Source organism: Ambystoma mexicanum, chromosome 7p (assembly GCF_040938575.1).
Source record: "Ambystoma mexicanum isolate Mex_15411 chromosome 7p, UKY_AmexF1_1, whole genome shotgun sequence".
NCBI lineage: Eukaryota > Metazoa > Chordata > Amphibia > Caudata > Ambystomatidae > Ambystoma > Ambystoma mexicanum.
In genome coordinates, this window is record NC_090939.1 from 517069142 (window position 1) to 517141230 (window position 72089).

The following is a 72089-nucleotide window of genomic DNA, read 5'->3' on the forward strand; positions in this document are numbered from 1 at the left end:
CAGGGAAAGGCATGGCCTCAAAGGGAAGCCCAAAGGGGGTAAGAAGGAAGGCAACCAAGAGGCCCATCTTCTCACCATGTTTCCTGTGTAACGAAACAGCCGTCAATCCTGACACTTTTGTGAATCATGAAAATAAAAAATATTCATGCATATTTACTTAATAATTGCCGTTCCCCTGGTACCTATGATATTATGATTCTGGAGAAGATTTCAAGAATTACCGCATGGGTTAACAGTAATTAAAGCATGCATTAATCCTTTTGAGAAGTCAGCCAAACAAAGAAGTGCAACTGTTATATTTTCCTTGCGTTGCCTTTTCACACTCTCCTCGCTGCACACTTTTTCAGCATCTCAATAACTGTAACTTTGTTGAAGATGAAGACCTGGCCCTTCAGTATCTTCCAGTGCGTAATGGCTCTCAGACTTTTGTGCCACGGATAATCTCCAAATAATCCCTGCCGGTCATACACTGAGTCATGTGTGTTGTCCGCTTAGGTCAGGGGAGTTCATGAATTCTTTCTTAGCCTCTTTGCTTCCCAAGCCCTGTCACTGAAGTCTGGCACTGTGATCTCCCACCAACTGCTTTGTCTCTTCACTCTCAAATTTAGGGTTTCCAGCCGAGATTGATATTACCTTCAAACACCATGCTCCTCCATGTTAACTTTCATGTTTGGAGCAATAATCCATTCATCTAAGATGTAACATATCTTTTCTCCGCTGTGGGTCTTCAGCTGTCTGTGCCTGTCCCTGCATGCAAGTGTAAATATACTTTGGATGTAATTGTTCTTCTCCCAATCTCTATCTGCAGAGGAATTCCACTGCCAATCCATAATCTTTTAATCACTCTAGCCCTTTGCGTATCTCACACAAATTGTTGCACTGCCCCTTGATGGAAGATCACGCTTAGTCCCTTCTCTAGTGTTTTGTGGCATTCACCTGACTTCACGATAGTTCTGACCCACCTGTAAGCATTTCTATTTGTGGACAAGGGAAGGGAGACAATCCTCTCTTGACATAAGACGCAAAAAACTCCCCACCCACTGTGAAAAATAACAAAACAAAAGGCAATGGTTTACCCCAGATGCTAGGAATATTTTTTGGAAACAACTTTCAATAAATCGTTGGAACCTAAATGGCATTTGCTATGACAGCCAACACAGGGCCGGTCTTACACCATATTGCACCCTAGCCAGGAAGCATCGTTGGTGCCCCACCTACAAAATTGCCAATCCAAAAAATGGTATGTTACCAATGTTGTATGTTACAGAGCCCCTGTCATCCTGTAATACACATCCCCTTCACACCTGGGTACTGAATCATCAAAGCCTCACTTCTAATCGAGTCTCCCATGCCACGTTCCACTTCTACATTCAGCAACAGTTCCTTTGAAAATCTGGCCTAAGGACAAGCTCTTTCTGCAGTTGGGATGTGTTTTAGGTGCTCCTTTCATCAGAAGCCGCTTCAGGGGAATGCCTCTGATAAACAGATGTATTAATGCTAAGAAGACATTCTGAGTATATTCCAAATTCAACAAGGTGTGTCCCTCACACCATAGTACCTGCATGGCGTGTGCTTTCTCATCCTTATGTTTTTTAACCATACATCTAGATGGCTTGAGCGGATGCTGGGGCTCATGGATTGTTCACTAAGGCTACCAGCCCCAACAGCCAATCCAAGGGAGCCTGGCTGGGAGTGGCCTTCAACCCCAAAGGTAGGCAGCACATAATGGTCCACTTCCCAGCATAGCGAGAGTTCCCCGCCGTGCACACCACTTTATGACGGAGGTAGGTGGAGGCATAAGAAGCATGAAGTCAGATGACTAAGGCAGCCTTGCCTGTGAAGACAGAAAGAGTAGTACCAAAGAAAAGGGAAAAGGGAATGATGATGCAGACAATCCAACGTTTGGAAAATGTATACTGGATCATCATGCTAGAAGACAATCAGAATATCATGAATAGTGTGTATGTATCCCGAAAAGGCCCCTGTTTAGGGATTACATCATTATAGATTGAGGAGAAGTAGACTCAATCTGTTGTATTTAGAGGGAGAGAATGCAGTCGTATCGGCAAGGCAGTTATGAAGAGGAGTGTAATTGTAAGGCATGGGCATAGTTAGAGGCTCCTACACATTCAGCAACAATGTGTTTACATAAAAGGGAAACCAAATTCAACAGGTGCCTTCTGAAATGGCTTTGGTGTCATGGAACACAGTACAAAACACACATGTTAATCCATAAGCACTGATTAGCAGAGCTGAAACATGTTTGGTTTTCAAACTGGAGATGTTGTGGTGTCCTTTGCTGGGATTTTTTATTAGGTCGGTCCAAATGGTGGTGCTGCAACGATTTTATGAACATGGCATGAGTTAAAGTCACTCATAGCCCGCGATAGCACAGGCAGTTTGAGTAATGAGTATGACTCCTGTAGGCACACAATGGACCCAACCAAAACGTCTGATGTTTAGATGCACCGCTATCGGCTATTAACGCTTGCGCACAAACACAAGCACTTGAAAGTCATTTTTACACAGCATTAAGTATTCCGCACCACCCTCCCCCTCACTCCCTCTCTGTTGTCTGGCACCCAAGGCTTCTCCTTAGCCTGTCAGACATACCCTATGCTGCCCATTGCTTCCCATTCAATGTGCTTGTTTCCAATGACATGTGCGCGGGAGAAAGAGGGTGTCTGAGGTGCAGGGATGTAGCAAAAAGCCAAGCATTCATTGGTGTCCAAAACACGTACAGCTACGGCGTGGGCACAGGAGGCTTCCCATCAAGCCAACAGTAGGCTACATAGGTTGACCTATCACATGCTAAGGCAGCACAATGGGTTGCGTGCTCTAGGCAGAGAGCTGAGTAGAGGCTCAAAGCCAAGCATTGGTTACCAAAACACGTGTATCCAGTATGCTGCCACCTAAGGCTGCCCTCCTAGCCAACAAGTTACCTTGGCCAACCTAGCATATGGTAAGGCAGCTGCTCGGTGTGCTGCTACTTGCTCTACACAGAGGGCTGTGTGTAACCTAGTAGCTCAAAGCTAAGTATTGATACTCAATACAAGCATCAAGTATAGTCACAGGAGCCAGCACTGCAGGTTTCCCAGCCAACAACAGGTTACCTTGACTGATCTATCACTGGGTATTCACCTGTGTGTAACCTAGTGGTCATTGAGTGGACCCATCACATGGTAAGGCAGCTCAGTGGGTTGTGTGCTCTGCGCATAGAGTCGAGTGTAACCTAGTGGTTCAAAGCCAAGCATTGATAGCCAAACACAAGTACAGCCACGGGAGCTGACATCACAGGCTTCCTGCCAAGACAACAACTGGCTACCTTGGTTAGCCTAACACATGGTAAGGGAGCGCAGTGGGTTGTTCTCTGCGCACAGAGCTGTGTATAACCTAGTGGCACAAAGCCAAGCATTGCTACCCAAAACACATACAGCCAGTGCGCCAGCCCTGCCAGCTTCCCTCCCAGCCAACAACAGAATTCCTCGACCGACCTATCACATGGTAAAGCAGTTTAGTGAGCTGTGTGCTCTAAGCAAAGAACTGGCTGATAAATCTAAAATGCAAATGTTCAATCTTACACACATTAGAGTCCAAAACAAGTGCATATGGAATGGGGTGCACATGGTAAGGCAGCTCAGTGGGTTGCATGCTCGGTGCATAGAGCTGCTTGTAACGTAGTGGCTTATAGCCAAGCACTGTTACCCAAAACAAGTACAGTGTGTAGGTAAACACATCAACTGTGAGACCAACCCTCTGTTATGTTGCTAATCCCGTCCGAGGCATCGGCGGGGATTAGACAGAGGTAGGCCCGCGTGCGTGGGCCTCGCTGCGTAGCTCGCGCTCGAGAACAAACACACGGACACCAGCGCTTGGTTAACCTGCCCCAGAAATGCCTCTGCGGAGCGGGGGCGGGGTTTTTATTGGACGCCTTGCGTCACCGCGTATCGGGGCGCAAGGCGGACATAACATTCCTCCTTTATTTTAAACTGAAACAAAATGCCCAAAACATACACTTTTCCCAAACACCCAGGCGGCCCTCTTTTCTAGAGTCACTTGTTGGACCGTTCACCCCTCATAGTCTCGGAGCCCGGCCGGGAGCCGGGTGGCGGTTCTTAACCCATATCTTCAACCCCTGGAACTGGGCCCCAGTGTTCCCTTGGGCGCCTCACCTTCAATGTCTGGATCACCCAGTTCTGGTTCGCCCAATGGTTCCTCAGCCCCTCCCGCCGAACTGTCTCCACCCTGCGGGTCCTCAGGTTCCTGGTCCCTCAGCTGATCTTCTTCTTCTTCTGGGGGGCACTCGCCGTCTGTCCACAATTTCCTTGGCACGGCCTTAAACCATGACGCATTTCTCGTCACCTGTTTCCTTCCTCTTTGCACAGTTATCACGGTGCCTTGCCGTTTGCTGACTGTCCACGGGACTGCTTCATAGCTTGGATTTGGTTGGATTTCTCATCATGACCACTTGATCGCCCACTCAGTGTTCAGATTGCTTTGCCCTCCTCTTGGCGCTCATGTGTGCATTTGCATCCATTCTTCTTGATTCTGTTTGCTCCTTGTCGAGTGTGTCTGGGCTTCTGTTCAGGTGATGTTGTATCGAGGACTATATTATCGTGACAAACATTAGGTCTGTCGGTGGGACGCCTGTCGTGCTGTGCGGGGTGACCCTGTAGTTCCGCAGGATCCGATATAAGTCAACCTGCCAGGGGCTTGCGTTGACCCGTGACAAACGTATTACTTTGTTAATTGTCCTCATGAAACGTTCTACATCGCCGTTTGCTGCGGCCATCGTGGCATGATGTGGTGATAGCGTATATTGAGCTCTTTGAGATATTGTTTGAACTCTTCCCATTGGAATGGTGGGCCATTGTAGCTTCTGATTCTTGTCGGTAGTCCATGTGTCGCGAACATCTTTTCAATCGCAGGAATGACTGCCTCGGCTGCCGTAGAGTTGACAATCTCGACCTCTGGGTACTGAGAATGGTCATCAATGGCCACCTGTAGGTGGATGCCTTCCTGTAGTTTGCAAAGATCAATGCTTATCGCATTCCATCTGCCAGACCCTCGCACTGCCGATTGGATGGGTTCCGGGTCCGGTGGCGGCCCTGTTATCTGGCATGGGAGGCAGGTATTGATCAGCCGTTCAACCTTGTCTATCTGGGGGAACCATACACGGTGTCTGATCCGGGCTTTTGTTCGTTCCATTCCTTGGTGGCCCTCGTGTGCCAGCGCCACTATTTTGTCTTGGAATGCACAGGGGAATGATGATTCGGGACCCCCGGAGTATCAGACCTTCTTCCGTGATGGATAGATCCTGCCGGATCGTGAAGATCCCTGTGAGGAAATGCTTCGCCTCTGCCGTCTTGTTGTGTATGTTCCGCAGGAACGACCTCCATTCCCCTAAGATAATCGTGTCCTTTATTAGGTTGCAGCACAAGTCACTTTGTGTGGTCTCCACAATGTCGTCCAGGCTGATCGCTTGAGGCATCATGGTGTGTACCACCTGGCAGATATGCTCCTCGGTCTCCTCTGCCAAGTGGATTTCCTCGGGTGTCGGTGCTCTTGGGTGCCTCGACAGGAAATCTGCCGGGTTTCCGCTGCCAGGCTGGTAGGCCATTTCGAAGTTATATTGTTGGAGGTGCAATAGCCATTTGGCGATCCTAGCCGGAGGGTGAGAGGACGTGCCCATGAAGATTGGGAGCAGTGGTTTGTGGTCCGTGTACGTTGTGAATTTCCGTCCATACAGATACAGGTGGAAGTGTCTGCACCCCCATAGCACAGCTATTGCCTCTTTTTCGATGTGGGAGTATTACTGCTCTGTCGGCGTTATCGCTCTGGAGGCGTAGGCAATCGGCCTCTGTTCACCCATGTTTGTTACTTGTGTGAGGATGGCCCCTAGGCCCACAGGGCTTGCGTCCACATACAGCTCAGTTGGGAGCGCAGTGTTGTAATAGGCCATCATGGTATCAGCTGATAGCGATGCTTTTATGTGCTCGAACGCCTCTTGGCAGGCGGGTCCCCACACCCATTTTGTGTTGGCTTTTGTGAGCTCTCGAAGGGGCTCCGATAATGTGGCCAGATTCGGAATAAACCTCCCGCAGTAGGTAGCCATACCTAAGAAACTGCTCAACTCAGTTGGCGTGGTGGGGGGGTGGCGGCTTGGATGTCTGCCACTTTCTGTGGGTCCGCTGAGATGCCTATGCTGTTAAACGTGTATCCAAAAAAAGATATCTCATTCTTTCGGAATTCACATTTTTCTTTATGAATCGTTAGTCCAGCAGCTTCTAACCTGCCAAGGAGCTTGTGCTGCCTTTTCATGTGTTCCTCTCTGTTGCTGGCATGGATAAATGTATTGTCGCTGACGTTCAGGACTCCTGGTATGCCTCGGATCACCTCTTGTATTGTTTGCTGGAAGACCTCGGCAGCCGAGGAGATTCCAAAGCTCAGGCGCTTGGCCCTGCAGAGGCCAATGTGCGTCGAGAACATTGTTATATATCGAGAGTCCCTGTGTAGCTTCAACTGGTGATAGCAAGCGTTCAATTCCTATTTGGAAAATATCTTGGACCTGGTGAGGTCGGCCACTATTTCGTCCAATGTCGGGGTGATGTGGCGCTCCCGCTTGATAGCCACGTTTGGTAGGCGCATGTCTATACATATCCTGACCTTGACAGGTTGTTTCGGCTTTTTGGTGACTACCATGGGGGAGACCCAAGGTGTGGGCCCCGTCACTTCCTCGATTATGCCAGCTTTTTCCAGTGCCCTTAGTTCCTTCTCCACTTGGTCATGCATGTGGAACACTGTCTGTCTGTGCCGTACTGCTCTTGGTTGGACCGATTCGTCGATGTGTAACCTGATTGTCTTCCCCTTCAGGAATCCTATCCCCTTTAGTAGGTTGGGGTATTTACCGAGGACACTCTCGACCTCCTGTAAGTCCGTCACTTTGCAGATGAAACTCACCAGCCCCAGGTCCTCAGCGGCGTCTCCGCTCAGGAAGCATTAGATGCCTGCATTCACCACGTAGATCTGTGATTTTAGTGCTGTTTCGCCATGGTTGATGGTACTGCGGAACCTTCCTACTACAGGTAGTGGGGTCTTGCACACGTATGCAAATAGTAGCGTTTTCAGGTCGGGTTGGGGCTGGAGTCTCCTGAACGTGGTCAGTGGCATTACTTTCACAGAGGCTCCGGTGTCTATTGTCATCAGCACCTGCTGGTTCTGGATCAACACTTGGCATCTTCGTCTTTTGAGTTTTTTTCTTGGCGTGGTATCTCCATAATTGAGGGCTGATACCATATAGACTTTTCTCCCTCTCTTCCACTGGTCGTTTACAGAGTCTTGTTGGGCAGATGCTGCCTAGCTCGCGCTGGAGAACAAACACACGGACACCAGCGCTTGGTTAACCTGCCCCAGAACTGCCTCCTCAAAGCGGGGGCGGGGCTTTTATTGGACACCTTGCATCACCACGTAGCGGGACGCAAGGCAGACATAACACCCTCCACATTTTCATCCACCATGATACAAATCGGCCTGTGTGAGGAGGTGTGTCGATTCCTAGCCCAAATTGAATTTCTTAAGCGAGAAGTGCTGGGCCAGAGCAAGTTATATGGTAATGTCAAGACACTGTATTCTCCATTTCCGGGGAAAGCCACTCCCTCATGTTCTAGGGCTCTGTGGTATGGTGCAAACAAACTCCCTATCAGAATAATTAACCCAACAGTTGAAAAATAGGGAAAGAATACCAGATCAAGGTTTTTTTTTAACTATGAAAGGGACAAGATATTGATAAGTAAGAGGCCCCTCCTTTATTTTCTGTTAATTTATCAATGAAACAACAGAATATTTGATGGCAACAGGAAGGACACAGCAAAATGATGAAATGGCGATAATTATTGCCAAAGTTTGTATCCACTTTCTGGGGAAACTTTTCAAGGTAAAACTACTGCTTTCATGTAAATGCTTTTGTGAAGGGCACTAGGGCTGGGACTGACGTGTGCAAGGAGTTACTGCCAGAGACCTCCTTCAGCTATACTGGTCCCTTGTCTGTTCACGTGCGGGGAAGAAAAGCGAGGAGGAGGGGAAAAGCAAAGGGAAGGTAGTAAGGGAGAAAAGGATGGGACAACGTTAAGGAGTAACAAAGGTTATATGGAGACTGTGCATAGCCTGACTGTGCATAGCCTGTTTCTATTAAGCCTGTTTTCTAACTACTTAGTGCTCTCCCTTCTCTGCACACGCAGGCAGCATGCTGGTCTAGCACGATGGTAATACCCACTGTGCTGGGCCTGCGAGTAATGAAGGGCTGAGTACTGGAGAATATACATTAATGATCTTACAGTTATTTACCAAGAATAATGGTTAACACCATTATGGCAATCTTGGCAGGGAATGCCGCACAAGTGTGGCTTCTGGGCTCTGTGCTCCTCCTGGCTGTGCACCTGCATACGTCCAGCCTGGCTGGGCCTTGATCCCAATTCCTTAAGCAATTTCAGCGCCAACTGACACAGGGTCAGAGCAGGGCAGGCTGCCCAATCAATCAACCGCTGTGTCAGTGCAGCTCATGCACTGAAGGAGGGAAGGCGCACCTGGAGAAGGGAAAACAACAAATGTTGCTATTTGCTGCCCCGAGGCTGCTTAGTGCTAGCATCAAAAATTCAACGTGGTGCAGTGCCTGGCTTTGCAGGAGCACCACAAGTACGACATTGGAATGCAGAAACTGCTTGCATGCATTCAGTCAGACTTGCCTGGGTCACTTAATAAAAACGTACACAAGTAAAACAGTATTCATTTATTTTTTCACTAACTTTCTTTTTTGATGAGATACTTGACGGACTCTCGGACTGCTGTTTTGGTGCCCCCTACAGGCTGACACGTCAGGCAGCCGCCTGCACTGCCTGACAGAAAGACAGGCCCTGAGCCAACAAATAAACCTACACGTTCAATTTAGGCAGTGCCTAGCCTACTGAGAACCACTAAAAAGCAGATTAGATGACAATAGTCCTTGGAGAGATTGTTTTAGTTGAACCTCCAAATCACCCTAACTTTTGGCAACTACCCCTTGTTCAAAGTTTGAATCTTGTATGTAGTTCGATGAAATAATGCCCCTACTTCCCCCTCCAACCTAACTGTTTGTTTGAGAGCTTATCGAAAATGCCCACTGCCTTCTGGACCCTACATTCTATTACGAAAACGTTCTAAAATAATTCATTATTTAGGTTTCTGTAGAAAGGCCCCTCTTACCCTGGAACAAAGAGAACACATCCTATTTCTAACAGGGCCTGCTGATCAGTTTGTCCTTAGAAAATCAGAAACATGTCCACAGTGGTGTGTGGGCCTGCTCTCCTCAACAGGATCCTAGATAAAATGTGACATTTTTACTAAGCTTTTTTTTTAGGGCCAATCTAGAATTTCCTTAAATATTTTAAGGAGACCAGGGTCTGACCAGGTCTTTAAGAACCCTTCTGAGCTTTGTAAGAAATAGAATTTCTTATTTCTAACTGGGTGCTTAAAGCATTGCCACCTCCCTTGTGGTGAATGCAGGGGAAGACAGATCCATTCTGTCTGCGAATTAAAATGCATATTTTAAAAGTGTTATTACACAATTTTTGAGGACCGACTCAGATTCCCTTAGAAATAATATTTGTCTTTCTATTTTTAAGTCAGTATGCGCACATTCTTATAAAAACAGAGATGTGCTAGATGCAATGTCTTCTACTTGATTTTGTGATTGCATATTTATAGAGATGAAGGGTCAAGCCTACTGATCATCTGTTTTTGCTTCCTTGTGAGAACATTTTTCAACCTTGCTCTGGGCCCCCAACACTACAGAGCTTTTATTCCGAGCCATTGATGTAACCTGGCAGGTGATCTATCAGCCTCTGTGTGTTCGCAGACTTTGCCACGCCCATGGTCTACGCATCATGAATCCCTTCCACGGGTTCTATACTGGCTTTTATGTAACATTCCTGGATGCAAGAAACACTCAAGTGGGAAATTGGTCCTTGGCCACCTGTTGACTGAGGGAATGACCACCTCATGTCATTAAGATTCTAGCTGTACTCCCTATATTCTTAGTATGATCAAGTTAGAGCTAGAGAAACCTCAGATTACGCAAAACTCTCTCATCCTTGAGGAAGGGGGGGGTCAGGTAAAAAAGAATGAACACACATTTTCTGAATATTAAAGGTGGGAATGACCTTTGGGTAAGAAAGCATGCATTTTCAGCACCACTTTTCTCTTGAAAAAAACAGCATTGCGCTTGCAGGAGAATAGGGTCTTTAGCCCACTTTTATTCCAAACTGAAGCCACCAAACCAAAAAGATGGGATTCTGTGTACCTGGTTGGAACCAATAAGTAGCTGTAGAGCCTAAAGATTTATTCATGTAATGTAATGTTAGGGGTATTATATAGTATATCCTTCTGCAACTATTGGTGTTATCACTGCAAGTGGGTCTCTAAGAAAAAAGGGTCAGGTGGGATTCATTAGTGGGACAGTGGGAGATGCAGATGTGAAACCTATTGTGTTGATGGGAGCATGTTGGAAGCACCCGGGTTCTGTGTGTTAATTGTTTTTCTACGGGTTTGGTGGAGAATCCTGTGAGTATTTTATCCATAGAAAAGAGCCCAAGAGCGGACAGACTATAGTGCTTTCGATCTTATTAGACGCTGGTATGGGAATATGCGATGTCGCTAAAGAGGAGAGCTTAGTCTCGTGCTAATGGGTTGACCTGTGGCAGCCATTTCTGGTGTGTTTGTGTGTATAGTGTAAGGTGGTAGGAGACCTTAGAGTGAAGCAGGTTACTCTTGAGAATGGGGAGTTGGCCGTACAATGCAAAACAACCTTCGACCCAGCACTCCTACCACAGGTATTTTGCAGAGAAATCCCATGTCACTAGCTCACAATGTCACTTGTCAATCCCATTATCTCTTGCACTAGCTCTCTGTCTCGGTCTCAAACAGATACATTGTATTTTATGAGGAACAACATAAACATCTGCGAGTTGGCATCTGAGGGGAAAGGAGCCGTCTGGAAACTCCAGACATTACCATAAGCTTCCAGCTAAGGGTTATGGGAGGCAAGAACTATTGGCTCACTATTAATCACAACAGAAAGCACTGGACACATTTTCCCAATTGGGTGCGTCTTCTTAACTTGAAAACACAGGCAGAAACCCATCAAAGAAATCATCCACAACAGTCTTCTGTAATGAACAAAGTCTGAGAGTGACTTTACGAGCTAATGGCTGCCAACAATGAGTTGTAAAAACTTACTTGAGTACATGTCCTCTTGGGTGTGGAGCTTCAGGACAATATCTCTCTCATCGTTCTGGAAGCACTTCAGGAGGTTATTTTGTTTTAGTAATCCCTGGTGACAGAACACCAGCCACCACTTGCTGTTGTAATCAGTTCTGGAAGGAATCTGTCTTACCAGGTGGAGTATCTCCAAGTTCCTTTTGGAAAAGCCTAATATAACAGTTCTTCATGGCAAAGTGGTTGTGCTCACAATTCGTTGGAAGGGCTAAATAACTAGGCCCTACTATTCGTATATGGGATTCCTTTGCTCAGTATGTAGAAGGGCAAGTATGCAAATCAGAACTGAATTCAGATAGTAGGGTAAAACCAAATCCACGGGATAGTCCAGAGACCCTATGATTTCACTGAAATCTTAGCAATGGAAAACATAATTGAAAGTTCCTATCCAGTCAAGAAGGAAGACATCTCCTTGGGAGATGGGTCCCTCCGAATGAAATTGATGAACAATGCACAGGTGTGGTTCAGACTGCATTTGAACATGACACCATACAGGGGAAACAGTGGGGTGGCGACATTTACATTTAGCTCCTTTTTCTATGGGGAGTATGAACACCTTTTCAGGCATTCCAACTAAGGGGGTAATTCATAGAATTTAGCGCACAAGTGGTGCACGCAGCTGGCGCACAGTGTGCGCGTGCGAATCTCTGCGCCAGCCGCGTGCGCTAAAATCCATTTCCGGGCACAGCGTATTCATGGATTTTAGCTACCAAAACCAGCCGAGGCACACAGTGGCGCAGCGACCCTGCAGCAGCGCCAGTTACGCCCCCAAGAACGCCCCTTGCGCAGGGAAAAGCCATCAAAATCCCCAATCCAGCTCAAAGGGCTGCGCTAACCCTGTACCAGTATACAAGGCCGCCACACAGCACACGGCAAGCGGGGAACGTGTATTACTGGGGTTCGCGGGAAGTTTCACACGCGGTTGGACCTGTGCGAGTGGGGTACGTGTATTACTGGGGTTCGCGGGAAGTTTCACACGCGATTGGCCCTGTGCGAGTGGGGTACGTGTATTACTGGGGTTCGCGGGAAGTTTCACACGCGATTGGCCCTGTGCGAGCGGGGTACGTGTATAACTGGGGTTCGCGGGAAGTTTCAAATGCGATTGGCCCTGTGCGAGTGGGGCACGTGTATTACTGGGGTTCGCGGGAAGTTTCACACGCGGTTGGCCCTGTGCGAGCGGGGTACGTGTATAACTGCGGTTCATGTGTAGTCTCACACGTGATTTGAGCAGGGTACGTGTATTTCGGGGGGTGCGTGGGAAGTTTCACACGCGATTGGCCCTGTGCGAGTGGGGTACGTGTATTACTGGGGTTCACGGGAAGTCTCACACGCGATTTGAGCAGGGTACGTGTATTTCGAGGGTGCGCGGGGAGTCCTACACGTGAATTGGCAGTGTGGGTCCTCCCAGTTGTTCCCTCTACACCCTCCACGTCCCCTGCAGGCAGCCCACACCACAGGGGACTACCCTGCACCCCTGGTCATGTCCCGCAGGCAGCCCATCCACCATGGACATGCCCCCCCAGCCAAGCCACATGTCAGCTTGCACTACTGATCACCAACTCATGTCCCCCAGCACCCCACCCACCAGCAGTGTGGGGCACCTGCCAGCAGGCCCCCACTCATGTCCCACTCATGTCCCCCTGCACCCCCACCCCCCAGCAGTGCAGGGCACCTGCCAGCAGGCCCCCACTCACGTCCCACTCATGTCCCCCTGCACCCGCACCCCCAGCAGTGCAGGGCACCTGCCAGCGGGCCCCCACTCATGTCCCCCTTCACCCCCACCCCCCAGCAGTGCAGGGCACCTGCCAGCAGGCCCCCACTCATGCCCCCCTGTACCCCCACCCCCCAGCAGTGCAGGGCACCTGCCAGCATGCCCCCACTCATGTCCCACTCATGTCCCCCTGCCCCCACGTCATGACGTTCCTCAATCATGGCCCTTATGGCCAGCCTCCCCAGCCCAAAGACCCAACCAAGTTTTGCATCCACCCACATAGAAAAGCCAATTACATGATACAACCCCAAAGGCAAGTATGTAAATGAACACATGTCCGTCACACACACAATGGGTGCAAGTTAATGTGAAAACCCATATCATGACATGCATGAAACCAATGAGATAATACCACACATCAAAGTATGAAGAAAAAGATGTATTAAACACAACATGAATGTAATTAAAAGAAAACACACAACAATGGGAATAATTAAATAAATGCTGCATGTCCGTAAAAGAATAAAAAACAAGAAATCATAATCCAAAGGAATCCAAAAAAAATGGTGTCCAAAGTTACAGTCCAACAAAGCAAATCCAAGGGAAAAAAGAATGGATGTGGATCCATTGCTCCATGGTGAAAATAAAAATATGAGAATAATCCAATGGTGAACTATGTACAAATGAACAATCCAGGGTCCATGAGCCCAACTGATGAACTGAAACCTACCAAAAATACTACCTAATAAAAAACTATATACAAAAACGTGGTGCATTGTCCAAGCGCAACCACAATAAAAAAAAAAAGGAAAGGAAACCTAACACTATCTAACTATATACAATGGCGGCGGGCAAGTCCTGCGGCTCACTCTGTGGTGTCCCGGGCCAGGGCATCATCGAACTCCATGTCGATGTCCCGGAGGCGGGCCTCTGCCCTGGCCCCGAGGTCTCGCAGGGAGGCACGCATGGCCTGTTCCAACTCCCTGCGAGTCGCCTCGAAGCACTCTGCCCGCCTCAATGCCCGACCCTGCCCGCCTCAATGCCCGACCAATGGAGAACTCTGCCCTGACCATGGTGAGCCGCGCCTCTTCCGCCCGCCACCGCTCTGCACCTATACGTTGGCCCAACCGCAGCCACACGGAAGACACATCCATTCCAGGGTCCTCCTGCTCTCTGGCCGATGCCTGCCCCCCTGATGTTGATGGCCCCGAGCCATCATTGCTCCCACCTAGAGCCTGCTCCTGCTGCTGCTGCTGTCCATGTGCCCTGTCCGATGATGCCTGCACATCCTCCATCAGCTGGTCTCCAGTTGTGGTGTCCACCCCTGCTGGACCGCCGACTCCCGACTGTGTCAGGGATGGGATCTCCACCAAGCTGGCTGAGTTGGTCAGGCCAGGTCCACAGGGGGCCCTGGCGGAATCTGGGCCGGAAGACGGCAGGGAGAACGACTGGTGCATAGTCTCCACAGAGGAGGAGAGGTCCGCCAAGTGCGCGTCACATGTAGGAACCCACCAACCAGGGCCCCTCCCAACAGTGCCACGTCACAACGCTGCTCTTCGTGATGGCGTGCGTTCTCTGCCCAGGAAGAACACAAGTCATCACGAATGTCACGCGTGCGCAACGCGACACCAATCAGGACGGAGCCCATATATTCATGGGACCCCTCGTCCGCAGGTAGTGGAGAGGCAGATGACATGGCACTCTCCCCTACCTGCAGACGGGCCTGGGACGGGGCCTCCCTGCTGGTGCATGGTGGTGCAGTCACAGGGTCAAGGACAGGGACATGCACAGGCCCCTCCGCGGTGACCTGTGCCGCCTCCTAACCCTGGCCCTGGACTGCACCACTTGCACCAGTGGTACTACCCCCACCAGGCCCCATGTGTGACTCAGTAGCGGGCTCCCCCTCCTCTGTGGAGACCACCAACCTGGATGTCTCTGTACCGTCTTCCGCCATTGCAAGCCCCTGTGGGGGCTCACCTGGCCCTTCCGCCACAGCCGTAGTGGCAGATGCGGCACCAGCCCCCTCGCTCCCGGATGATGGCAAGTCCTGGGAGGGTGGCTGGGCCTTGCTTCGCATCCCAGTGGAGGCATCCCCGCCGCTTGGCTCCACAGCGCCGTCTCAGACCTCTTCTTCACTTGACGCTGCGTAGAGGGCTTACCGGGGTGCTACATGTCGCTACTACAACAGTCTGACCCTCCTGGGCAGCAAGCTCCCTCAGACTCGAGCGCCTGATTTTTGCAGTTCCGCCCCAGCCGCATCTTAAGCAGCTGCCTCCACTTACGGACTACAGCCAGAGCGTTTATTCTTTGCCTGGATGACGCCATTTTTTGACCACTGATGCACACGTCCTGAAGACAGTTCGGTATCCATCTTGCAGCGCTGTCTCATGTCTACCAGCCCTGCGCTCCGCTAACCAATTACCGAACTAGAAACACACATCCAAGTGTCAACACTGTTTGGTATATTGTGACCTTGAACAATATACATAAGAGACTGTCATCAACTTGAGACACTGTTTGATATATTGTGACCTTGAACAATATGTATAAGAGACTGTTATCAACTTAACAATGTTCACTGTACAATGGCGTTACACTGAATGTTCTGTAACCACCTTTTACTAACCCACCACCGTGCAGAGTATACATGCACTTTTATATGTACTTGTGTTGTGCCACGGCACATAAGAATTCCTTCAGACAAAACTCCTTCTCTTTTCTTTGAAAATAAATGCTGATCATTGTTTCATGCACATTGTGGTGATTTTTGTCTATGGTTAACTACCGACACAGTATTTTTCCTGCAAGGTCCTACCGACCACCTATCACGCTACTGGCTAGGGAAGCCTGTTGACTCTACCCCCTTATAATTGTGTATCTTTTCTACCCTCAAGAGTCAGGCCCCCTAAAAAAGAGGGTTCCTTTGCCCATATTTTTTCTCTCTTCTCGCTGCGTAGAGGGAGACATAGAACACAAGCATCAGGGTACAGTACAATATTCCCCTAGACAGGAAGCAATAACACATGAGTGGCAGTGTCTAACGTCAGTTCCATCCTGTCCCTCCACAACACATGGGTGAATGCACGCAACACACATGCATAAACAGGCATGGCACCTGCAATCAACATCAGCATCCATGTTTAAGGGCCTCTATTAATCAAAATGCTGCCTTCAAACTCACATGCATCCTGGCTCACACTGATCCCATGCACACACATCACCGGAGGGTCATGCATCATGCCTTGTACACCACAGACACAGTGGATAGACACAGTGCATACAACGGTGACCGCACTGCATGAGTGAATCTACACATCATCACGGAGATGTGTCATGAATCCATGGCATATCGAAGTCACAGACACACTTCTCAGACACACACACATGTGCACCATACATGTACATGACAGCAGCACCCATCCCTCACACCCCCACCATGTGCAAGAACAGACACTGGCATGCTTTCATGTGTGCATTTGCCATACAGCTCCCCATGTAGCATTGGAACTCATGCACCAACCATGTGTTTCGCACATTACTGGTCTCACATGCATGACCATGATGTCCCTGCACACAAACATCCATACATGGCCCATGTCACACATACAGGCAAGCATCAGACTACCAGCACACTGCAACATGCCCTGTCTCGCACACCAATGCTTGGCCACTTACCGCTCAACTCCAGACGGGTCTTCCTCTGAAGGATCTGGGCGTGGAGAGCTGGGCATACATGTTCCAGGACCCTCATCTGGATGTCACTCATACTGACCCGGCCCCCCTCCGCGAGGCGCCGGGCCTTACGGAGCGTCCTGGACCTGAAGTCCTCCCAGCGCTTCTTGACGTGCTTGATGTCGCGGGTTGCCACCCCCTCTGCATTGATGGCAACCATTACATTGTCCCAGATCCTCTGTCGTCCTTCCTTGTTGGCGCGTGATGTTCCGAAGAGGGCATCATAATGCCCCAGGACATGCTCCACCAGGACACCAACTTCCTTCACACTGAAGCTGGTGGTCCTCTGCCTCTCTGGCTGGGGGTCGCCAGTGGTCTCAGATGGTGTTTGCCCCGACATGGTGACCCCCGAGGCAGGCGTGGGTGGGCAACTGGGTCCTGGGGCTGGGCTGTGGAGCAATGGTATCCCAGTCGGGAGTCTTCTGTTCCAGCAGGGGTGGACACAGCAACTGGAACCCTGGCTGACGTGCAGGCACCAAATAGCAGGGCACGTGGGCAGCAGGCAGTCATGCAGCAGCAGATGGCAGGTGGGAGCGTGCTCGGGGCTCTAGAGGGCAGGAAAATGGCCTTCAGGGCAGGAGCGTGGTCTTCCGTGTGTGTACGCGTGGCCAGCTTGATACGGAGTGAATTGGCACGTGAAAAAAGTGCACGTCAGTGTGAAATCCGAGGAAAGGTCCTTAGCGTGTAAGCGCGTCAGCACATGTACGCGATTTCATTGGACCAAAGGCCCTTAGCGCGTAAGCACGTCTGTGACGTATCGCGCATGGGCGTTGCCCTGGCACGGGTTGAAGATCCCTCGTGGCTTTCCATTGCTCTGTACGTGCTTTTCGTGGGGTGCGGGCGTGTGTTTTCCAGCCGTTGGGGTTCACACGCTCTTACTTCACAGCGGGTGGGTGTTGGCTACGCGTTCTTCTACACACAAGGCAGACTGTGAGTGGTATCCCGCTCGCCCGGGGCCAATCGCGTGTGAAACTACCCGGGAACCCCAGTAATACACGTACCCCACTCGCACAGGGCCAATCGCGTGTAAAACTTCCTGCGCACCCCAGTAATACACATACCCTACTCGCACAGGGCCCTTTCACGTGTAAAACTTTCCGCGCACCCCAGTAATACACGTACAGCACTCGCACAGGGCCCTTTCGCGTGTAAAACTTCCTGCGCACCCCCAAAATACATGCACATGCTATTTTTCACACAGCGGGTGTCCGTGTTTGTCGCGTACCCCTTTTTTTACGGCCATACTGGCCTGCCTGTTGATCGCGTATGTTTTATTTGGGCTCTTGGCTGCCACACCGTACTACGTGTGTCATTTTTGCACGCACGTGGGCTACTGGGGGGTGCTTGTCTCTTTTTCTTCTTTTTATGGGGTGCCTGTGTGTTGCGTGCACATCACTTATCTTAGGGGGCCACAGTATGGGACATTCATCATAGCTGTATATACGTGCTTTTTGTTTGCACACACTTTTGTAATGCGCAGGGACGCTACCGCTTGCCTTCGTGTGGCGGACGTGTTTAGGCCTGTGCGTGTCTTTGCCTGTGCGCGGGTTTGCCCTATTCGATTCCATGAATACGTGTGGTTTGCATGCGTGTGGGCATTCCGTGTACTTCCCAGCAGTACTTCCCCAGTTACGCCTTCTTTTTCACGTGTTGTTCCCCATTCCGCGTGTTACGCCCCGTGTCCCGCCCCCTTTTTGGTGTGTGCGCGGATGTTGTGCGCTTTCCCTGTGCGCGTCGCGCACAGCATTTGAGCTGTTGCAATGATGTGTGCGCCACGCTCGGGTTTGGCGCACATCCCAAGGAAAACACACGCAGGGACTTCCATGAATCGCACACGCCAAGATTTTCGGCGCCCGTTTGTTCCATGAATCGGCCCCTAAATGTTCTCTATCCCACTAGGTGGAGTGCAAAGAGGTCTTTGTAATGAAGGTACATGAGCATGTCAACATACGTCCATTGATAGAAAGAAAGATGTGTGAGAGTGTGTGTCTCGCTGTTTGTTCTGTGAAACATTTTTCTTTGTGTTGCTGTCTCTGTGAACAGTTCTACATCTGTCCTGCCCGACTAATACCAGGAACTGCCTTTGGAGGCTCCACTATAAGTGTATTAAATCTGTGGTGCAGATTCACTCTCCTTTTGGGTGGGCAAACTCAATATGCCCCTGTGTGACTATTTTGAAGGGCTTGCTCGGAAGGCAATTACCTTTGCTTGAATTGTTAGATTGAAATGATAGTTAATGTCAAACCATTATTCAACACTCCAGATTTCCTTAATGTCAGTATTTGAGTTCCATCAATGCGTCAGAATAGAAAGTAAAAACACTCTGTGTCTGGTCCAACCTTGACCTCCCCTCCAAACAATAGATTGCAACTGTCATATAAGCTGTACCCCTAATGCATTATTGTACAACATGTAAATGCATTACCCACCTGCCCACCCCCCCCTAACTAAGCTCCCCGCAAGTAACAGCACCTCGATGACAAGGGCTGTTTGAGCGCTATACAAATGTAAAATAAATAAATAAATAAATAAAAAAGTCTAGCTATGGATTCATTTTCTTTAAAACGTCCGGGCAAGCTCCATGATTCTTTTTGAAAATATGTATCTCTACCATGGAAAAGGGACAGGTTTTTGGCCCTGATAAATCGTTGGCAAACTCAGGACAGACTTCCCAGTACTTGCAATGATTCTTCGTACAATAATGACCCATGGATTCCAGATCAAAGTACCGGTGTATTCATTGAGTGTGTCTAGCCAATCAGAGCCCTGCCAGGCAGCATTCGTCAAGATTGTTATCGCAAGCAGAGCCCCAGAATCTCCTAAGGGAAGTTCAACCCCTTGTATAAGATCCCCTCACTTCTTGTTCCTGTGTGGGTTGTGTTAGATTGCAAGGGACGGAGTACTCAGGGCAGGCTACACTTGGAGGGTGTGTGTCCTCTTTTGAATTTCCCCTTTTGAGTCCCCTATAAAAGATGTAAAAATAGTAATCACTTTCTCCAAGAACCCCGAAAAACACAAAAAACAAACATTGTTTACAATTTCTCAGTTTACTCTGTGTATATGTCTTGCATTGTTATTTGTATATTGTGTAGTATTGGATTAGTATTGTGTTAGTATAGCATTGTAGCCATGTAGTGTTTTAGTTTGGAGTTGTGTTTTATGTAGTAGAATTTCTGACTTGGGGTTCTGCTCTGGGTGCCCTAGGCTACTATGTATTCACATTTGTCAGATCCTGAGATCTGCACATAGTTCTCAGCAGTGCCATGTGTGGCACTTGTCATGGTGTGCCTGGGACACTGGAAGTGGAAGGGGAAGAAGCTGAAGGGAGAAGGAAGAGTTGCATTTCTTCTTGCAGGAGTATGAGTGTTTCTGCGTTGTGGATGCCAGCTCGAGGACATATTACACACAACATTACCGATTCTCCAAGATAGTGGGGAAGCCTCAGGTGTGGGCGAGGAGGCAGGGACATCCGAGGAGACCTCTGCAAAAAGTAGCACCCAGGCAGGGAGGGTCGGGCATCATCTGGACACCCCCTAGAGGCAATGGACACATTAGAGACACAGGAAGTTATCTTCCTCATGTAGAGGGTGCCACAATAAGAACCTTGGAGTGGATGTTTGGGTGGGGGGCAGAGGAGAAACTGGTCACCACCCAGCATGGTAAGGGTGCTGCTGAGGATGTGGGGGAGGTCCATCAGGAGGAGGCTCATGTGGAGGACCAGCCTGTGAAGACGCTGCAGAAGGTGGTGAACCTACCTGTGTATAAGGAGGAAGAACAGGTTAGAGTGGGAGGGGCCACTTTCTGCTCCTGTCTGGCAGAGGGGGCAAGCCATGCACAGGAGGATTCCTAGGAAGTGTCAATCTCACACCCTGTACACAGCCGACATTTTCTAAACTGTGTAACTAATTTCCCTGCAACAGGGAAGACCAACAAGTGGGATGGGGCTTGAGTTCTTCTACTTGGTGGCGGGTTGTGGGAAGAAGGTGAAGCAGCGTGAGAAGGGAAGGGGAACTGTCACACCCTAAGGACCATGGCTATGAGGAACCACATTCACTGATGGCCCAAGGAGGTGACCAGGCATGTGAGTTCTCTGTCGAGGCTGCTTGTCACTCTGCAGTCACTCAGAGAAAAGGTGGCTTGTCCCTGAGCCAGGGAGCAACACAGCAATAATATTGGGTATGTTGTGCCAAATTCACGCACCAACCAACCTGTCCAATCAGTGGCACAGGCATATGTGGCCAGCGGCAGTCCCCTGTTGATGGTGCTGCCCAAACAAGTAGTTGTGGGCCTACTGCCTTTACTGTGGGCAGTCTAATAACTGGTGGTAGCTGGGTTGGTGGACTACATAGTTCCAGTGGGCAACCTGAGGCATATGGACAGCCACAACCTCTTCTATACAGAGTTTTGCAAGGTGGAAGGAATGGGGCAATCCCTGGGGGAGAACTGGCCTCACAGGGAGACTCCCCACTCTTAGAAATGATAGCAGTATGTGGGAGAGCTGGAGAAGCTTAGAAAATGTTCAGTGTTAATACTTGAGACATTTTCTGGGCTGCTGCATCCTCCTCCACCTTTCTCCTCTTTCTCTCTGACAAAACCTGACAAGGTTTCTAGACAAGTCTGATCTATGAAAGTGTCATCCAAACAGGTGCTCTCCTACTCCTCCAGGACTATCAAGGACCATATTGACACCCTCGCTCCAGCCTTGGCCGATTTCTGTAATCACTCTTTCTCCACTGGAACGTTCCCCCGGCAACTATTTCCCAATTCCCATCACCCCTTTCCTGGGCAAACTCTTGGAAAAGCTGCCCATCTCCGAGCTTACTATCCACACTGAATCTGTCAGTTGCCTCCATGAACATCAGTCTGGCTTCAGAGCTGCCAGAGGCATGGAAACTGCTCTCCTGAACACCCGTGATGATCTACTCTCTAACCTGATTCCTGCATTCCTTCTGTCATCATCCTCCTTGATATTTCCTCTTCTTTTGACACTGTCAACCACGCCATCCTGATCAATCGAATCCTTGAGAACCTGTGTCATGATCACTGCTTCCAAGGAGCCAGGACCAGCCCAACGTCCTTGGAAGCAGGCCCCTAACCCTAATCCTAGGCACCAGCCGGTCCCCACGGGGACCTTTTGGACCTTGTCCTGGCGCCGGTGGCACCAGGCTCATCAGAATCATCGGTCCCGGCACTGGAAGCGCCGGGCTCATAATATGTGTGCAGATGCTTGGGTGGACTTACCTGCAGCAGACCATGCTGCTTACTTACCAGCCTCTTAGAAGTCCTCTGTGAACAGGAACTACTTTCTTACCTGGGTGGGGCAAGCTCCACTCCCTGGATTCAGCACTGGAAAGCTTCTGGAACTGGAACTCTTTTCTTACCTAGGCGGGGCCGTGGAGGAAGACGCCTCATCACTCCAAGGCTATTTAAACCACACCCGATAGACGAAACGTGCTTCGCGTTATTCTGCATCTGCAGCAGAACGCTCACCGAGTCTGTTCCAGCCTTTCTTCTTACGATCCCGAATCTGCAAGAATCATACTTACCATTCCTGCATCCTGAATCTGCAAGAAGCATACTCACCATTCCTGCATCCAGTCGACAGCAGCACCTGCAGAGACAAGAAACAGCAGGTTAGCAAGGCAGCCTTAACTCGCAGTGCTACTCACCTGATCCATCGGCTGCGGTCATTTTCGGCACGCTGCACCTCCGCCTGCGAAGACAAAAGCATTGTCACTACTTACCGGCACTCCGTGAATTCTGGATTTCTTCACACTGCATCGCCGCCTGCGGAGATAAAAGCATTGTATCTACTTACGGACATTCCGCGGACTCCGGCGCTGCAAACCAACTTCTGAAAGACAAAAGAAGAGACATTAGACAGGTATTTACTTACGCCCATCGCGCTCTTTGCAATAGAACGCCTGCTCTTCAGCACGAACTACGCTGCAAGGAAAAGACAGTTAGAGCGCTTGCATTTACTCACGCATTTCCAGGCGCTTCACTCCATCTTCCTCAAGAGTCCTGCAAGACAAAAGGGAGAAAAGCATTATATGAAGTCCTGTTCAATGTTAACGTGCCTTGCACCTAAAGACTATAAAGACTAAAAAGGTGTCTGGAAACTCACCGCTCGTGCAGTTAACGACGGTAACGGTCTTCTGAGTCCAAGAGGCCTATGTTTCACCAGTGAAGGAACTGGCAACAGCGCCCTGCACCAGACGCAGATGGAGAGCCCAGCATTCACCTATCTAAGGTGAGCATGTTGACCTGGGGGCTATACGGAGAGGGAGAGAGAGGAAGAGGGACATTGAACAACCCAGACCATTAACCCCCATATTCTTTCACCTGCAGAAACCTCACCCTACGAGTTCGACACACAGTGCAAAGAGGTTCGACCCCAGAAGCCCATCGGGTTCTGCACATCACCTTTCGAGTCACAGACACCTTCCTGCCAAGATCAGCGCCTCCGTGGGAATCAGGTGAGCGTTACAGAACGCGAAGCCTACCGCAAAACTCCTACCCAGGCGCAATGGAAACCTCAGACACTGATCACTTAGCCCAGTTGCTCGGGGAATTAAGAGCAGAAGTACATGCAGCTCGTCAGGAAACAAGCTCTCTAAGAAGAGAACTGATAATTTCCAAAGAGCGAACAGAGGACCTCGCTAGGCAATTGCTACAAACGCAGGCAGGACAGACACCCCTGCCCGCTCCAGGAGGAAGCTATCCTTCTGCATCATCTGTAAATCCAGTGCAAATCAATCTACCTGGTAATGTGCCCTTGGCTCCGCCCGAACGTTTTTCTGGTGACCCAAAGAAATTTGCAGTGTTCCTCAACCAGTGCCGCTTACATTTCTTATGTCGACCAGCTGCCTTCCCAACAGATCAGACCAAGGTGGCTTTCGTGCTTTCTTATCTCAGTGGCAGCGCCGCAGATTGGTCGATCCCTTTAGTCACTCAGGATGATCCGGTTTTACATGATTTCCAGGCCTTCCAGTCCAGCATGGAGAAACTGTTTGCAAGACATGCACAAGGGCAGGACTTGGACAATGAACTTCTTTCATTACGACAGGGTAATCAAGACCTCTTGACCTATATAGCCTCATTCAACAGACTCATTGTGGAAACTCAATGGCCCGAGGATAAGAGAATAACGCTTTTCTACAGAGGCCTGCGTGGAGAGCTCAAGGATGTGTTAGCTCAAGTTGTGAACCCTCCACAAGAATGTTCGGACTATATTGACTTAGTCGTCCAATTGGACCACAGATTACAGAACAGGAAGGCTGATCGTTCTAAATTTGATACCCGAGTGTTTTCTAAACCACAGACTTCTACTAAGGGAGCTGACACTGTGGAACCCATGCAAATAGGGGGGATGAAAGGTCCTTTAACCCAAAAGGAGTGGGAAAGAAGAAGACAGCTGCAATTATGCCTCTATTGCGGGAACTCGGGGCACTTTCTTCGAGACTGTCCAGTGAAACCAGCTAAGAAGGCTGTAGGAGCCGCAGATTACAGTACCTCAAGTTCCGAGCAGGGAAACGACCTAGCCCGGCAAGTGTAGAGGTCCTCTTGCCGAGCGTTAAGATCTGTCCCGTGACCTCGCATTTCGTGGTGCCCATGGTCCTCATTAATCCTGCACGTCCGGATCGTTTGCATGCAATTGAAGCTTACATCGACAGCGGAGCAATCGGCAATTATGTGGACCGTGAAATGGCATCAAGGATGAATCTACCCCTTGTCCCTAAGGCAGTAAAAGACGTCATTACTACAGTGGATGGCACGGAGATAGCCTCCGGACCAGTAACCCACGCCACCCAAGAAGTGACGCTAGTGAGCCAAGATGGACACCGGGAGAAAATCGTGTTCGATGTGATCAAGGCCCCTCAGTTCCAGATCATTCTGGGAATCCCTTGGTTAGAGAAGCACAATCCTCAGATCAACTGGCGAGCAAAGACGGTTCAGTTTCCAGAATGTTTTACCACTTGTTATCCTCGGCCTGAAGTTTCAGTGGCGGTGATCTCTTCAGAGGTTCCCACATTACCTCCTGACTACCAAGAATTCCAAGATGTCTTTCGGAAGGATCAAGCTAACACCCTGCCTCCTCGTAGGTCTTACGACTGTCAAATAGACCTGATACCCGGAACAACTCCTCCTTGCAGTAGGATTTATGCCCTCACCGAGCCAGAGAATCTTCACCTCAGGCAATATCTGGACCAATACCTAGCTAACGGGTTTATCCGTCCTTCTAAATCTCCAGCTTCCTCGGCTTTGTTCTTCGTTCCGAAAAAGGAAGGAGACCTTAGAACTTGTATAGATTACCGCGCCCTGAATCAAATCACCGTTAAAAACAGATACCCATTACCTTTGATCCCTGAACTCCTGGACCAAGTCAAAGAAGCATGCATATATACAAAGTTGGATTTCAGAGGAGCCTACCACTTGGTACGAATAAAAGAAGGCGATGAGTGGAAGACGGCCTTTCGCACCAAGTATGGGCTATTCGAATATCAAGTGATGCCCTTTGGACTTTGTAACGCTCCTGCCGCTTTCCAGTATTTTATGAACAATGTCCTTAGAGAACTCATAGATGTGTGTGTTGTTGTCTACATTGATGACATCCTTGTCTATTCATCATCTGAAGAGGAACATCAGGGACACGTTAAAAAGGTTCTCGAGAGACTGCGTCAACATAACCTTTTTGCCAAGCTTGAAAAATGCGTTTTCAACGTAACTGAAGTTGAGTTCTTGGGATTCATATTGTCACCTAATGGGGTTCATATGGATTCAAAGAAGGTCGATGCAATCATCAAGTGGCCATCACCAACCTCGGTAAAAGGAGTTCAAAGCATGTTAGGCTTCGCTAACTTTTACCGCAGATTCATTCCTGAATTCTCTCGGATAGTCCAGCCCATCACCGCTCTGTTAAAGAAGAACAAACGTTTTGAATGGTCTACTGAAGCAGAACAAGCTTTTCAGGATTTAAAAGCTAAATTCATTTCTGCTCCTGTTCTAAAACATCCTCGCCCAGAACTCCCCTACATCGTGGAAACGGATGCTTCTAGTCTTGCTAAGGAGGAAGTGTTATCACAAAGAGATCCGGTCACACACCAATTACATCCAGTAGCCTTTTGGTCCCGCAAATTCTCGGCTTCCGAAATCAACTATTCAATTACAGACAAGGAACTTTTAGCTATCAGATCGGCCTTTAAAGCCTGGCGGCATTATCTTTTGGGAGCCAGACACACAGTCACCGTAATGACTGATCACCGCAATCTACAATATCTGAAGACGGCCAAAGCTCAGTCTTCCAGACAGCTTCGTTGGGCTCTGTTTCTGGCTGAGTTTGACTTTATAATTACTTATCGACCCGGCAGTAAAAACGGAAAAGCTGATGCCCTCTCTCGGATGGGAGTAGATGAACATTTGACCAATCCAGAACCAATACCCATAATCCCAGAACAAAGGCTTTTGGGGTTGGTCAGCGCTCAATCCTTTGAAGACATCAAGACTACAGTCAAGTCACTCCTAACTCCGGCCGATTTGCAGGACTGGCAATTAAAGGGAAAAGAATTCTCAGTGGATCAAGACCTACCATATTTCCAAGGGCGATTGTACTTGCCCTGTGAGAAAATACAAAAACAAGTAATTTCCGGTTATCACGACTCTCTAATGGAGGGTCACCCTGGCATTACCAAAACCATGGAAAAGATCAAGAGACATTTCTGGTGGCCATCATGGAAGAAGGATATTAGAGACTTTGTAATCTCATGCGGTGTGTGTGCCCAGAATAAAAGTGAGAAGGAGAAACCAGCCGGCCTTTTACACCCTCTGGATATTCCTCCCTGTCCATGGCATACCCTGTCCATGGATTCCATCATGGACTTACCTCCATGCTCAGGGTATAATACCATTTTAGTAGTCGTGGATCTATTCTCCAAGATGGCTCACTTCATTCCCCTGAAGGGCCTACCTTCGGCTTCGGTATTGGCCCGGGAATTCTTAGAAAACATCGTTCGGTTACACGGTTTTCCCTCGGTTTTAATCTCTGATAGGGGAAGTCAATTCATCTCCCACTTTTGGCGAAGTTGCTGTCGTCTAGCCCAAATTGATGTAAGACTTTCAACCAGTCACCATCCCCAAACTGACGGACAAACCGAGAGGACAAATCAGACTCCAGAGCAATATCTGCGTTGCATGCTCCAACAAACTGAAAACCCTTGGAAGGATATTCTTTGGATCGCTGAATACGCTTACAACAATTCGACTCATTCTGGAACCGGGAAGACTCCCTTCTTCCTATTATACGGACATCAGCCTAGAACCTCTAATCTGGATCCTCCCCAAGAATTCGAAACACCTGCTGTGGATCATTTGCACTCTGAGATTACCTGTGCTTTTAAAGAAGCCACTGCCCATCTGCAAAGAGCTAAAGCTCAAGTCAAAAAGGGAGCAGATCGACACCGTAAAGAGGCCCCTCACTACGCAGTAGGAGATCAGGTCTGGTTATCCACTAAGCACCTGCCTCTAAAAGGACCCCGCACCTTCAACCCGAGATACCTTGGACCTTACCCCATCTCTACCATAGTTAATCCGGTGGCGGTCAAATTGGAATTACCTGCGCATATGAAAATACATCCAGTATTCCATGTCTCCTTATTAAAACCAGTACAACCAGAAACCCGATTGACTGAACTCCCAGAACCTGTTTTGGTAGACGGAGAACTCACATTCGAAGTAAAGAACATTCTAGACTCCAAGATCTCCAAATCTAAGTTATATTATCTGGTTGATTGGAAAGGATACGGCCCCCAGGAAAGGTCTTGGGAACCCTCAGAATATGTCCACGCACCTCGTCTGGTCAAGAGATTCCATCTGAATCACCCCGACAAGCCAAAACCCCCGGAGAAGACACGCTTAGGAGGGGTCTTGAGGGGGAGTACTGTCATGATCACTGCTTCCAAGGAGCCAGGACCAGCCCAACGTCCTTGGAAGCAGGCCCCTAACCCTAATCCTAGGCACCAGCCGGTCCCCACGGGGACCTTTTGGACCTTGTCCTGGCGCCGGTGGCACCAGGCTCATCAGAATCATCGGTCCCGGCACTGGAAGCGCCGGGCTCATAATATGTGTGCAGATGCTTGGGTGGACTTACCTGCAGCAGACCATGCTGCTTACTTACCAGCCTCTTAGAAGTCCTCTGTGAACAGGAACTACTTTCATACCTGGGTGGGGCAAGCTCCACTCCCTGGATTCAGCACTGGAAAGCTTCTGGAACTGGAACTCTTTTCTTACCTAGGCGGGGCCGTGGAGGAAGACGCCTCATCACTCCAAGGCTATTTAAACCACACCCAATAGACGAAACGTGCTTCGCGTTATTCTGCATCTGCAGCAGAACGCTCACCGAGTCTGTTCCAGCCTTTCTTCTTACGATCCCGAATCTGCAAGAATCATACTTACCATTCCTGCATCCTGAATCTGCAAGAAGCATACTCACCATTCCTGCATCCAGTCGACAGCAGCGCCTGCAGAGACAAGAAACAGCAGGTTAGCAAGGCAGCCTTAACTCGCAGTGCTACTCACCTGATCCATCGGCTGCGGTCATTTTCGGCACGCTGCACCTCCGCCTGCGAAGACAAAAGCATTGTCACTACTTACCGGCACTCCGTGAATTCTGGATTTCTTCACACTGCATCGCCGCCTGCGGAGATAAAAGCATTGTATCTACTTACGGACATTCCGCGGACTCCGGCGCTGCAAACCAACTTCTGAAAGACAAAAGAAGAGACATTAGACAGGTATTTACTTACGCCCATCGCGCTCTTTGCAATAGAACGCCTGCTCTTCAGCACGAACTACGCTGCAAGGAAAAGACAGTTAGAGCGCTTGCATTTACTCACGCATTTCCAGGCGCTTCACTCCATCTTCCTCAAGAGTCCTGCAAGACAAAAGGGAGAAAAGCATTATACGAAGTCCTGTTCAATGTTAACGTGCCTTGCACCTAAAGACTATAAAGACTAAAAAGGTGTCTGGAAACTCACCGCTCGTGCAGTTAACGACGGTAACGGTCTTCTGAGTCCAAGAGGCCTATGTTTCACCAGTGAAGGAACTGGCAACAGCGCCCTGCACCAGACGCAGATGGAGAGCCCAGCATTCACCTATCTAAGGTGAGTACGTTGACCTGGGGGCTCTACGGAGAGGGAGAGAGAGGAAGAGGGACATTGAACAACCCAGACCATTAACCCACATATTCTTTCACCTGCAGAAACCTCACCCTACGAGTTCGACACACAGTGCGAAGAGGTTCGACCCCAGAAGCCCATCGGGTTCTGCACATCACCTTTCGAGTCACAGACACCTTCCTGCCAAGATCAGCGCCTCCGTGGGAATCAGGTGAGCGTTACAACCTGGGCATCACGGATCAGGACCTGGAGTGGCTGTCCTCCTTCCTCTTGGACCGCCCCTCCCAGGTCCAACTGGTCTCTGCCACCTCTCTCTCAAACTGTAGCATTCCCCAGGGCTCTATCTTCTCATCCTGTTTTTTCAACCTCTACTTGGCCCCTTTGGCCCACCTGATCTCTACCTTCTCCTCTAACTTTCAGTGGTATGGGGATGACACCCAGCTTTACTTTAGGCTACTCGCAGACTCCTCTCCTCTCTCGCTCATTCCTGACTGTCTATCTGCGATTCAGGATTGGTGCGCCTCCAATGATCTCTGCTTTACTGCCAGTAAGATGGTGATCCTTCGCATTGGGATCCCTGCCCCTGCTTTCCCTCGCTCACTCTGGCCGCCCACTGTGGGCCCTCTTCCTTCTCCTTCCTGCGAGGCAATAAACCTTGGTGTCATCTTCGACTCCACTCTCTCTTTCTCTTCTCACATTTCGGACATCTCCAAGAAGTTCCACTACGAGCTGCACCTCCTCAAAGAGACTCTTCCCTTTCTCACTTTTCCCCCAGAGGCTCACTGTCTCCAGAGATCTGGTTCTCTCTAGGCTGGACTACTGCAACAGCCTCTTTCTCAATCTGCCTTCCTCTACTCTCCGCCCTCGGCAACTAAACTAGAACAGGACTGCAAAATATATCCCTAGTCTCAAGCACAGGGACTGTATCTCTCCAGCCTTGAAATCGCGCCACTGGCTTCCGGTGGCTTTAAGGATCAAGTTCATGGCCTTTTGCATTGTCCTGGGGCACTACATCCAAAGCTCTCTTCCAAAATACCTTCACAAGCCCTTCTCTAAGCTACCTTCAACTCTCTAAGGGTTGGGCACTTCTCCAGGCAGAGACTGGAGGGTAGATCTCTCTCCTATGCAGGTGCGTCCCTCTGGAATGGCCTCCCTGCCCCTCTCAACCCTGAGCCAGGCCACCTGAACTTCCGGAAGCAGCTCAAAACTTTCCTCTTCTTTCTCTTTCTCCCTCCTCTGCTGACCTACATGACCTACCTGTCTGCTGCAACGACTGGTTCTTTGGCTACCCTCAGAGTCTCACTGGGTACCAGGTTATTTCTTGATCAGTCACCCTTGCACTGCCTCCGGGCCTACCACACACTTAGGCGCTGTACCTGTAACCTTACAGTCCCTTGTTCTCCTTGCACTACCCAGAGCCGTGCTGCCCTGGCTGCACTTAGAGAATTGCTGACCTGTTTTCCCCTCCTCTCTCCCTTGCACTCCCCACTCGCTTTCCCTTTGCACTTCTTGTTCCATCCTTACATGATCTGAATGACACAAGGCCTAGAAAGATTGTTTGTCTTGTCCTCCCTCTGTCTTCCCTCCCTTGTTTTGTCGCGCCTAGAAACACTTGTGTACAGGCGCGTTATAAATGACTTATCATTTCATAAAGAGCCAGTGAACCTTAGTGGGTGGCTGTGTCCTGTGTAAGAGTGAAGGACCCTTATTGGGTGGCTGCATCCTGTTAAAAACCCCAAGAACCATAGTGGGTAACTCCACCTTTTGAATGAGCTTGCTTCAAAACGTTAATGGGTGACTGTGCCCTATGAAACAGCTCGTGAGCCTTAGGGGGTGGCTGATACTTGTGAAATAGTCTAAGGACCTTAGTGGGTGGCTACGCCCGTGAAAGGCCTCAGAACTTTAATGAGGTGTTGTGCTCTGTGATAGAGCCGATGAAACTTAGTATGTAGATGAGCCCAGTTTAATAGTCTGTGGTGCCACAATTCATGTATTTTACACAAAAGTGTAGGACACAAGTTCCACAGTCAATATTATAGGAAGATTAGCATGCAGCCAATGTTGTTTATAAGAGAACTTGTGATACCTTTTGGCCAAACTCAAATGATTCTATAACTCTGCCCTGAGGCAAAAGGGGATCATTGCCATTTGCCACTGGGATGCAGAGGGTAAAACAAAGTGTCTCTCTCGCATGCACTGACATAAGAGAAGTTTTTTTTTTGCGGGTATGTGTACAGACATGTGGAGGCATGTGACTCTTGCCTTCCTTCTGTCCTCATCCTCCTTGACTTTTCCTCTGCCTTTGACATGGTCAATCATGCCATCCTGATCAAACGACTCTGTGAGAACCTGGGCATCATGGATCAGGCCCTGGATTGGTTGACCTCCTTCGTCCTGGACCGACCTTCCCAGGTCCAACTTGGGTCCTTTCTCTCCACCACTTCTCTCTCTCTCTCCACATCTGGTGTGCCCCATGGCTCTATCCTCTCACCCTGGCTCTTCTTTGTCAACTTGGCTCCTTTGGCCGACCTGATCTACCTTCTGTCCTAACTTTCAGTGTTACTCTGATGACACAGCTTTCTTTCAGGCTCCCCCCAGCCTCTTCTTCTCTCTCGCTCATTCCTGACTGTATCCGCGATTCAGGATTGATGCGCCTCTATTAATCTCTGCCTTAATGTCAGTAAGACAGAGATCCTTCTCATTGGGACACATGGTCCCGCTTTCCCTCTCTCACTCTGGCCGCCCTCCTTCGGCCCTCTTCCTTTGCCTTCCTGTGAGGCTAAAAACCTTGGTGTCATCTTCTAATCCACTTTCTCCTTCTCTCCTCATATTACAAACTTTATCAAGAAGACACACTACCAGCTGAACCTACGCTCCACCCTCTGCAACTAATCCAGAACAGGACTGCAAGACTTGTCCTTGGCCTCAAACCCAGAGACTGTATCTCTCAGCCTTGAAATCTCTTCACTGGCTCCCGGTGGCTGCAAGGATCAAGTTCAAGACCCTCTGCATCATCCACAAGGCTTTCTGAGGCCGGGTCCCCGCACTACATCCAACACTCTCTTCCAAAATACCTTCTTTCTCGAGTTGTTCGCTCAGCTACCTCGAATTCTGAGGGTCAGACGCTTCCAAAGGCAGAGAGTGGGGGGTTGATCTCTCTCCTCTGCAGGTACCTCCTTCTGGAATGGCCTCCCTGACGCTCTCAAACTTGAGCCGGACCACCTGAAGTTCCCGGAAGCAGCTCCAGACCTTCCTTTTCTACTCTGCTTTCTCTCTCTCTTTCCCCTGCTGACCTACTGTCTTTGCACTGACTGGTTGATTTGCTGCCCTCAGAGTCCACTGGGTACAGGTGCCTCCATGATCAGTCTCCCCTGCACTGCCTTCTAGCCTACCATGCCCTTAGGGGCTGTTACTGTTACCAACAGTCACCCTCTTCCTTGCACTTACTCAGAGCTGCGCTGCTCTGGCTGCACTTACTCAGAGCAATGCTGCCTGATTGCTCTTCCGCCTTCCCTCTACCTGGCACTTCCCCCTCCTGCCTTCCCCCTGCACTATACATCGTAGCACTTTCACAATATGAATGACACAATATCGTTTGTCTTGTCTTCTCTCTGGCTTCCCCCCCTAGTCTTGTCGCGCCTAGAAACACTTGTGTACAGGCGTGTTAAAAATGACATATCGAATTCCAAGAGGGCCGCCTGCACGGGATAGACGTGCCGGCGGAGCTCCCGGGTCCCGAGACTGGGGAATGCCCACCACCCAGTAATCGGGGCAGAAATTGTGGCAGCGGGCACAGCGGCGCAGAACCTGTGCATCCGACAGCCCAAGGCGAATGGGGAGCAGTGCAGCATTCTGTCTCCAGCGGCCGCGTTGGCGTTGGAGTGGACGGGCCGCAGTCTGAGGGCAAGGAAGACCATTGTGGTTCTGGCGGGCTCTGATCCATGGCACCCCCGCACTGGAAGAAGAGGAGCTGCAGCGGAGGTCGCGGGGCGCCCGACCGAGCAGTGGAAGAGCAGGTTGCAGCCAGTCGCGGGGCTGCGGGGCTCGTGGTGAGGAGTCCCGCTCCGAGAACAGGAGGAGGCGGGGTGGTGCGTGGCTGCATCAGCGCCTGAGGGGTCTAGCACCGGGACCGTGGGGCACCCCTTGATAAGCCCACCAGCATTAGAGGGGGAGGGGGCGCCCCCCAGGGGCACTACAAAGGAGATCAGTGGCGAACCCCCTTGCCAGTCGTGGGTGTCGGGAGTGCCAACACCGAGGAGGAATAGAGAGCGGCCTTATCGGAGGTCGGGGAAGGTGCCTGACAGCCTCACCGGCTAGGCCCACCAGGGCTAGCATTGAGGAGGCCCACTCCTTGAGAAGAAGAGGGCGGGCCGGTGGGCGACTGTCCCGGCGCCTGGGGAGGCCCCATAACAGGCCCAGTTCCATCAGAGGGGAGAAGCAGACCAGCACCGGGCTGACAGTGAAGAGGGGTGGAAAGCGGCCGTGCCGGGGGTCAGTGGAGGTGTTAATCAGCAGCGCTGGCCGGGTCGCCCCTAGTGGGGGGGCACACCATTGACTGAGAGAACTGAGTGGTGAGTGGCAGTGGTAAGGAAGCGGAGGAAGCACCGGGTCAGGAAGTTGGAGAGAGGCCTCAGAGGCAGCTGCAAGGGGAGGAGACCAAAAAGGCCAGGAAGGGAGGACACTCACCATGCACAACGTTAGAGCTCCTAACCTGAGGCCCCCCTGAGCTCATCAGTTTCTTCAGTCATATTCAGGGAGGCAAAGTGTTACGCGAGGGTATCTCACCTCCCGCAGGAAAGTTTCCATCTGAGAGGTGCGGGGGCAAAGCACATTCTCCCACTGGCGGGACTGCCCAAGGAAGCACACGGCTGAGAGAGCAGTGCGGGGAGCATCAAACTGGGCATCCAGGGAAGGGAACCACTGGAAGAAGCATAGCAGGGGGAAGGGCCTTGATAGCCCCCCCGAAGTATAAGCAATGTGCCCTAAGTAGAGGCGAGGCTTCGGCGGGGCAACGGGTGCACCACACGGACAGACCCCACACTGATATGGCCGCGAAAACTAAGGGGAAATGCGGTAGAGTACTGCAAACCCCAGGGGACGCCCCAGGTACTCTGCCCACCACTTGGCCGATGCAGGAGATGAGGGAGATGGCTAAGGCCATGAGAGAGGACTCAGTAGGAGGTGATTCACCACCTGAAGGGCAGAGCACAACCATGATGTCACGGAAGGACTTTAGGAGGGAGATGCTCACCCTGTAGACCAGTTTAACTAAGACATTCCAGGAGCAATTCCAACTCCTACAGGCAGACCTCAACTCGGCCCTGGGGAAATAAAGCAGGAGTTGCAGCAGCAGGGCGAGTGGATGGACCTCCTGGAGAGAGGAATGAAGGAAATAGATAAGGAAGTGACAACCAACAGTGAAGCAATTGAAAGGCTGGACGCAGCAAAGCACAATCTGGAAATTCAAATGGAGCACATGGAAAATAGGTCCCGTAGAATCAATATAAAGGTCAAAATGCTGCCGGAAACCGTCCAAGACAAAGAATTAAAAGGAGTGGTCCAATCTATCTTCGCTGAGATATTGGGAGTCTCGCCTCCAAACAAGATAGAGCTTGATCGCATTCATAGAGTGGGCAGAGGGGGAAAAGGGTCACTGTCGAGACCTAGAGTCGTTCTGGCAGCATTCACCAGGTACGCTCAAAAGAAGCAGTTCTCCAGGAGGCAAGAAAGCAAGAGCCAATTATGTTTAATGAGCACCGCATTGCACTGTTCCAGGACTTGGCGGGCAGCACCCTGATGAAGAGGCTTCAAATGGGACCGGTTCTTAAGTTACTTAACGATAGGGGGGTCAAATATAGGTGGACCTTCCCATTTGGCCTGCTGTTCGAGTGGGAGGGAGCTCAGAGGCGGATAACCACGTTGCATGAAGGGGCAAGCATTCTGTGACTGGACTTGGATGGTGCTCCCATTGGATCTGAAAAACAAACCATGATCGCTAGGCTAAAGTCAAGCAATGGGCTTGGACAACAGTGGGAGAGAAGAGAAAGGGGGCTAAGTTGAGCGGTAAGCCGACTAAGGAAAGAAACAAGAAAAGCCCTGGGGGGATCTGAGGGGATGCACAAGAGGAGACCTAAATCACAAAGTGCTATAAGGATGGTGGGCCACTAAAAGGAGTAATTAGCAGGGGGGGAGCATCCATCTACGAATCAGAATGGGTGAGGATACCCGTGGAGGGGGGGAGAGGGAGGCAGGAAGGGCATGCCCTTCTAGAGGGGGGGAGGATAGGGAGGGTTGGGTCGAGAGCGGGTGATGGGCGGAGGGTGGGGAGGGAAGCGGAGGCTTTGTGTAAGGGCCAGGGCATGGGGAGCAGAGATTCTACCCAATATCAGGAGATGCAGAAGGGAGCAAGGGGGGCGTCTAGAACGCTCTGCCGGTTAGGTGCCCCTAGAAGGGTAAGGTTTGGGGGGATCTAAGGCATTATGGGAGTAGAGACAAATTGACCCACTTTCAAGTGGCTAACACATAACGTGAGGGGTCTGAACACCCCCCTCAAGAGAAAGAAACTAGAGCAGTTTACGAGGAAAGAGAACCCGGACATCCTGGGATTACAGGAAATGCATCTTAGACAAAAAGACCAGGGGCGTCTCAAGCTGCGGGGGTTTGACCAGATCCTGCATGCGTTCGGGGGAGTAGGTCAGGGGGGTAGCCCTAGCTATCAAAAACTCAGTGGACTTTAGGGTCACTGAAATTATAAGAGACAGGGAGGGTAGGTATATCATGGTTATAAGGGTGTACCAAGAAAGCCCATATACCTTGGCAGTGGTATATGCCCCAAATGCAGGTCAGGAGCAGTTTCTGAAGCGGGTTCTGGGAAAGTTGGAGGACAGGGTCCGGGGGCAAATAATATTGCTGGGAAACCTTAACATAGCCTGGGAGAGGGAACGGGACAGGTCAGGGCGCCCTGTTGGAGGAGGTGGAGCAGTGATGTCGACTGACCTTAAAGATAGAATATGCGGTGCAGGGCTGAGAGACATGTGGCGGGAAATGGAAGGGGAGAAGGAAGGGTACACTTTCTTATCCGGGGTCCACAGATCTCAATCTAGAATCAACTATATTTGGGTAACATCGAGTCTGGTGGGCCGGATTCGAGAGGTAGCGACGGGCCCCGTTGGCATAGCAGACCACAAAGTGGTGTCCATGAAAATGGATTTAGGTCATAGGGAGAGAGGGGTGTGGATGTGGAGGTATCCAAGACATCTTCTCAGAGACCCAATAATTAGGCAAGAAATGGAAGAAAAGATCAGGAATTTCTTCGCAATCAACCACGGGGGGGGACACGAGGGAGGAGACAAGAAGGGACGCTTTCAAGGCCACGCTGAGGGGGGAATTAATAGCAGCAGCAACTCATAGGGAGAAGCAATTGAAGGCGTTAGAAACGCAGTTGGAGGAAGAAGTCGAGACAGCGAGGTGGAAGGCGGGGGCGACCCCGACTTGGGCTTCTATGAGGGAGTACCGGAGGGCACTAGGACAATTGGAGGTCCTCCGGAACAAAAAAGCTGAAGGGGCTCTGCTCAGTGTTCGCCAAAAATTATATGTTAAAGCGAATAAGGCAGATGCTCTCCTCGCACGCTTGCTAAGGGGAGTGAAAGCTTGAAACGCGATCACGGCTCTAAAAACAGGATTGGGGAAAGGGTAACAGAGGCAGGGGTGATACGGGAGACATTAGTAGAATTCTACAAATCTCTCTACGCATCGCAGGACCCTTGGGACTGCTCGCAGCTATGGTTTTTAGATAGGGTGGAGTTGGGAAAGATCGGGAAGGAGGCATCGAAACTGCTAAGCGGGGAGATTAAAGAGAAGGAAGTGGAAAGGGTGATCAGAAGCTTACCTCCGAATAAGCCGCCAGGCCCAGATGGCTACACTGCGGCTTTCTATAAAACTTTTGCAACTGAATTAATCCCACATCTGACTTACCTTTTTAATACCTTTAGGACAACGGGGAAAATAACTCCGTCCATGGAGGAAACCAGGCTAACCCTTATTCTGATACCAAATAAGAACCCTGAAGAGAGAACATCTTATAGACCCATAGCTTTGATTAATATCCGCGCCAAGATCTTCACAAAAATATTGGCAAACAGGCAGGAGGGTTTCCTCCCGGATCTAATCCACCCGGATTAGGCGAGGTTTATAAGAGGCCGGCAGACGGCAGACAACATCAGGAGGGTGGCCCACGTGGTGGAAAAGGCTCACAGAACAGACACTCCCGCGATCCTTCTATCTTTGGACACAGAAAAACCGTTTGACCGTGTGGAGTGGTCTTTCCTGTTTAAGGTGATGCAGAAGATGGGTATTGGTGTTTTTTTTTTTACGTATGGTCCAGCCCAATTACCATACGCCCACCATGAGAATAGCGGTAAATGGGGTTATGTCTAGGTCCTTTAGATTGAGCAGGGGCACTAAGCAGGGTTGCCCCCTGTCTCTTATGCTCTATGCAATTTATTTGGAGCCCCTATTGCAGGCTATGAAGGGGACGGAGGGGATAAAGGGCATTCCATTTGGGGGGGGGGGGACAGAAAGTAGCAGCCTTTGCCGATGACATGCTGCTAACCCTGACGGCACCGATGGAGTCTATTCGATCAAGCCGGAAATTGCTGGAGGAATTTGGGGAAGCTTCTGGTCTCAAGATTAATTTTGGCAAATCGGAACTAATGAATTTGACTCTAAAGGCGGAGAATCGGGAGTCGCTGAGGGCGGCCACCCCATTTATATGTAACCCGGGGGTAATCAGATATTTAGGTGTGAAAATCACGCCAACCCTGGCAGGATGGTACCTAGCTAATTACCCACCTCTGTTAAAGGATATTAAACGGGACTATCGTAGGTGGAGGGGCCTTAGGATTTCGTGGTTGGGCAGGGTGGCTGCGGTTAAAATGGTAACGCTCCCGCGCTTGTTGTATTTCTTCCAGGAAATACCTCAGGCAATACCTGCATATTTTTTAAAGGAATTGGGATCTTTATCCAGAGACTTCTTGTGGGAAGGGAAGAAACTGCGGGTCAGTAGGCAACTGTTGGTGGCTCCCAGACGGGAGGGGATTTGGCATTACCACATTTCCAACAGTATAATGAGGCCACGCAGCTACAAGTAATTAGAAATTGGCTCCAGGAAGGGGAGGCCATGCAAGATAAACAGTGGGTGGCAATGGATAGAGCAGTAGTACATCGCAGTCTGGCGGAGGTCCTGTGGCTCCCAAAACAGCAAAGGCCCAAGCATGTGTATGAAAGCACCATCACAAAATTGATGGCGGAGAATTGGGACAAATTAGTGGGAACTAAGGGCATAATGGGAGTGGGGAAGGCGCTAATTACGCCGCCGTAATTTACGGCGGCGTAATTAGCACCATGGCGGGTTAGCGCCATGGATTTTAACGCCTGCTAAAAGCAGGCGTTAAAATCAGAATCAGGCGTTAAGGGTTAACGGTGGCGTTAACCCTTAACGCCTGAGTTGTAATGAGGGCCATGGACACTGACTGGTGTGTGAACCCCTCCCTTAATTACTGCTACTACCCCACAGTAAAATCATCCCATTGTAACTCCCCGACTAGCTTCCCTCAGGGAATCACACTACCTACTGCTCCAACCTGCAGATGTCACCCAATGGGTGTCTAATAATGGCCTTGGGCTTCTACACTGTACTTGTTCCCCCAATATATTTCTTTTGGACCCACTAGTAGGACACAACATTCGGCTGTGGACATTATAGATGTCTGACAGGCCCACTGTATATTTTAAAACACTACTGGGCCCCTAGCCATAGCCTATGTCCATGGCCAGTGGCCATAGCTTTCGACTGTGTCCACTGTAAATGTTCCCCCAAATATTGGACCCACTAGGTGGCCACGGCCTTCGGCTGTAGCCAAGGTACATGCCTTTTGGGCCCACTAGCCATGGCCTTTGGGCCTGGTCAGTTAGCATGGCCTTCTGCAGTGTCCACTGTATATTTTAAAACACTAACAGGCCACTTGCCATGTCCTTCTGCAATGGCCAGTGGCCATGGCCATCCGCCATATCCACAGTACATGTTCCCCAAATATGCTTCTTTTGGACCCACTAGATGGTCACGCCGTGCTATACATGTCTTTTGGGCCCACTTGTCAGGGCCTTTGGCCATGGCCAGTAAGTAGGGCCTTTGGACGTGCCAACTGTATATTTTAAAACACTACCAGACCTGTAGCCATGGCCTTCGGCAGTGTCCACTGTACATGTTCTCCAAATATGTTTCTCAAAGGCTGTGGCCACTATACATGTCTTTTGGGCCCAGTAGCCAGAGCCTTCGGCCTCGTCCCACTGTATATTTGGACCACGAGCAATGGCATGACCATGGCCTTCGGCCATGTGCACTGTACATGGTCCTCCAATATGTTCCTTTTGGACCCACTAGGTGACCAAAGCCTTCAGCCATGGCCACTATACATGTATTTAGAGCCCACTAGACAGGGCCTACGGCTGTGTCCACTTTCCATATTGCACCCCTCGACATGTTGCCCCAATAGGATTTGTATAGGCCCACTAGCATTGTCCTTTGGCCTTCCACTGTGCTTACTTTCCATATTGCACCATTCGGTTCCTTAAACTAAGCCAGTACCCATATCCTTCAGCCACCCCCGTTACCCCCACCTCACTGTAGCTGTACATTTCCTCTTTTTTTGTATTAATCAAATGTTTCTAACTCTCTCTTTAAAAAAATAAAACGCCTGCAAATAAAAATGGTTATTTTCATGTGACGCTCTTTCATTACTAGTCCAGTTTTCTATTATAACCCTGGTTATCAACAGTATAACCCTGGTTATACAATAACGTTTGAGCTCTGGTTTTGGTCCCATGTCCTACCCCCAACTCTCCAATTTCATATGGTGTCCTCTTTCCCCCCCTCCCCACCACCTTCCTGATGCCATTTCATCCTTCTTCCTCTTCCAAATGAAATTTTTCTACTTTTTGTATTCGGCTAACGCCAGTTATTCCCGTTAAAACCTTTGTTATCTCTCGCATTGAACAAACCAAAACTGGCAGATTTTCTCATTTCTGGAAAATCTTTCTGCTGCAAAGCACCATGGTAGATATAACTATAGTTTTGGGAGAAGGGGCACAGGGACGTCATTTCACCAAAATGCCAGGGGTAACGTAAGTGACATCACACGACCCTTGACCTATGATGCCATCTCAGGAAGTGATGTCATTCAACCCCACCTTGAAGTGACATCACGTGAAGCGATGGAGCACAATCTTTCACCCCTTGACAAAACAGGAAGTGGCATCACATAGCATTGTTACTAAGTACACTACGAAAAATATGTTTACGATATCACTGTAATGTGATATACATGTCATATAAGAATGGATCACCATATGTATCGTTAATATCAGTGTGTATAGGTCCATATTGCTATGAATGCAAGCAGAGGTCCAAGGCCAAATGATAATGATGTGTTATTATATAGCATTTACGCTTTATATAGAATAAATATAGATACAATGTCACCTAACCTGTGTTGGTACTCATTTATCAACCTCAGAAGGGTGAAAGGCTGAGTTTGCCTTGCCGGGATTCAAACCTGCAGATCACACACACATCGCAGCAGCGATCACTCACCCCAGTCAGCTATCTTACCGGCTATAGTAAAATGAGCAATTATATGTCTGAATGTTCTCAAAGTCAGAAAGCAAATTACACTATGTTGTGGATACCATTAAACTGGTAACTGAGATTTAACAGCAGGCCAGTTCATCTGAAGTTCTGGTACAAAGTTGGCCACATGTCAAGCCTGCGAGGATCTACTTTTCTGACTTCAGAGGATGGCAAAATACATCCAATTGGGAGGGTTAATAACGGTGTATTAAAGAATTTAGAGCAGCACAGGGAAAGCTGCACACTCACACAGTATCCCGTACTCGGGGCACCCATTACCTAATATATGCAAACAAACATCCTGAACAGCATAGCAGGGAGGTAGGAAAGATAGACACATTGCAATAAAGCATTCATTGTGGCACAATAAAATCAAGGGCCACTTTATGTGCTATGGTTAAACATATCTACACTGTCCACAAGCTTTTAGGCACGAGTATTTTAACAAGTGACCGAGGACACCGAGATGGAATGTCTTGTGATGATCGTAACAGAGACAAGGGCAGAAAAAAACATGCTGTAACTGCAACTTGCGAAAAGCGTTTTGTAACCCCCTCTTTTTTTAAGAGGCCTGAACCTGAAAGCCAGCCACCCCAGAAACAAAGAGCCACATGGCACTGGCCACACCTCAGTATCTTCAACACATTTTTTTTAAAAAATATGTTTTTTAGGGGTAGCAAGGGAGAGCTCAGCGGTCACATTTGCAACCCGTGGCGACCCCCAAGTTATGTCCCTGAAGGGCGACCCCCTTCTCCTTCAAATATTCTAACAACTACTGAACAGAATAACCCCAGACCCCTTCCAGAAATTGAGTCAATGCTTCGTGCCCAAGTTGTTTCGTACCTGGTCATATTAAGTCCAGCGTTTTCTGCTGTGCGCTGTGCAAACATGTGGACTTTTTCTCTGTGGGGAAATGAATAGGAGTAGGCTGAAAACATAATTTTTGCTTTCTTAAAAAATCTTTCCCAAAGTGTTCAGTCTGGGGGTAATGGGGAATGTGAAAAATGTTGTTTGCAAAATATCAGCAAATCAGTCATGCAGATAAAAATGTATTAGCAATTCCATTTTCGAGGTTCCCATGGAACATGTTACTCAACTTAACTATAGTGCGGCGACTACCACACTAATGTGTATATATTATAGTGCGGCAGTCGCCACACTATAGTTAAGGTGAGAGTGGAGTTCCATAGGAAATAAAGAAACATTTGACACATACAATTGATTTGGCTGAAATATTGCAGACAATTTCAGAGGCATGTGCCCTCCAGACTGGAGATTTTGTGAAAGATTAATTAAAAAATAGAAATGTTATTAAGAAAACAACAAAAAAACACTTTCGGCCTAGTCCCCATTCATATTTTCATAGGCAAAAATTGACAACTTTTGCCGGACTGCACAGTGAAAACCTCTGGACTAGAACCAGGTCTGAAACAATTTAGGCACAAAGTGTTGACTTGTGATCCTTTTGAAGTCTGGGTTATGGCGTTCAGTATTCTTTTTAAATATTTTACAGAGAACGGTATGCCCCCTTCTCACTAATTTATAGAGATATCTCCCATGGTGCTTTGCAGCAGAGAGGCTGAGAGGCATTTCAGAAATGAAAGAGCAGCCATTTTATCCCAAAATACTATTGCACCAAACCTTTGACTTGCTGGATGGGTTTGAATGAAATTTGCAAAATATAAACTTCATTAAGGGACCCCTCCAAACTGCAAATTTTGGGAACAAAACATTATAAGATGAAAGCATTATTAAGAAAAGGAAACACCAGTCTCCCAGTTTTTAGCCCATTCTTTTTCCCATCGAGAAAAAGTGCATTGTTTCAACAGCCGTAGCCGGAACACCACTGGGTAGATTTGGACCAAATAAGAAACAACTTGGGTACAAAGTGTGGCCTTACATTTCTTGACTGGTTTCAGATAAATCCATCCAGTAGTCTTTGAAATATTTGATAGAGAATGTGATGCCCCTGCTCCTTAAAATCTTTATATCAGCCTTGAAGCTTTTTACAGCAGAGAGGCTGAGCGAAGCTAATAACATTTGACTTGCTAGATGGATTTGGATGACATTTTTCAAAGAAAACGGTTGTCAAGAGCCCCACTAAAAATGACATTTTGGGAACATATTAAGAAAACATACAAACGCTGTTTTCAGCCTAGTTGCATTCATTTTCTGATTGGGAAAATGGGCTGTTTTTGAACAGCTGTAGCGTGACAACCACTTGGAACACTTGAACCAAATAAGGAACAATTTGGGCACAAATCGTTGACTTAATTTCTTTGACTGGTTTAAGGTAGATCCATCCAGCAGTTTTTAAAATATTCGACAGACAATGGGGTGCCCACTGCATCTTAAAACATTTATATCAGCCTTGGTGCTTTGCAACAGAGAGGTTGATGGAGGCTAATAAGTTTTGACTTGCTGGATGGATTTGTATGACATCCTCTAAACCAAAGGTTTGTCAGTTACCGTTGCAAACTGAACATTTTGGTACAATTTGTATAAAATGAAAAAGCTATTAAGAAAACATAAACACTCCATTTTCAGCCTACTCCCATTTGTTTTCCCATAGAGAAAAGGTGCTGTTTTTGAACAGCCGTAGCGTGAAAATTGCAAGGGAGATATGGATCAAACTTTGGAATGAACTCCCCTTACACATTACAGAATCTTATTACTTTGTCGACATCAGAATGAGACTCAAAACTCTTCTGTTTATGTAGTCCCTTCTAGGGGAACACTGATTGTTTTGAATGACAGCACTTAGATGGCCTGGTGGTAGGCACTATATAACTACCAATACCAATAGCAATAGAAATCACATTGGGCTAGAGGTTGGACGTGGGAAGAAGACACCATTTGAAGTTAGGGATTTGGGGGTGGGGTGGGGAGCCAGTTACAGATAGAAAATGTTCTGTTTAGCAGGTGAAGACCACAGGAATCTCACACTGAAGGCCATGGCTAGTTAGCCCAAAAGAAAACTATTGGTACAACATGTACAGTAGTGTGATGGCCACAGGCCCCAGAACACAAAAACCACACCATCTAGTGATGGGGGCAATGGGTCACTTGAGTCACTTATGTCCCTTTGGGACCTGTAAACACAGGGGCCCTGGCTGGACTCAGTCCTGGCACCTTTGGCGCCAGGCTCATATAGAGATTTGAGCAGGAACACTTTATTTCAATGCAGGAGTGTTTTTACTTTATTTTAGAGCAGGAGTGCTTTTATTTTACAAGAACATTCGAGGAGCTGAAAGCCTTTATTCCAGAGAACATCCTCATGTGCTGAGTCATCGGGTGTGGCTCCCTAGGCCTGGTCTTCATGTGCTGACTCATCGGGTGTGGCAGGGTTTGACAGGCAGGCTGAACCTGTTGGGCGTGGCTTCAGAAGCTCAGCTATATAAGCTGCTCCATCCTCAAGGCCGGTGCTTCGCGTTCTGTGCACTCGCGTGCAACATTACGCTCACCGCCGCTTGGACCAGTTTACTTATCTTTGGAAACCAGGTGTTCTCCTGCATACTCACCTCCAGGAAACCGGTGCCTCATCGCTTCATCTGCAGACTCATCTCCTGACATCCAGTGATCTTGATCCCGATGCTGCAGCACCGCACTCCGCATCCACGAACTCGGACCCTGTGAAGAAGAAGAAAGACAAGGTTAGAACATCTGTCTTAGGGCCGCGCTGCATTTGAACCCCGTGCACCCCCTAGTTAACAATTTACCAGGTACTGTACCTCTGCAGCTTCGTTCCTCATTCCCTCCGGCTGTCGCCTCGAGCTCCGCTGCTTCTGCCGGGCAGGCAACATCACCTGCAAGGGAACAACGCAAAAGAGCAAACGTCAAAAGTGGAACGGACAACGAACTTTACAATACAACAAAAATAAACGAGGAAAGACAAAGGCAAACAGGAACACTTACCTGAAGTATAGTGGCTTAGTCGCAGCATGACTGGGCTACCACGTGCAAGGGACCAGTGAAGGAACTCGGTCCAGATCATACAAGCGCCCCTGCCAGAAGTAGCAGGACGGAGTGCTGCCAAAACTAATCAACAGGTGAGCTTTCCACTCATAGCGCATCCCACAGGTACCACGGTTTGGGAGAAGGGGTCTGGAAGGGGATCAGGCGCACAAGCTGGCATGCTCACACCCCCTATTCTCCACGCAGGAGCAGTCCCGAGCAGCATCACCTATTACCCCCAGTCACCACATAAGCACAAAGGGGGCAAAGTCGGACCAGAGTGACCTCGCCCCCGGAGGGCTGCAACCGTGCCCCAACGCCTCCGCAGAGACCAGGTGAGCGTAACAAGTAGCCACAGCAGAAGGCCATGACTATTGGGTCCTGAGCTAAAGCAAAACCCTTGAAATTCAGAGAAAAAACATTAATTGTCATCAGATTTAAGACAGCAAATCCCCTGAAATTCAGCACTCGCCTTTCAATCAAGTCCACCTCAGGGAAGGAAAGAAAATGAGTCAGGCAAACCTAACAGTGATAGCGGGTAATGGACAGGGGAGGGCCAGGGAGAGAAAAAGCAATTGAGGGGTGTGGGGATCCATGGAAAGAGGAGAGGTCACGCGGTGAGTGCATGCAAGGACAGAGAAGAGTTTTACATTTTTGAGCATTATTGGGGGAATACCTGGTAACTCCCACAGGCATAGGTAGTTCAATGCCACTCTATGTGTAGTTTGTGTTGCATTATTGGGGAAATAACGGGGGAATCCCGCGGGAATATTGAGAAAGTGGAATAAAAGTAATGTTACACCTGCAGTGATCACATCTTCTACGCAGAGGGTAATGGATCTCTGAGCCCAAGGTCCTGGTTAGTGGGCCTCAAAGAAACCTATTGGTGGAACATGTACAGAGGCCACAGTCATAGGCCATGGCTAGAGCGTTCAAAGAAATCTATTAGTGCAACATATACAGTTGCCATAGCCACTGGCCATGTCTAGTGGGCCACTTTGAAACCTATTGGTGCAACATGTACAGTGTCCACGACCAATGGCCATGGCTAGTTTGCACCAAATAAACCTATTGGTGCAACATGTACAGTGGCCACGGCCGAAGGCCATGGCTAGTGAGCTCCAAAGGAACTATACTATAACAAAAACTTTGAAATTCAGTGAAAAAAAAATAGTTAGGGGAGAGTTAAGGTGATCACATTTAACGTATAAAATAAATAGCAAGAAAACCTTTGAAATTCAGTGAAACAACCTTGGTTAAGAGATAGTTAAGGTGATCAGATTTAATGCAAAAAAACTCCTGAAATTCATTTCGAGCAAGTCCACCTAAACTACGTGCTCGCTGTGACATCACTAATAACATCCTACATGACATCATTGATGACTTCATTGATGGCATCACTAGTTACATCATGCATGGCATCACTGGCATGATTCATTGCATTTTGAAATATGTGAACTCTATTTTTTACATAATATATATGTGCATATTTCATACTTAGACAGTACAATGTATTCTGCCTTGTTTCTTAAATGTAGCACACAGTATACAATTTTAAGTACATAGAGACATTATTACAAAGAAGAATACTATGTAAGCATTTGTGTACTTTGGAAGGTAATGTGTTATTATGGAATAACAATTCATAATTTATTTTCAAAAGAAACGTCTAAAGATTTTACTAATAGCATTCCTATGTCTATAATTAAATATTTACTTTCTGTTCTTCATTTCTTTTATATAAATGTAATTATGTAGTATAAGTAACTGATTGTTTTTGCGTATTAACCACACTTCGAATTTTTAATTACATATTATCATACTGTACATGGGCATGTACTTTCCTTTGTATGTGAGTTTGTATTACACAACTTGTCATTTAGAAAATAATTTGCTTATGTAATGTTTTTACAGTAAGGAGAATTGTACATTTAAAAGTGAACATTGATTATTTTTATGACATTTACTTTGAAAATGTTTCTACTTCTATCTATTCTTATATTTTTTACTCTACATATACGTATTATATTTTGCCTGAAATAACCGAAATAGATTTACCAGAATCAGGTACTTTCCCTAAAACTAAGTGTTGTAATTGTTTACTAATATATGAAATTCAAACCATTTGCATAACATTACATATTGTTTTATTTTAAACTTTATAAGTTGATAAGTACTACAAATACATGCGCCAAATGTAAACATATCATACTGCTTGCAGGCTCTAAGCGTGGTGGAAAATGGTGTGTGCAATGTCAGATTACGGCTTTTGAAACAATCCGGTATTTGTTCCGGTCACGTGGGTTGAAGTGTGACCAATAGGGATCACGGGCGGGCGGGACTAGATCACCCCAGCAATTTCACATCTCCTAACAACACGAAGCACTTACTGTATTCAAAACCGTAGATAAAACAGTTCCTGCCTTAGGGCTGCTTGCATGCTCTAAGCACACAGGAAAATGGAGTGTGCAATGTCGTATTGCAGCTTTTAAGGCACTACAGTATTTGCTTTGTGTTCCAGTCACGTGGCATTAAGTGCGACCAATAGAGATCACAGGACTAGTTCACTGCAGCAAATTCACATCTGTAACAACACGAAGCACTCACTGTACTCAAAACCGTAGATAAAACAGATGCTGACGGAGGGCTGCTTGCAGGCTCTAAGCACAGTGGAAAATTGGCTATGTACTTATGGCAATTTTTAAAAGAACTACTGATGGAATTACACCAAATTTGCAAAAGCACACTTTTGGGACCAAGCCACTGCTCCTTGTGCAAGTTTGGTGAACATCCATCCAGCAGTTTGGTCTGTTGGTATTATGTCTATGAGAATTTCAAAATGTTCAGGATGCCCCTATGACTTTGGCCGCCTTGGACGAAACCACACCAGACTTCGCAAGATCATTCTGAGGTGTGCATACACTATGTATGCAAAGTTTGGTAAGGAATCGTCAAACAGCGCTAAAGTTATAAGCCGCCCAAAAACTGCTCTTCCTATGAGTTGAGCAACTTAACCATTTTTCTTTTTTTATTTATTTATTAGATATTTGTAAGGCGCCTTTGAAACAAATGGTGATTCAAGGCGCCTCAAAACAAAAAGTGGGGGGGACAAGGGAGAAAGATAACAATAATTGTCCTACTAGGCTTTATGACATTCAGATCGTGCAAGTGAAATGACAAGAAGTGTGAGGGAGAGGAGGGTAAGGAGTGCCGGTCTGCACAAAAAGCAAAATGCTAGGGTGGCAAGGGAAGTGCAGGGTAAAGATGAGAGAGTGCAAGTGAAAAGGGGGATTGGAGAAGGGGGAAGAGGGTCACAGGGATGGGAGGGTGGTAAGGGAGGACAGGGGGCAGGTTCTTGGGATTGCATGGGGTGCAAAGGGTGATCATGCTAAGTGCGAGGAGGTGGGTGGACTAGGTGGCTAGGTGGGGGGGCCTGGTGCCCTGTAGAACTTGAGGAGCTTCCAGAACTTAAGGAAATCTGGCTCAAGCCTGAAAGGGGCAGGGAGACCATTTCAGAAGGAGGCTCCTACGAAGGAGAAAGATCTACCCGCAACTATCTGCTTAGTGAAGTGTCTGATAAGCAGAGAGTCGAAGCTTGAAGACCGAAGGGCTCTAGCAGGGAGGTATTTAGGGAGAGAAATGTGTATGTAGTGGGTTCCTAGGCCCCGGAAGGGCTTGTTTATGATGCAGAGGGTCTTGAACTTGATCCTAGCAATAACCGGGAGCCAGTGGCGAGATTTGAGGGCTGGAGAGATGCGATCCTTGGGCTTGAGCCAAGAATAAGTAATGTTGTAATCTGGATTAGCTGAGTTGGGAAAAGGGAGGATAAAGGAAGATTGAGGAAGAGGCTGTTGCTGTAGTCCAGCCGAGAGAGGACCAGAGCTCTGGAGGAATTGAGTTTCTGGGGGAAGGTGAGGAAAGGGAGACTGCCTCTAAGGAGGTGCAGCTGATAGTGGGCCTTCTTGGCAAGGTCCACGATGTGAGGAAGGAGGAGAGAGAGGAGACAGGTTTTTTGCCTTACAAGAGGGTGAGGGGGGAATCATAGAGGGTGGCCAGAGGGTAGGAGGGAAGGAGGGAGCTGGGATCCCAATGAAACAAACCTCAATTTTACTGGAATTAAAACAGGGATCATTGGCAACACGCCATGACTGAATAGCAGTCAGACAGTCAGGGATGAGAGAGGAGGAAGAGGAGGCAGTAGAGGCAAGCTTGAAGGAGAGCTGCATGTTGTCTGCATAACACTGGAAGTGAGTAGAGAAGGTGGAGATCACATGGGCCAGAGGGGAAAGGTAGATTTTGAAGAACCAAGGCGAGAGGGTAGAGCGTTGATGGAGGATGTATACGAATTGTTCGTTTGTAAATTGCTCGAATTACAATAGACCTTTTCACAATTGACCGAATTGTGAAGGTCAATTGTAACATATATGCGGGGGGAAACCCCCCGCAACCCCCCACCCAACCCAAACCCGCCCCAAACCCTTCTATATATATATATTACCAAAGCGAGATATATATATATATATATATATATATATATATATATATATATATATATATATATATATATATATATATATATATATATATATATATATATATGCAGTCAATTGTGAAAAGGTCAATTGTGACCCTTTAAATTCGTGCAATTGTGCATTCGAACAATTGCAAACGAACAATTCGGGTAATACCTTGATGGACGCCACAGGTGGAGAGTGTGATGGGGGAGAAAAGGGTGCAGTTGAACCTCAGAAGGACGGTCAGCGAGGAATGAGGTCAACCAGTTCAGTGCCAGACCTGTGAGGCCAAGGGTGTCAGAGAGCAGATTTGCCAGGGTGGCATGATTGAACATGTTGAAGGCAGAGGAACTATCCAGAAGGATTGGAATCAACATTTGAAAAAGAGTCTTCACAGGTGTTTAGAAGAGCATTTCCTGTGCACCTGGCTGCTTTGAAGCCAGTCTGGTGGTTGTGGAGACAATCAACAGATTCAGTGTGTTGCATCATTTGGAGAAGACCAGCTTCTCCAGAAGTTTGCCCAGGAAGGGGGTAAAGGATATAGGGCAGTAGTTAGCCAGGCAGGAGCAGCCGGCAAAGGGTTTTTTTGAGGAGAGGGTGCACAAGGGAATACTTGAGATGTAGCGGGAAGGAGCCAGAGGCAAAGGAGTGATTACAGAAATTGGCCTGGGCTGGCGCGAGGGAGGCAATGTTGTCCTTGATAGTTCTGGAGGAGCAAGGGAGCAACTGTTCGGATGAGAATTTCAGAGAGGATATGTCTAGAGACCTCATCCGGGGCTATGGGTGGGAAAGAGTAGAGTAGGAAGAAAGGAGAGAGGGGGACCAAGGGAGGCCTGAGATCTGGGGAGGGGAAAGGGGGCAGTAGAGGAGAGTAAGGACAGGATATCCTGTGTTTTTCCTAAGAAGTAGGAGGCCAGTGAAGTAAAGAGGGACAAGGATCTCAGGGGGAAAGTGGAGACTGGATTGGCGAGTTCCTTGCAGTTTTTAAACAGTTTGCATGTGTTGTTAGTAGCCCCAGAGGTGCAGGCTTGGATATGGGCCCTCTTCTTCAAGTGGATTGAGAGTCTGTATGGCCTTTGGAACAGGCGGCAGGCCTGTCTGTCAGAGGCTATGTCTGATCCCTGCCACTTCTGCTCACTGCTTGCATTTCAAAGAGACTAGGTCGGAATCATACCAGGTGTTGCGCTTGGAGGCAGCCTTCGGGTGGATACTCTTGACAGAGGCAAAGTAGTTTAGTGCAGTTACGTGCAGGGAGGGAAAATTTATAGGGGGGTCCCAAAAGTTGTGGTTTTTACCATAGAGGCAATGGAAACAAAACTTTACTCATGCCTAGTGCCCAAACCGCTGGACGATTCTTCACCAAATTTGTGGCAGGAGCAGCGGCTTGGTGCCGAAAGCATGATTTTGTCAAAATCCATCCAGTAATTGTTTTTTAAACGACCAAAAAGTAGGTTAAAAAAAACGTGATATCTCGGTTTGGTCTGCGGGCCCACTTCCCTATTCGGTCCGTGGACAGGCCTCCGATTGGACCTCGGATGAGCCCACTGATTGAATGGTAAAAATTGTGAGGTGCGTCATATCTTTAGGAAACGCCTGCATTGTTGGATTCATGGACAGCGCCCATTGTCCGCGAACATCGCAGTAAAAACATATTAAAAACACAACATTGCACTTGTCAAACTAATGAAACAATCTATAAAGAGGTGAGGGATGATGAGGATGGGATGGGATATGGCCTTAAAAAGTTCCAAAAACGGGTGGTTTTTCAATTTCGATGCCCGGGGAAGTCCTGTGATGTTCGTTAATATCTGAGATGTTCGGGGACATATATGTCTATTTATGCATTACAGGGCTGTTGAAAAGCAGTTTTTGGATGGCTCATAACTTTGGTGCCGCTCAATAAAACTGCATGAAAGTTTGGAATTTCATTCTAGACCTGACACTTAATGGTTCTGCAAAGTGTGGTGCTGTTTTTTCAAGAGGGAACAAAATGGGAGGGGAGGTCCGAAAATATCTTAAAGGCTTATAAATGTGGTACCATTTGACACATCCGCACAAAAGTTGAGAAAAATGTTTAGAACAGGATATGAATGTTTTTGAAAAGATTGGTGGGAGTTTGTCAAGAGGGGCAAAATTAGAGAGGGGGTCTCAACATTTTCATATGGCTTATAACTGTGTTGCCGTTTGACGAATGTGAACACATGTTTTTAGAAAGATTATTGAACCTTGAATGTTTGGTCAAAGTCTGAATGGATTTTGTCAAGTAGGGGCTACGTTTTATAATTTGTGTTTATTTTATGTACATACATTTTGACACTTTTCAAAAAATAAAACATTAGGGATTTGCAGCAAACATGTGTAAGGACGATTGGCAAGGACCTGAAAGCATGGTACTGCAAATCTGTCCGTGTTTTATTTTTTGAAAAGTGTCATAATGTAGGTACAAAAAATAGTAATATACCTTTGATGACTGAGGTATATAGCCTGTGGCCAAGGCCAAGACCTGGACAATCTAGCTACTGGCAATGACCACGAGGAACCAACAATGGGGTTCAAGCGGTCATGGCCAACAGGGACCGGCTATGTGGTGAGGTTTTTCAAAATTTTGATAGGTTTGAATGGGAATAGAATTCTGCTCGTGGGTACAGGTTGAAGTGCTGGATGGGATTGCAGCAAATATGCATGAGAAGGGTCAGCAAGAACTTCAAAGCATGGTGCTTTATTTTTTTGAAAGTGTGAAAATGTAAGTACACAACACAGTGATATAACACTGATGGCTGGGCAATGGGCCTGGCCATCAGCAAGGAGAAATGTATATTGTAATGTGCTTATTGGGGCATGCTGCCAGGCCAAAATGTCAGGTTTGAATTTGAAAAAATATTCTGCTTGCGGTTACAGCCTGAAGTGATGGACAAGATTACAACAAACATGCGCAATGAGCATTAGCAAGGACCTGAAAGCATGTTTTGGGAAATATGTCTTGTTTTTTATTTTTCTATAGTGTAAGAATGTAAGTAGAAAAGCTAGTGAAATACATTTGGTGTCTGTGTAGTGGGCCTGGCCCTCAACAAACGCAAATGTGTACTCTGATTTGATCATTGGGGAATGTGGCATGGCCGACGCACATGCCCAATGGATTTGGAGACTGGCCATGTCTACAAGCCTTGAGCCCTGGCCATGGGTTACATTATTAGGGTATAGAGGACACTGAGCTAGGATGCAGGGTAGGTGCAGTGAATAATAGGGGTGGGTTGAGCCATATGCCGTAGGCAATTGAACAATGATTTGCATCCCCAGCATGCACTGCTGATAACAACAGACATAAGTATGTGTTGCAAAAAATATGTTTCTTAAAGTGGGTTTACAGTTGTTTCATATGTAAGAAAAGAGGAATTATTAATAATTTATATACAGTGATGTAACACCACGAAACATTTTCACTTATAAAGACCGCAAATAGTTATAAAGGTATGATATGATATTTTATTTATATCGCCCTCGTACATAAGTGTTTCAGAGTGTGACCAGGCAAAGGGAGGGGAACAGGGTAGAACAAAAACAACGATGAAACTAGGCCCAGTGACATTAATAGCGTGCAAGTGCATGGGAAAGGGAAAAGGGGGAAAGTGCATGGAAGGGGGGAGAGTGGTAAGTGTTGAACAGAGGAGAGAACAGAATAAATAATAATAAGTAAAATAAACAGTGAATAATAATTAATAAATAAAGGTGATGAACAGTGGTAGTGCAGCCAGCAAGTGGCAAAGTGCAAGGCTAGTCAGATAGGGTGTATCTGATAAGTGCAGAAGAAAAGTGGGTGGGGGACTGTATGGGTACAGATAGAGACCCCAGTGCAAGGAGTGGCCCGGAGGCAGTGCAGGAGGGTGGCAGGGTGGGCAGGTACCTGGGCCCGAAGGACAGAGGGTGGCCAGGTACACAGTGCTGAGAGAGAAAGCAGATCAGCAGAATCGAAGAGGAAGGTCTTGAGGTGCTTCCAGAACCGGAGATGGTTCTCCTCGAGTTTCAAGATGGCAGGGAGGCTGTTCCAAATGGAGGCTCCAGCCAAAGACAGAGATCTACCCCCAGCTTGTTTCTTTGAAAAACAACTGACCCTGAGGGAGTTAGAAGTAGAGAAGCGAAGGGCTTGAAAGGGGAGGTATCTACGGAGTGATAGTTGAAGGTATTTTGGACCCAGGCCCCAGAAAGCCTTGTGGACAATAAAGAGGGTTTTAAATGTAATCCTTGCATCCACTGGGTGCCAATGAAGGGATCTCAGAACTGGAGAGATACAATCCCAGGGCTTGAGGCTAAGGGCAAGTCTTGGCCTCAATCCCTGGGAACTAATCTTTTCTGGATTAGTTGTAAAGGGCAGAAAGTGGAGGCAGGTAGATTTAGAAAGAGGATGTTACAGTAGTCCAACCTAGAGAGAACCAGAGCTTGGTAGACAGTGAGCTTCTGAGGGAAGGAGAAGAAGAGGAAAGGCAGAGTACCTCTAAGGAGATGCAGTAACAAGTTTGACTTTTTAGAGAAGTCAGAGATGTGTGCGGAGAAGGAAAGTGTAGAATCAAATATGGCAGCTCTGAAGCTAGATTAGTGGTCATGGAGGGAGCCAACAGAATTAGAGTGAAGGTTAAGCTGAGAGATGGCCAGCTTTTCCAGGAGCTTACCCAAAATGGGAGTAATAGAAATTGGGTGATATTTAGGCGGACAAGAAGGTTCAGCTGTGGGTTTCTTCAGGAGAGGATGCACAAGGGAGTGCTTCAGAGGGTAGGGGAAAGAACCAGAGGCAAAGGAGAGTTTGCAGAAATCGCCAAGAGCCGGAGCGAGGGTATCAATGTAGTCCTTAATGGTTTTAGAGGAACAGGGATGGACATGTTTTTAGAAGGCTTTCATAGATCGGACTTGTCTAGCGAACTCATCAGGGGAGAAAAGATGAAAGGAGGAGAAAGAGGGAGGGGGGTAGCTGAAGGAGGGTCATCAACCAGAGAAGGAGAGGGGAGAGGAGGGGGAGTGGAGGAGAGGGTGAACAGGATGTCCTGTGTTTTAGTGATAAAGTGAGAAGCAAGGGATTTACAAAGAGCCTGGGAGGCGAGAGGAGTGGCGGAGACGGCAGCAGGGTTGGCCAGCTCCTTACAGATTTTAAAGAGTTTGGCCGAGTTGTTAGGTGCCGCAGAGAAGCAGGAGCTTGAATGTGGACTCTCTTCTTGGTGCAGACAGAGAGTCAGTATTGCCTTTGGAGCATGTGGCAGGCCAGTTTGTCAGAGGATGAGCATGAAGCCCTCCATTTCCTCTCAGCCGCCAACACTTATGTTTAAGTGTACCTAGGTCAGAGTCATACCAAGAATTGCACTTGGCTTTGGCCTTCAAATGGATCCTCATGACAGGGGCAAGAGCATCAGGAGTAGCAGAAATAGAGGAGTAGAGCAGAAGAGCAGAGACAGGGCTCTGTCAGGGTGTGAGTCAACCCATTGTGGAGGAGGGGGGAGAATGTGGCAGCGAAAGCCTCGACTGACACATGCTTCATGGGCTGGATGTCCGAGATGGTGGGTAGCAATTTTGGGGTAGGCTTGGCTTGAGGGGAGGAGATGGAAAGATGAGAGGAGAGGAGGCAGTGATCACTCCAGGAGAGAGGAGTGGTTAGGGGAGCAAAGAGGGGGAGGCCAGAGGAGATCAAGACATTGAGTTTGTGACCTGCAGAGTGAGTCGGGCTGGAGGGAAGGATATTTTATTTATTTTAATATTTATTTTATTTATTTATATTGCGCCGGTAGCTCGCAAGCTTCGGGGCGCAGGGACAGGAACACGAGAGACAAGTGACCGATAACCTACACGAAGCACAAGACAGATATAGAAGATATAGAACTGGGCCAGAAGTAGTTATATGTTTTACTTAAAGATGTAAGTTTTCAATTGTTTACAGAAGCGTTGGTAGTTGGCTTCCATCCTTATCTGGCCCGGAAGGTTGTTCCAGAGGCCTGCTACGGTGACAGGGAAGGATTTGCCCGCTCCGTTTTTGAGTCTGAAAGGGGCTGTCGTAATCAGTCCTTGTTCGGCTGATCTTAGCTCTCTGGAGGGCTTATATGGGATGATTTTACTTCTCATGTAAGCTGGAGCTTTGCCATATATACATCTGTGTGTGAGCGTGAGCGACTTGAATTGGACTCTTTCTTCAATTTTTAACCAATGTAGTTCTTTCCTGGCTTCGCTAATGTGCTGGTTCCTAGGTATTTGTTTGATGATTCTCACTGCATTATTTAGCAGGACTTGGTAGCTGTGGTAACAGTTTTGGTTAGAACCGAGTATTAACGCGTTGCCGTAATCGAGGCGAGATAGAATTGTGGCTCTTGCGATCGTGGCGCTGTTTTCCTCCGATAGGTAGGGTCTGATGGCTTTCAATAAGCGGAGGTGGTAGGAGCATGTTTTTTTCACATAGAGGGTTTGAGCCTCGGATCCCAGGTGTGCTTCTAACATCATCCCCAAGGTTGTAACCTTGTTAAGGACTTTTATTGGAGTGTTATTGATGGTAAAGGTGTTATATGCGGGGTGGAGCTTGGATCTGACCAAATTGGAACCAAAGACCATGAGCTCGGTTTTATTGCCATTTAGACACATCCAATTTTGGTCCATCAATTTCTCCACTGCTTTATACACTGTGTCGAGTTTTTTGTTGTCCTTTTGATGGTCTCCACTTAGTTCTATTACCAACTGAGTGTCATCGGCATAGTTGGTAAAGAACGTGTTGAAGTTATCAAGGACTATACGTAGAAATCTGAGGTATATGTTGAACAGGAGTGGGGACATGCGAGCGCCCTGCGGGACTCCGCATGTAATTTCTTTTTCTATTGAAAATAGATTTCCCCAATGTACTCTAGATGTTCTATTTTGTAAGAAGGACATGATCCAGCTTATTGCTTCGTCTGAGCAGTTTGCTGTTTCTTTTAGAGCTGACTTAAGTAAGTTGTGGTCTAGTAAGTCAAAAGCCGCGCTCAGATCTAAAAGTATTAACAGTCCAGCTTTTCCCTGATCAATAATGTTAAGCATCTTAGTCTGTAGATCCAGCATGGCTGTTTCTGTGCTATGTGCTGGTCGAAATCCTGACTGTTGATGATGGAGGAGATCAGAGCTTTGTACATGTTCCTGAAGTTGTGTGGTGGCAATTTTGTCCATGATTTTAAGTATGAAATTGCAGTTAGTTATGGGCCTTAAGTTGTTTGGGTCCCTTTGGTCTAGGTTAGGTTTTTTTACAAGGGGCGTGACTGTTACCCTTTTTATGCTTTTTGGTACATTTTGATCATGGAAGGATGTGTTTATTACTTTGGTTAGAGCTGGTGCAAAAATAGCTGGATGGTCTAGGATCAGGTTGGCCGGGAGTATGTTTTCCGCACACGTGGTGGGTTTCATGGATGCTAGGGTTTTTATCATGTCATTCGTAGTGATGGGATGGAACTTGAATTGGGTCGTCTGGTGTACATGTTCCTCTGGTGTGTCTTTAGTGGGAGACTTAGAGGCTGCTTGGGATTTGGCTATGATGTCCCTGGCCTTATTAATTTTATTAAAGAATGCAATCTGTGTTGCGTCGCATTCTTCTTGGGTGCGCGAAAAGGCAGGGGTTAAGCTTTTTGGCTTATCTATGGATTTTAATATATTGAAACATTTGCTGGTGGAGTTGGCTGCTACTGAAATCTGTTTATCGTAGTAGTTTTTCTTAGCCTCAATTATCATTCCTTTGTAAATTTTCTCGCTGGTTTTCCAGAGAGATTTATTTTCCACCGTGGGTTTTTTTCTCCATTCATTTTCTCTATTCCTTTTAAGCTTCTTCTGTTCGAGAAGTTCCTCTGTGAACCACTCTTGTTTTATTTTTTTAGGTCTAGAGGTTTTGGTTTGGAGTGGAGCTTCACGGTCCACTAGTGCCTGTAAATGGGCGAGTAGGTTAAATAGGGTGATTTCGCATGCATCCTCATGTTTTTATAGTTCCGCAGTGTTTTTTTGATAGAAAGATTGGGAAGTTTGGGCCTTTGTGCGGGGGGATAGATATGAAAGGTCACACTGTAGTGGTCCGACCATATACATGGGTCAGTTTTGTAATCTTGGGATGTGAGGTTGTTGGTGACAACCCAGTCAAGTAGGTGGCCGTTGTCCATGGTGGGATCGGTATTTATCACTTGGTAGTCTATGTTGTTCAGGAGTTTCTCCAATTTAATGGCCTCTCTGTCTTTCGGGTCCCCCCGCCACCGATTGAAATCTCCTAGAGTGAATCGCAGAGGTCGCGAAAGAGTGCAGATGGGAACTGGGAGAGCCATTACGGATGTTGAGGTCACCAAGGAGGAGGAGTTGAGAGGTTGAGGCCAGGAGGGAGGAGTAGAGGTCTGCCCACCCAGAGAGAAAAGAGGTGATTTGACCAGGGGGCTGATAGAGAGAATCAACAGTAAGAGAGTAGCTAGGAGAGAGAGAGAGCCTGTAGACAAGATATATGAAAGAGGAGTAAGTCTGAGTGGGGATGATAGCGGAAGGAATCCACTCAGGGAAGATCAGGGCTACACCCCCTCTGGGCTGGGTGGATCTGGGGGCAGAGAGGATCTTGTAGCTGTCAGGGAGGTTAGAGTCAAAGCTTGTAACAGATCTGGCCGTGAACCATGTCTCGATAAGACTGAGGACATCAAGGTCAAGTTCTTCTTGGAAGTGGAAGATGTCAGAGGAGTATTTGACAGCCGAGCGAGATTTGAGAGTGGCAAGATGAAGAAGGTTGCCAGCCTTAAAGACCTTCCAGGGAAGGGTACAAATCAGAGGTACGCCCTGCCGAGGTGTGTAGGGGGCTTGAGATGGGGCAGAGGAGGGAGGAAAAGAGGACAAGATAGCCAAGGCAGGAGAGTAGGGGACAGCTGGAGATGAGTGGAAGTTGATGAAGCGAGGGAGATTGGCCTGAGGGTCTTGCACCATGACAGTGCCATTTAGGTAGACATTGATTATGATTACCGAGGAGTCAAAGGAATCCATGAGGACTTCCCAGCGGCTGCCACCATTAATGGGAGAGGAGGAGACAGGACCGAGCACAGAGATCATGTGAGGGGTCCAGAGATCTGGCGAAGGAATAACAAAGAGGATGTCAGTCAGGGTTTGTCTGGCAGAGGTGCTGCAATGGGTATCAGTGATGGGGAGACCTGGGCCAAGATATCCTTTTTACATTTCTTCTTACCAGACTTTGTGAGAAGGAGAGGATAGTTGATAGAAAAGCAGTTGGAGTAGATAGGAGAAACAGATAGCGCCATGGGCAGGCCGAGAGAGGAGGAAGTAGGAGAAATATGCAAGTACAGTGGTAAGCAACAGTCACTGGCCTAGCAGGTTACAATTGAGGGCCAAAGTTAAATGAAAAAAACACACCCAAATTTGACTTTGTAAAACACACCCAGATTTGACTTTGTAAAACAGACCCAAATTTGACTTTCTAATAAACACTCAGATTTGACTTTCTAAAACACACCCACATTTGACTTTCTAAAACACACCCAAATTTGACTTTCCAAAACAAACCGAAATAAACAAACCAAATTTGACTTTCAAAGGCAAATGCTAAGGCACCATAGGTCTAAAACTGGAGGTATGCGTTAGAGGTGAGTGCAGAAATGAGAGCATTAGAGAGCATACCAGGGAGAGCAGTTGTAACAGGCAGAGGGGAGAGTGAAGGTCCATGAAGAGAAAAGAAAGGGTAAACGGAAGGAGGGAACTAAACCCATGGAGATGGAAGTAAGAGAGTCTTGGTAGTCCAGTTTCATAGTTGAGTGATTTGGCAGCCCCAGGGAGGGTCAGGTTGCGGTTGTAGAATCATGTAGCGACCTGGTAAGTGGACAGGGAAGCAGAGAGGGGTCTTAGAAGTGGTCCTTGGTTAGGGGGCTGGTTAAAGCCTGCCGGTCCCTCATTGGTCAACAAGAGCTACTCCCCAGCCAATCCCTGCAGAGGGTGGGGAAAGGCAGGCAGCAAGCACTGCCTAGATGATAAGACGGCCCGGGCAAGGCAGCAGGATGGTGATACAAAATATGTCCAGAAGTGCGATGCTGCAGTGCTGTAATTATGGTATAAAAGCACCGAAAATGTGGATGTTAAAATCTTTTTGCAGATATTCCAAATATAAATTGCGCAGTAATCTTTGTAGTAGCAGGGATGGATGACAGCAATTGCTCCTACCTCATCACAGGGGGCCGCAAGCAGCCCTGCAAACAACACAGACTCCAGGGATCCAAAAGCAGGCAAGGTGGTATGCTGCAGGACCTCGCACTCTGCAGCGTTAAGAGAATGAAGACAAATGAAAGTCAAGGGCCTTGCTGAGGGGACCGGCTAAAGCCTACCGGTCCCTCATTGGTCCAAAAGAGCTACTCTCAAGCCAATCCCTGCAGAGGATGGGGAAAGGCAGGCAGCAAGCACTGCCTAGATGATGAGAAGACCCAAGCGGCCAAATTGAAAACACTGCATGGTGCACATTAAGAGAATGATTATGGTCCTTAGTGTATGCTAGAGAAAACATATTCTATGCTTACAACATAGCTACATTTATGAAGACTTGTGTGGCTATTGCATTAAACTGGGATATCACAGTGGTAAAATCCAGTGCCCCCACCAGCCCCCAGGGACTTAATGGATTTAAAAAACAAAATAAAAAAAAACAGTAAGGAATCAAGGTGAAACCTGAAGTGGTTTTTGACCTGGGATCAGCATAAATTGGTCAGGTTATGCCCTGCTCCATACAGTGGAATCAAACATTCCACAATGGTATCCCACTGCCTTAAGATGGCAAAATTAGTTAATAAAAAACAAGATTTAACAGATTTCTTTAAAAAAATAAAATCTCTGGTCTTTAAGTGGCATTTTCTTTGTTTTCTAGAATGATGGAAGTTGTTTCCTTGGTTAAGCCCCTGGTATGCTTATTGTATGCTAGAGAAAAGTATTTGGGACAGAAAGTTGTCTCTGTCCTTTTTATATTTTTCTCTAGTTTTCGATTGTCCTTTATTCCCATTAGCATAACACAAAATGCAGCATAACACAAAATGCTAATGGAAATGTAGGAGAATATTATTGAGTCTAACTATTTTAGTGAGAAATGTATAGTAGATGGAGTCTATACGATTATTCTTTTTCAGTTCTATTATTTAAACTGTGAAAGGTGGTTCCTAAAGGAACATTTTCTTGGTGTGTTTTTTGCAAGAGAGGTCAGAAAGTAAGATGGGAAGGGAAATGAGGGAAGAGGCACCAACCACAAATATGGAGGGGCAGGTGGACTGGGGAAGATGTTGTGTGTGTTACATCTAAGGTTAGGGGCAGTTTTTCTCATGCTCCTTTATTAATCTTCAAAAACACTTTGAAATTGCCCCCCCCCCTGCAGAGTGGTGAGTTGCAGTATACAAAGAGTACTGTTGTCTCCGAAAGATATGAATCAACAGCCTCTTTTATTGCTTGCAAGGTAGCTGGTGAGATTTTGTGTCCCACAGAAGGAGGCTGTGTGTTTACAGTATTGGTTGAGGAAGATGATGGGGAGAAAGACAGCCTACTCTTTCGTAATAAAGGAACAACCTTTCTGAGAGCAGTGCAGCGGTTGCATTTGGTGTGGCGGCGCATGGAGGTCGTCCTGTAGGAGTACTGTCCAAGTAGTCCACGACTGAGTACAATCAGTGCATTTCACTTTGGTAGCTTTAGCCTTTGGAACATTCCCAAAAGTGGTAAAGAACTGCCACACCCATGATTCTCTCTGGGTGCTAGAGCTAGGCACATCATCTACCTCATCTCCTGCGACCCCTTCATTGTCTTTTGAAGTACTGTGCTTTTTTGGTTGTGTAGGTCCTCCAGCTGGTGGTGGTGGCACTTGGGGAAGAGGGATGGCAATAGATGATGCCATTAGTAAGATAAATAGCAGTTTTGCTAATATTCTTCCAAGTATGTGCCGTGTGCTAGATTGTTAATGGATAATGATTAAAAATAGGTGTAGGAGCTGTGCAAGGGTAAATTTTGAGCTTTAAAGTTCCCAGATGAGCTGAAAAGTGCAGTTCTGAACTGTTCACAAAGCACTAGCCCATTCGCAAAGTGCAGATGTGTTTACAGACACATCATCGAGCCGAGCGCGTGATCACGTGACACTGTCCAGAAGGTCTGTGATGACATCAGACATTAACTGAAGTCAGAGAACACAATAACCATTGGAAAACGTTGCTAAAAGTGTATAGAAGTGTTCAAAATGTTGCCATGTTTCATGTCCGGGATGTTAGTCTTCCTCCCCATCATCTTCCTCAACCAGTGCGAGTTATGGTTGCTTACCTTACCATAACTGGCAAACTTCTGTTTTTTTTGGTTTTACTTGTAACCATAATGTCCCTTTAACAAGCGATTTTTCATTGTATATCAAAGGTTTATATTAGTGTAATTTAACCATAACATCCCTTTAACAAAGTGTTCTCAGCGAATATATACATATATATATATATATTTACATATAGGTTGTTGAAATAAGTACATATAAAAATTAAAGCATACCTTATAAGACGAAGATGTTCTTGAATCTGGAAATTGAAATCAGATCAGTAGATGAATCACAGGAAAACTGCACTGTGAGAGTTGAAAGGTACATCTGTGAATATGGTAACAAGCCTGCAACATGCAGTTTTTTCCCTATAGAGAAAAGAAAATATAATTTGTCATACAACATACTTTGAAAAATTTAATTACTTACAGTTGTACATAAATATTTACTTTTTTGACCCTCATAAATAGCACATTGTATGTACTGTGTGATACATTTGTGCGTGATACATTGTTGTATTAACATGTAGTAATCATTGGGTCCTTCGGGGAAATAACATTCATGGTGGGTTTAGGTTTTTTGTTTGCTTCCATGTAGAAGGAAGCTGCTGCTCCTGCAAGAAATAACCAGGCCTAAACGAGTACTCAGGCTGGCAACAAGCGCCCAAAAAAGCACTACTTACCTGCCTTAACTGAAGGTAGTATACCGTTTTTGGAATCGCCACAATGGTAGTTCTTTCAATGAAAAATGGACAGTAGAGAGAAGTTCAACCAGGCTTCAAAACCAATGTTATGTTTTATATTGTAGGTCATGTTAAGGGTGGGGTTGTCATCTGATTGATCCTTTGTTAGAAGCAACTATATGTCCTGAAGATGGCTCTGTAATTCTACATCGTGAACACGTGGGTACAGTGTATCACGAGCAAAGAGCCGAAACATGTGTCGACTTAAAAATGAAAGCCCAAGGTTATGGCCTTCTGTTTTGTGCTCTCAAAAACTATGAAAAGCCACTGAGTAAATAGCACAGCATTTACAAACTGCATCATGATAAAATCACTGTGAAATAAGAAACTGCCACTGAAATAACAAGACTATAACACAGACTTGCATCCAATAGTGGTGTTGCATGTCTGAGCATTGTGCTATCGTGTCAAGAAGAAGTATGCAAAAATCACAGTATTCTAACCCCCAGTCACAAACTTTTGTGTACAAGTTTCATTTTTTAACTGATGATGTGTGCGATTTTTTAATTTTGAAATATTGTTATTGTTGATTGGGTTATGTTGTTTGGTTCAGCCGATACTCAAGGCTGGTTGTGTACACTTGATATTAATTTTTCTAAATAAATGAGTGACATAATACTCCTGTGGTCCTCACTCTCTCTCTAGCTGGATGCGCTAGAAGCAGCACACAGCGGTGCGTTCTAAAGACATTTGTTTTGCTCTTAAACTGAGGGTAGCCTCACATTGCTTTTTGCCGATTTGTGTTAGTCAGCTATATCTCGCATTTAGCCTAATTGTGTAAAACCCCACCACTCCTATGAACAAGTATAATATGCCTACATGCATTTAGCCCAACTGCACCAGTTAGCCATATTCAGTTTTTAGCTTATTGTGTGAGGTTGCAAATACTCTGCATTTAGTAATTGCAGGGACTAGCCACGCGTCTCACGTAGATATAATTTGTGAAGATTAGCCATGCGTCACATTTAGATAGTATTGTGTAGATTAGTGACACGTCAGACTTACATAGATTGTGAAGATTGGCCACATGGCACATATAGATAGTTGAGCATATTAACCACGCATCACACTGACATAGATTGTGAAGATTAGCCATGCAGCACATTTTGATAGATTACAAAATTAACCATGCATATCACTAGGTAGAATTGTGAAGATTTGTCATGCGTCACATTGGATAGAATTGTGTAGATTAGCCACATAGAAGAACTTAGAGAGTAGCCAATGTACTATACACCTCGCTCCTGCTTCCTCCTACACACCCAAATAGTATACACGCCCACTGGGCTAGCAAACATATACACAAACATATACACAAAACACCCAACACAAGTAACAAACGCTCACAACAAACAAACTCTGACACTGGACCTTACCCATACGGATACAACAAGCCAGTGTGCACAACATTAAATACCAGCCAATCTACACATAAAACACATAGACACAACCCAACATAATAAACAGTCACATAGAAAACAACCCAGGCATTGGACCTTACCCGTATGGATACAACACGCCAGTGCAAACAACCCAAATTCCAGCCAATCTACACATAAAGCACACAGACACACCACAACCTAAAAAAGTCACATAAAAAACAACCCAGGCATTGGACCTTACCTGCACAGATAAACAAGCCAGTGCACCCAATCAACAATCTACAATCTACAAGTCAACACACACAGACACCAATCTCTCCTGATTCTGGACCCATCCTACCACTATATCCTCACTAACCAACCCTGTCCTCTTTCTTTCAGAGCCACGTAAGAGTCTGGAGACTGCCCCTGGTTGGTAGCGGTGCACAGTATATATCAACAGAACATCATAATATGAAGCTAGTGAGATTACCATTATTTTTGGTACGATTTACATTGTACCTTAAAAGTATTAGTATCACATATTTGTCATGTGACTATATTTGTATGCTGGAACAATTGTCTGAATTGCAAAAGGAGCATAATATGCCATGATTTGCATTTTTCAGAATCTAGTAACATTGAATGGATTCACAGTTTGGTATGGATGCATGCACAAATCTTTCATTAGGGATATGCTCTTGTGAAACATGGTTGCATAGAGTGCATGTATGTTTCCATGTGTATGAAATCTACAAGATTTCATTTATAGGGATGTATTTTGTTTCTAGTACCTGTAGTAAGTACACTAGGAATTCTTGTTGATCTTCCTGTGTGTTTATGGTGTATTTAATCAGTCCCATCCAGTGGTCCAATTCTTGCCTTATACCTGAGACACTGTCGGTGTCAGGATTATTTGTGATATTTCTATGAAGGAGAAGCATTTGCAAACACAACTGCTCTGAGCCATTTAAGTAAATGTTCTCTACAATTGGTGGTAATTGTAAAACAAGATTGATTGCTACATTACCATGGCAATTTACTCCAGTTTTGTTCTGGAATTTAAACAGACCACAGAGTTTTGCTTATGTATCATTTTGGGCCCTGCAGTAGTTTTTGGATGGGAGAGATTTGTCTCTGTATCTTTTGATGGACCTGCAGTTGTTTTTGGAACACAGAGTTTTATATTTGTATGATTTGAAGGACGTGCAGTTGTTATTTGTTTTTTGGGTGGGATTGCAGGGAGATCTGCTAAAGCCTCTGTTTTTATTAGTTCTCTTTTTAAAGGTTGTCATTTTTTAAGTACAGGGTACATATCTAAGTGGGGGTGTACAGTGCGTATAGCCTGTTGTATTATATGATGCAAAGAATGTCAGCGTGGACTTTGTTTGCATCAAAGTTAACTAGGATTAGACCACTGAGTGTACAGAGATGTGAAAAACTACATACCTCATACCTTCTTTTAAGACTGTGCAGCCAATGTCGATAGTGCATGGTCCTGAGTTATACCTTACGAAGTGTGAATAGTGATGGTATATGCAAGAGACAGAGAAAATTGTTCTCTGCCTAAGTACATGTCTTGAAAAGAAGGACACATGCTCTTTTGTGGCCTATTCTTTTAACTTCTGCATGTTTGTCAAAGTAGGTGTTGACAAACTGAATGCTGTTCTTGTGAGGATATGTTTGGAAGCCAACAACTGTACCAATTGCTCCATTGATTAAACCTTGTTCTACTTCAAGGTTATGTTTTAGAATTATTCTGCAGTTTAGACACAGAGTTAATAGTTTTTCTAATACAACTGTGTTGGAGATACATTTTTCCAAGCTATTTAGTTTTGCTGTTGCTTGTTGACACATAGGGAGTGTCATGCCATTCACTTCAAGTTTGTCTGTGAAGCTGATATGCATTATGGGTTGCATTTCTTTGTTCAACATTGTTTCATTGAATTGGCTACAGCTTGCAAGGGTTGGCATTAAGCTCATACATTTTAAATTGTGCTGAGTTAATTGTTCCATGACATCAGGGGCAGATGTCTTTTATCCATACAACTCATGGATTCCTCTAGTTTCGAAGAACTGTTCTGCTTGCTAAAGACGCAAAATCCACCTAATGCTTTTACATTTTTTAGCATAGGTTAGATGTGCAGATTGACTCATGTTTTGAGTAAGTTCTCTGTAGCAAAAATGCTGCCACAAATTTACATTCCCATTACTGCTGAGTGTATTATGACATTCTTTAAATCCTAATGTTTTGAATATGGGAACGATTGTCCAAGTTCTATTGAGTGAGTAACTCTGTTTAGTTTTGATTAAAGTGTTTTTGACTAATTTAGCTCATGAGTCCTGTTTCTCTTTTAATTGAATTGGTGCAATTAACATACACAAGCACTCTCCAGAGGGTTGGTTTGTGCAGTGAGATTCAAACTCTGTAACATATGGTATTCTCACACCAACTTTCATTCTGTTTTAGGGGAAGGTTTTAATATTATGTTCAAGAGAAGACAACAATGTTGGACTAATAGTTAAGAATTGAATATCATTAGCTTTAGTAAAAAGGCCAATTGAAAACTGATATTTGCCTGCTGCATATATTTGAAGCATTGCACATTTTTTATACAGGTAGCCTCTGGTGAATTTCCTGGTACTATTTAGAATAGTCTACAAAAGAAAGAAACATGTTGGGGTATTTGATGTTTTATAAACTGGTATCACTGTAATAGCATGAGTGTGAATGGTGTGCTTGATGTGAGATTTACATAATTGATTCTGTTTGCACAGCACTGGGCACTATTTGTATTAGTGGAAGCTTAAAACCTGTATTTTTCACTTAGCAAACTGTCTGTTTTTTACCTTTGGTTCTAGCAAATGAATTGTATACGGTTTTAACCTGATGAGATAATAAAATATGTATTTTTGATAAATTTCAATTAGATTGATCTCTCTGCTTGACTGATTTACATAAACCTCCCCCTGAAAGAGTAATGTTTCACCTGCAAACATTTTGTTGTTTATTGGTAAAGGTTCATAAACCTGTTAGAGGGACTGCTTGTGGGTATCTTCTCTCTCATGCCTCACGCAGTTGTTGATTGAATATGGGTTGGCCTTTTACTGTTGTTAATTGTACGAGGTCTCCAAAACAATAAGGTGTTGTCCTCCAAATAGTTCTTCATAGTCAGTTTTTAGGATTTCCTGCATTCTCAGATGAATTAGAGCCAGCATGAGGTTGAAAACATTGTTCACTTCATCTACTCGGAGCACTTTAATTTGTCACAGAAATCTGTGTACACTTTAAGCAACTTCTGTTGACAATTTGTAGTATTCTAATTTGTTTTGGTATTGTACTGGGAGGAGACATATTAGGTGTAAAGTTACACCGCCTATGTTGTAGGCTGCTACACGTGTAGGGGCTGTTACAACAGTTGAAAGGTTGTTACTTGATAACTCTTGGACACATTTCCTGATGCCTTTTATTAGGAAGGATTTGCCAGAACCAGCTACACCACTTACGTACAAGAGCAGAGGTTTATGATTTTTACAGCTAAAAGTTTTAATTTCATGTTTTAGTCCATGTTCAATATCTTCAGCGACTTCTAAGTAAATGTTGAGCGATCGGAATGCAAATCCTGATGGATGTGAGCATAGCAGGAGCGATGGATGACATTGTAAAAGAAATAGATAGACTAAGGTAGAATATAGCGGAGTGTGATGTGGATCCAGCAGTAATAAAGTTGGACAATCCCTGTGATCCCAGGAAGTACAAAGGGAAGTGGGTTTGGTGCAACCCTGAAGGAGCACGCGCTTACATCTATTGGTCCTTTGACGGTCATGGGAATTATGATGGACACCTCGGAGGAGTGACAAAGATATGGTGACCAAAAGAAGATGAATGGTTGTTCGGTGGTGTGGTCAACAAGTCGACCAGAGGGGGAACTGAAGGGGGAGGCTGAAATCTACTCCTGCTCCCCTTCTCCCAGATGCATGAAAAGGAAAAAAAGGACAAAGAATAATGAGCGCACTCACCATTTTGCACAAGTCTCCAGTGAGCCCATGGGTGACAAATATGCTGAAAGATACCCACTTCACCAACCCTGCAACCTAGAAGCAAGACAAACCTTGCCCAGGGTGGATGAAGAGCTTCTGGGTGCTGTCAGAGACACTTCAATTGACAGTCTTGACTAAAGCGCTACAAAGACATGCTCAGTGCCATTAGGACCCTCATGACATAGCCACGTTAGACAATAAAAAACGCATGCCATCCGCACACTGAACCACTCACACACATGATTACATGAAGAACACAGATGCACAGTTCTGTAGCTAGAGGACAGAAACACTTACATACTGTCATTCCTTTTATAATTTTTGTCACTAGGTTAAATGTATACTACCATGCAGGAAACCGCAAGGTGCAAGAGTTCCAGTTCTAGGCTTGCAGATGCTCACATGCAATTAACCCTATGGAAAAGCAAAAGTATTCGGACCACCTAACAGCACTATAACTAATTAATTCATACATTATAAAATGGCACAATGGAAGCCATGCCTGGTTTCAGGAAATTACAGCCAAATACACTTGTCTCAGTGAAGGGGCGCTGGGACTGTGTGGACAATAGGAATGCAGCTCGGAAAATCCAGGCTCTCAGTCAAGGTCTTGTGCTCAGATAACATTCCCCATGTTGAATGACAGTACACTCTGGTAGACAACCATTATTAATTCTTCAATAAAATGAAAGTAATTCAGAGCTGGAAAAGCCCAAGGTGTGAAGCAGCACACGCAGTTAAGTGGAACTGATAGCAAGCCTAAGCTTTGTCTCTGGGAAAGAAGGATAATTTCGCAAAGTCCAGACACGATTTGAAACACAATTGTAACAAGAAGGCCTGCATGTTGCATTTGAAAGCAGGTGCACTTAATCGCAATGGTGGTTCACACATAATTATGATGCAGGAGAAACAGTAGGCCTCATTATGAGGTTGGAGATAGCCTTGCCGGTTTTACCGGCAAGGCTACCTCTAAACTCGCATCAGGTCTGGCACCTGCAAATGGGCAATTACCGGGCTATTCTGGCCCAGCCAGACCCGGTAAATGCCCTTTCGTGGGTACTGAGCCCGGTACATCCCCATTCCCATTTGAGCCCCAGGGCTCAATGGGAATGGGGAGGGTGGTAGCACTGGTACCGTAAATAACGGTACATGTGCTACCATCATGTTCTGCATGCAGGTGCCGGTACGGCCACCAGGTCAGACCTGGTGGCTGCAAGGGCACCCACTAGCAGAACTTCTAGTATGGCAGTAAAGTAGCAACGGTGTCGGTAGCGATATCGGCGCCGTTGTTGCCTTACCGCCATACTTGTAATGAGGCCCAGTTACTTTTCGGCTTGAGGAAACACATTTCGAGCTAGGAGCAAATCTTGTCTCAGGCCTGGAGACTTCAGCACTAGCCAATCAGCATTTCGATACTCCAGGGGTGGGGAGCTTTGAACACTAAACCTATGGGGAGACATTCACACTGAAACATTGTAGAAACTACATAATTGCCAGGCCAGCCTCTGACACCGTAGGACCAATGAAAATATGTTTTATAAGGGAGCTCTATGTGGCCTATTACTCAGCACCCAATCACAGGGTAAGATAGGTTGTGGGAACTGGCCCAAGGTGTGATGTGAGCAGAACACTGGGTCTTAGAAAATAGCCTGCCGCCAGGCTCTCTGTGAGTGTGCCTGGACCTTTCTTCCATACGCTGATCCCTGTGTGTTTTGGGTAAAAATAAACTACAGTTGAACTTGCTGTTTGTTTGAATCTCTGTTCCTTTTTGGCAAAAGGGAAGGTGTTGGGCCTTCCATGAGTTCTGGATCCACGGAGTCCCAATAGCCCTACCCTACCTGGGGATTTTCTCTCATCCAACAATGTGCTAACTCTTGGACACATTTCCTGATGATTTCTATTAGGAAGGCTTTGCCAAAGTCAGCTTCACCACTTACATACAAGAGCAGAGGTTTATGATTTTTACAGCTACAAGTTTAATTTAATGTTTTAGTCCATGGTCAATACCTTCAGTGACTTCTAAGTACATGTTGATGAACATGTTGTTCATCATTGAGCTGTGATCTGAGCACTGATAAATCATTTTTCAGATTGTTTATATTGATAGATGGTGTTTTCTAACTCAGTCCTGGCAATTTCTGCTTTGTTTGGAATGAGTGTTTCTCCAAGTGGTTCTTGGCTTTCTGTAAGAGAAGGTTGACTGCCTATAGCAATGTCTTTATCTGGTAGAGTTCCAATGTCTTCCTTTTGTTGGCTTTACTTGTGCAACATTTGTTTGTATTGTTTAAAATTGACATTTGTTATACTGCTTTTATTTGCCTTGAATGCAGTTTCAAATGTGTCATGGTCACCTAACAATTCTTCCTATTTTCTCCAAGGTTTGAATAGTTGCAGTAGGGCCATGTAATCAAGTTCTCTATGCTGTGGAGCTTTACATTATAACTTTACATGATTATTTAGGCTTGGCTTGGTAAGTTTTACTAGGCTCCCTCCACAAGTTGAGACTGAATATTTGCCAGGTGTAGAGTTACACCGCCTATGTTTGAGGCTGCTACTGCTAGACGTGTGAGGGATGTTTAAACAGCTGAAAGGTTTTCATATGTTAACACTTGGACACATTTCCTGATTATTTTAATTAGGAAGGATTTGCCAGAACCAGCTTCACCATTTACATACAAGAGCAGAGGTTTATGATTTGTACAGCTAAATGTTTTAATTTCATGTTTTGGTCCATGTTCAATTTCTTCAGTGACTTCTAAGTAAATGTTGAGTTGTTCATCATTTAATTGTGATTTGCGCACTGACACATCTTCTTCAGATTGTTTGGATTAATAGATGGTGTTTTCTACCTCAGTCATGGCAATTTCTGCTTTGTTTAGAATGAGTGATTCTCCAGGTGTTTTTCGGGTTTCTGAAAGAGAAGGTTGACTGCTAATAGGAATTATTTTATTTAATAGAGTTTCAATTTCTTCCTCTTGTTGGCGTTACTTGTTCAACATTTGTTTGTATTGTTTAAAATGGACATTTGTTATACTGCTTTCATTTGCCTTCAATGCAGCTTCAAATGTGTCATGGTGAGCCAACAATTCTTCCTCTTTTCTGCAAGGTTTGAATAGTTGCAGTACGGCCATGTAATACAGTTCTCTATGCTGTGGAGATTTAAATGATAACTTTACATGATTAATTAGGCTGGGCTTGGTAAGTTTTACTAGGCTCCCTTCACAATTTGAGACTGAATATTATCCAGTTGTCTCATCTGGCATAGCATTTTTTTCTGTAGGAGTAGTTTTGGGCTATGTCATGCAGGCACATGTTTTCCAAAGCAGTACCTTTTTGTTAACTTATTTATTTGATTTTGTTCATTTATAATGCACACTAAATCCTGGAGCATCAAGGCGCTGTTACATAACAGGTAAAACGCATCACTTATTCTAGGTCTATTCACATGGGGAAAGCACCAGGTCTAGGTTTAAGCGAACAGCCAAGTATTTAAGGCTCTCTGGAAGGCCCAATAATATTGTTCAGCTCCCCGTGCTGGTGGTAGCTAGTTCCAGCGTATGTCTGCCATAGTGGGGAAGCTCAAACTTCTTGCTTTAGCCCATTTAAATTCCATCTGGATGAGCTAGTGGGCATAGGCTGATCTAGAAGTTCTGGTTAATTGGACTTTCATGATTTTCTGTGAGCGATAAAAGGGAGCAACATTAGTGAGACATCTGTGAGTGATGGACAATGTTTTGAACATGATCCATTCTCATATCAGGAGCCAGTGAGCATTTCTTCTTGCAGTGGAGATATGTTCTAGTTTGGAGCTATTGAGTACTGCTCAGAGAGTGTTATTCTGGATAACCTGCCTCTTATGAATGTTGCGCACCGAACTGTCTGCAAACAGTGCATTACAATAATCGAGTCTAGATCCGATGACTGCTCAGGCAATGGTAAGGCAGCTGTCAGGGGATAAAAAAGGTATAGATGCATTAATTAGTTTCGTAGTGTAGGCAGCAAAGGAGTCAATGGCATTCTCTTGACATATAAGGGAGCAAGTGGCATCTAGATAGACCCCCAATGTCTTCACTGAAGGGGAGAATGGGATCAGGATACCATTAATATTGAAGGAGGCATATTGAGAATTAGTACCTGGCGAGGGTGCAATCAGAATGAAACAAACCTTCTGATTGGCCCTCGCCGGGGCAGCAGACACGCTTGGAACACTTCTGTTCCCAGCGTGTCCGCTCCCGATGGCCGCCATGGAAAGGGAAAATGGACTCTGTTTTCCCATTCCCGGCGGCCATTTTCTTGGTTGTTTTTTTTTCTTTTTTATGTCCCAAAACACTGCAGCGTTTCTGAAAAAGAAAATGCTTTTAGTGTCCCGGTCACGCAGATCTTGCGGGCCCGGGGTATTAATAGCTATATGCCCCTCGTGACGGGGGCATTACCGACTCTGGTAATGCCCTGGGGCCCATAGTTATAGCCCCCGCTGCTCGGACATATTTCTCACTGTTGAGGCCCCTACGAGGAGGATCTCAGTTTTTTCGTCATTGAGGCTAATGCAGTGTGTGGCCATTCAAGCCTGGATAGTCAGGTAGACAGTGTT